At 38.6% G+C, this 60,948-nt stretch overlaps 3 protein-coding genes across 7 annotated transcripts; 1 reads left to right on the top strand and 2 right to left on the bottom strand.

The window, feature by feature from the left end:
* The first annotated feature begins 284 nt into the window (after nucleotides 1-284).
* Nucleotides 285-7,975, top strand: LOC107762419 (nuclear transcription factor Y subunit B-1). The gene is made up of 8 exons (XM_016580776.2): nucleotides 285-560; nucleotides 649-763; nucleotides 918-1,046; nucleotides 6,515-6,644; nucleotides 6,942-6,947; nucleotides 7,046-7,129; nucleotides 7,220-7,284; nucleotides 7,730-7,975. Exons 2-7 carry the CDS (start codon nucleotides 672-674, stop codon nucleotides 7,274-7,276), a joined length of 498 nt encoding a protein of 165 aa, XP_016436262.1. The 5' UTR covers nucleotides 285-560; nucleotides 649-671; the 3' UTR covers nucleotides 7,277-7,284; nucleotides 7,730-7,975.
* Nucleotides 7,976-8,558: 583 nt separating this feature from the next.
* Nucleotides 8,559-12,355, bottom strand: LOC107762418 (DUF724 domain-containing protein 9). Its single transcript, XM_016580775.2, has 3 exons — nucleotides 11,812-12,355; nucleotides 9,650-9,734; nucleotides 8,559-9,551 (listed from the first exon to the last, which is right to left on the bottom strand). The coding sequence occupies exons 1-3, from the start codon at nucleotides 12,244-12,246 to the stop codon at nucleotides 8,872-8,874; spliced, it is 1,200 nt and encodes a 399-aa protein (XP_016436261.1). The 5' UTR covers nucleotides 12,247-12,355; the 3' UTR covers nucleotides 8,559-8,871.
* Nucleotides 12,356-32,547: 20,192 nt separating this feature from the next.
* Nucleotides 32,548-45,543, bottom strand: LOC107800619 (mediator of RNA polymerase II transcription subunit 15a). Of its 5 annotated transcripts, none has more exons than XR_001651448.2 (12): nucleotides 45,195-45,543; nucleotides 44,113-44,224; nucleotides 43,838-43,958; nucleotides 41,928-43,313; nucleotides 41,329-41,399; nucleotides 39,122-39,196; nucleotides 36,005-37,318; nucleotides 35,572-35,907; nucleotides 34,478-34,534; nucleotides 33,849-34,049; nucleotides 33,673-33,761; nucleotides 32,548-33,059 (listed from the first exon to the last, which is right to left on the bottom strand). XR_001651448.2 is itself a non-coding variant. In XM_016623820.2 (12 exons), exons 1-12 carry the CDS (start codon nucleotides 45,350-45,352, stop codon nucleotides 32,852-32,854), a joined length of 3,975 nt encoding a protein of 1,324 aa, XP_016479306.2. In that variant the 5' UTR covers nucleotides 45,353-45,543; the 3' UTR covers nucleotides 32,548-32,851. The 5 variants fall into 5 exon arrangements, 4 of the variants coding, with proteins under 4 accessions (XP_016479306.2, XP_075089601.1, XP_016479303.2 ...); XM_016623820.2 differs by lacking the exon at nucleotides 34,478-34,534 and having other exon boundaries at nucleotides 36,005-36,766; nucleotides 36,863-37,318; XM_075233500.1 differs by lacking the exon at nucleotides 34,478-34,534 and having other exon boundaries at nucleotides 36,005-36,766; nucleotides 36,863-37,318; nucleotides 41,329-41,390.
* Between the last annotated feature and the right edge of the window lie 15,405 nt (nucleotides 45,544-60,948).

The raw sequence follows: 60,948 nt of genomic DNA, 5'->3' as shown, positions 1-60,948 counted from the left end.
TCATATTCTACTTCGAATTTTCAATTCAAACAACCTCAAAACTCCACCAAATTATCCCAAAACTGAGACTCAAACTCCTTAAAATGTACCCAATTTATTCTAATAACACGCACTCGAAAGAAAGCAAAATTTTGACTTTTTTGGCTATAAATAGTTAATTGGCTAATATTAGTAATATATTTTATGAATTAGCCAATTTTTGTAAGAAGCTACTCATAAATGGACATAGCCGGTAATATATGTATAATTCATAATTTCATATATAATTGGCTATTTGTGCAAGTAAAGGGACCAAATGTACGTCGCCCTATTTTGAACGTTCGGTTCTGTTTCTTCCCCACTTCTCTCTGCCGTCCGATCTCAGTATGTAACGCAGTCAAACACCAAGCTATACAAGCCATCACAAAGCGCGCCAAATACAAAATAAACCTCCTTTTCTCCTTCCTCTTATTTATCCTCTCTACTGATACAGAAAGCAAACGAAAAAAAAAATTAAAAAAAAAAAACTCAGAAAATTTCTCATTCAGCTGTAGGGTCGGGTCATCTGTCAAGTAACTAAGGTTAGCTCATATAATTAATTGTTGTTATTATTATTATTTAATTCCTTAAATATTTTCTTATTTTATGGCGGTGCATTTTTATGTTTAGGGTTTTGATAGTAGTGTTTGAGGATGGCGGAAGCACCGGCGAGTCCAGGAGGTGGTGGAAGCCATGAGAGTGGGGGTGAGCGGAGCCCTCAATCGAATGTGAGGGAACATGATAGGTAATATTGAAGTGTATAATCGTCTCATCTAAAAGTTTTAAGTGTATGATCGTCTCATATTGAAGTGTAATATTAAAGTGTATGATCGTCTCATCTAAAAGTTTAACCTGTTAGAGAAAGTACATTTTTATTTACTTAATTATATTTTGCACAGGTACCTTCCTATAGCAAACATTGGTCGCATCATGAAAAAAGCATTGCCTGCTAATGCTAAGATTGCTAAGGAAGCTAAAGACACTGTTCAGGAATGTGTCTCTGAGTTCATCAGTTTCATCACCAGCGAGTAAGCTTGCTTTTTATCTGATCAAATCTCATATTAGGAAAAATATGGCTGGGAATTTACTATTTGTGAGAGCATGTCCAAGCAGATGCGGATCCAGAATTTAAAATAGGTTCAATCTTAAGGTTCTTAGCAACAAACTCACTTTTAAAATCATGGGGTCTGAGTTTAATGTTTTATGAAAATTTTATGTGTGTGTGTATATGTGCCTCTGCATCCAAGTGGTTCAATGAAGAGAAAAGAACAAAATAGTCAGAGTAAGTGACAGTAAACTGTAGTCAATATGAGTCAAGAGTTTAAAAAGAGCTCCATAAACATAAGGATTTTGTGATGAAGTGAGGTGTTTCATCACTGGCATCATGGAGGTGCAATAGTACAAAAGTAAATATGTTAGCTCCATACATGATGTTATGCTAGTACTGAAAAAACAAAAAATGTGGGGGGAAAGCACACAAATCTGTGTCTAAGTTAAGGTTAGGGAACTAACAAAATCTAGAAATTGGCAATATTATTTACATGGGACTTACTGGTCCAACCAAAATGACAGAGTAAACATATAGCCTTCAGGGAGTGATTTGGAGGTGAAATTCTATTAAAACATTAGCGATTTCTCTCTGTCCGCAGGCACCTTCGTTGACATAAGAATTTATGCGAAATTTGATGTGTTGTTCATTTTACTTTTACAAATGTTTAAATTTGAAGTGGAATTCTTGGAGTTTTATATTCTAGAGCACTTTACTTCTTCTTAGAATGTTTCTTGGAATCTCTTTTCGGCTTAAAGTATGGTGGGATTCAAGCATTTTTTGCTATCATATTCTCTGAATATGTTTTATGTGCTTATGGATATGAGTTAAGTAATTTGTTAAATTTGTTGAAAGTATTAACGTGTTCGAAATGTAGTCGTGCTTCTCCATATATGAGTTCCAAATTTTTTTAAACAATAGCAAGACAAGGTTTGCTAACTATTTTGAGCATTTCAAGAACATTTGCCAAGCAACCTCCTCTTCTGAAAGACTAGAGATGGTGTTTCTATGTATGGTTAGAAAGATGCAAAGACACCTGCAACAGTACTTCAACAAAGTTTAGCTATCAACTTTCTGAAGAATTAAGTAAAAAGCTTTAGCTAATCGCCAAATTGTGAAACAGTCAGCTTCCTGTCCCCTATGTGCTTGGCCTACTCCCTGTCACTGCTTTTCCCTATTTGCCTGCATCACTATATCCTTACTATAAGAGTCAAGGGAGCACATGAAGACCTGGAGATAGGAAACTGTGTCATTTGATCTATAAGAGCCAAGGGAGCACATGAAGACCTGGAGATAGGAAACTGTGTCATTTGATCCGAGAGCAGAAAAAATATAAGGGAAGAGGAATTGATGATTTATACTAATGGGTGAGAAACAGCTGCCGTTTGATGATGCTGTTGAGAGAAACAGAGACAAAGGAGGGGACAAGAGAACAACAAGGGCTCCTGTCCTTCTGTCCTGAGTTTGTGTGTAACGGAGACACCCGGGAGGAAGGGGAAAATAAAAGAAAAGGAAAAGGAAGGAAGCAGTGGAGGGAAAAAATGCTGGCAGGTCGGCATGTATTAAAAAATAAAACTTGGTGGGTCAGTCTATTCTTGGGTATTGTGTGGAACAATCCTTGGATAGGATCGATAAAATTCTAAGTGATCTTTTTTTATTCTTCTATATTTTAGTAAAGTTTAAGTGTTCTTTTATACTAGAAACCATTGTCAATTATTTTATATTATATTTTCAACTTTTAGATTCAAATCAGGAAAAAAGTTTGTTTTCATTTGTTTGGTTAGAGAAACATAAAACTAAAGATATTAGAGCAGATCCCCTTAATTTTCTTTCTTTATGTTTCTCGAACTAGGATTTTAGGTATTCAGCTTCCGGCTGCACAATTTTTTTTCCTTTTTTTGCTATAAACAATTGAAAGTTGGTGGACATTGCTACTTTCCCCCTTCCAAATTGATTGTGCTCGTTTTTGTTAACGGATGTCCTAGAAAACCGGTACCCACATCTTTGTTATGTACTTGGCAGTCTCAAAAGAGTTATTCCCACTTGGAAAAGAATATTTGTTGTTAGTCACAACCATGTATCGATGATGGTAAAAAATAAACATCAAAATTATGACGACACCCACTTATTTTTTTTATTGATTTATCTGCGTGAAAAGGTCAAAAGGGAGCATTGGAGGTACAGTAACAACATGCTCTTAGTTGTGGAATAAGAAAGAAAACATAAAAGTTGGCCTCCAAAGAGAATAGAGGCATTATATTTCCAGTTCAACTCCTTCCCTTTGGGCAGCATGGGTTGCACCTATCCTTCACTTGTCTAAGATTTAAAGGGCCAAATAACAATATGTCGAAGTTGAGGACCAACTCGGTAGGTGAGCATCTTCATCTTCCACTTTGCAGATTGATGGTTCAAATCTAAAGTAGCGTGTCTTTCACTTTTTTCACTTCCTCCTCCCTATATGCAGTTTAAAAAATCCAATAGATCGTGCCAATTGTATATCTGAAAAAGAGGCCACCTTGGTTGGCTATTTACAAGGATAACTCACTTACTTCTCAAGAGGAAACACACATTCTTAAAGGAAGCAAAATAAAGTATAAGGCTTTATATAAGATGTTTCTAACTCAATTTAAGATGATCTTTACTTAAGGCTCCTAAGGCCTTTAAATAGGCGCATATCTTAAGTAATTTATTTTAAGAACCAATGTGGGACAAACTCACCAAAAGATAAGAGTTACAACTAATATATCAAGATAAGGATGCTAAATAATCCATCAAAAAGAAGGATGACAATTGCGGAATCATCATAGGACAAATTGTTGTATCATCATATGATAAACTGCAATATCAACAAGCGATAAGCTCAGGTGTCATATTTCCAGTGTTGGAATATGTCCACCTTCAAATTTGAGTTTCTTTTATGTTACCGTTGTAAGGAGACAAATCAACAACATTAAAAGTAGTAGATACTTCATATTTTGCAAGTAGTTCAATCTTTTTTTTGAAACTGGTAACTTTTCTATATTTCATATGTACCAAAAACATTACTTAGGTAGTACTGAAACCATACATACAAGAGACTCTATCTATCACTAACACTCTCTATATTGGGTCTAAAAATCAATAATGGTATTAGTATCATTTGTGTACATCTGATTATACCAAAAACTTAACAGTAAAATAAAGTTTAGCTTGATCTTCTGCACTCCATTCTTCGCATTCTCAAAACATCTCGAGTTTCTCTCTTTCCAAATTGTCCACCAAACACAAGCTGGTATAATTCTCCATCTAGTCCTGTCCTTTGCATGTAGTCCTGCTTCCTCCCAACTTTTAAGAGCATCTATAACTTTCCCAGGCAAGTAGTTCAATCTTATAGGCATTATTGTTGATAGTCTCCAAGATATGAAAAGAGTCATTTGCTTCAGGAGATAACTTCTTACGAGACTTAGGAAACATTCTTTCCTTAAGTGAATCCATACTAGATTTCCTTCTTTGAAAATAACTTGCTTCTTGTGTTTGTTGGCTTGCTTTTCATAGTGAGCAGTTTGAACCATAGTATCTCAAACTTCCACGTGAAACTTCTTGATATAAAAGAGAATGCGAACCACTTCCAGTCGCAGAAGAATGACGCAAAAGCTGATCACTTGCTGATACGACAAGCTATCACTTGTTGGTGGAACAACTTATCGTATGATGATGCAACACTTGGGAATGATTCAACAACTTATCATCCTTATCTCTGATTGATTGTCAGCTTATCTTAATAGATTAGTTGTCATTCTAGTCTTTTGGTGGGTTTGTCCCACATTGATTCTAAAATAAAACTACTTACGATGTGAGCCTATGTAAAGGCCTATGGGTTGTAAGTAAAGATCATTTTGTATTGAGTTATAAACCTTTTATATAAAACTTTTTATTTGGTTTGCTTCTTTTAAGAGTGTGTTTCCTCTTAAGAATTGAGTTGTCCTTGGGAATAGCCAACTAAGATGGCCTCTTTTCCAACTATCATGTCATAGTGGGGTTCCTAACCTCGCCAGTATTGGCACACCCCTAGATGTTCTGGCGTCACCAGCAAACTGAGAATAGCTAATCCCACGAATTCCAACGGGTGAAATACCCTACTTCATATATTCTCTCCTTAGATTGTTGGAGATTTTCTATAATTGATTCGTGGGAAGGGAGCCCAAGTGAATTTAGGGCAAAAAGGTGATTGATGATCTCACCCTAAAATGAATTTTTAAGTTGCTTTTATTAAAATATTTTCTGAAACATATATTGGTTTCTCTATGGATTTTATGACACTAATTGACATTGCATGAATGGGACAAGTACTTGCATCTTAACTTTGCACATAGCATGTTGGCTATGACTATATGACTATTTTGCAATGTGAATATTTATATGATGGGATTAAAATGCTTTGAATATGATTTTGACTAACTGTATAATATAAGAATGCTATCGGCCATGTGTATGAGATGATATGTGTAACAAAATTATGACTATGAGAATCTTATGATATTTAACAAAAACGTTTAATACTGTTTTACAACTTAGATGGTATATAGAGAGTACATTACAAACCAAAAAAAGAAGATTAATATCGTTATCAATGCAGATGTTTCAAAAATAAGGCATGATATTTGATTCGTTACATGAAACGTCTTAGAGTCAAGATTTACGTTTGAACCATATATGTATACATCATTTTGAATGTAGAAAGGTCCTTTTGGAACAAAGCTGTGGCAGATGCTTGATAAGCCGTTGTATCTGATTAGTTCATGTGTTATACTCTGATGTGAACGGAGCTTATGCTGTTACCATACGCAACTCGTATGGATTTTCTGGTGCTTGTACAGTACAAATGGTTATTATGTATTGTTAGACTACTTTTGGTAAAGTGTACAGCCACATGTAAAGTCCACATGGCTTAAAGAATAGCATGATATGAAAGGGCCAGTTAGCATAAAAGGGCAAACATGATATGAAAGGGTGTCTTTTATTGCTAACTTTCGACGGAGGGCAAAGTTAAAGAATATCAAATAGTTGAGGGAGAAAATTGGACCTTTTCCCTAGTTCTTATTGATGTGTAACATAGTTAAGGGTGCCCCAAAAAAGTTTGCCAGTTTTTATTCATTGCGTGTGTTATTTTACCGAATTCTTTCTTTGGATCGGAGAATTGTGTGATACTCTACTCTTTCTATGGGCACAGATAGATTTTGCTCTTTTTAATGCTCAAGATGTGAATTCGAACCCAACTATATCCGCTGAACCTTTGATTGAGACGTGTATATATTAATAGATGACTCTAAATCGAAATAATGTTGATGTATAATGGTTCTGAGATAGCAGCTTTCTTTGAACTAAGACATCGGTTTATATTAATTGACCCATGGAATTTGTAGTGCCTGGTCTACATGTGATTTTGAACGCTTTTTCTGTTCTTTATAGGGCAAGTGACAAGTGTCAGAAAGAGAAGAGAAAGACAATTAATGGAGATGATTTAGTATGGGCACTGACCACCTTAGGATTTGAGGACTACATTGAGCCACTAAAGGCCTATTTGATTAGGTACAGAGAGGTAACTGCAGTTCCTTCTCTTTTTGCAACGATGAATAAGCTTGAGTGTATGAATAGTTCTTGATGTTCTTGCACGCATGTTTACAATTGACAATTAAAGAGAGATGGAATAGTTCTTTTCCCCTCATCTGAAAGATCTGCTGTGCATCCGTGGTCTATATGAACTTTGTCACTGTAGTTTCAGAGAACCTGTAATTTATTCCCCATATCATTTTCCAATTATCAACTGATCGGTCTCTTTTTCTGGTGATTGAATTTTTCTTTTTTGCTGGGCTGTGGGTTAATCATGGTATTGCAGATGGAGGTATGCATTGCTTCCCCGCATCAATGATATAGAGTTGCTTATTGTCTTTAACTCTGATATGTCACTAGCTATGCCCCGGGGATTGTTTCTAATGTCAGGGAGACACCAAGGGATCTGCTAGGGGTGGAGACGCGCCTGCTAGAAAGGATATAGTTGGAGGTCAGCTCGATTCCAGTACACAGGTAAGAGGGCACCCAATCTCTGTTCACCCCGTTCTGGTAAGTAATGCAGGTGCTATTATTTTGACTCCTATTTTTCGTGGAAATTGGCAGTTCGTCTATGAAGGGTCTTTTTCACACGGCTTAGACTATGGGAACTCCCAAATGTGAATTTTTGAGTAAGTGCTTCTTCATTCTCCTCCCTCCTGTTGTGAATGTTTAGTAAAATAATAATGATTTCTAGCACAGTAAGTTCTCATAGTCTCATACTAAATCTGGCTTCTCATTCTTTTTCCTTTTTGTGAGAGGGTTTTATTTTTTAGTTTTTTGATAACCGTGGTTTCCAGTTATCCAAAAAAAAAAAAGCCCCTCTCACAAAAAGGAAAAAGAATGAGCGGGGTTCCTACCTTCAAGAAGCGTGAATTAAGGCAAGACAAGGTTGAAGCACAAAATTTTTGGGGAACTACAACTGAACTGTAAATTACTATCAGCACTGAATGAAGAATAATACATTTTATTTTGCTGAACATAACTTAATATTCTTCCTTCTACGATACTGTCCTGAAGAACATGTGCGCATTGATAATCTAATTTAAGTCCTAATTTTTGTTCGTCGATTTGCAGAAGAACGACGGTGCAGATACTGAGTATCTTCCGCCTTCTGCTCTTGCTGATCTATGTGCTAGACCACTCTAGGATTACAATGTTATTTGTTTGAAAGCACTAGTAACCTAAAGTGTCCTGCAAATCTTGAATGAAGCATGCTAACACTTTTGATTTCTATACTACTCTTTTAAGTACTTTGATGATCTGTAAATGCAGTTTTGACTTTTAATGTTATAGACTGATAACAATCTTCTTTTTCTGCAATATTCGCCATGTTCTAAGGTTGAATGACCTTAGTTTTTTGTTTGATTTTCTTTTTAAGATCTTGCTTTTGGGAGTGAGCAAAATCATTCTACGTATTTTTCTGGTCAGAAATAGTCATCGTGCAGTACTAGTACTGACTCGAAATTTCTGGGACACTGAACTGAACTTAACCAACTAGTCACTCATCAAGCTGTATGTTGCGGAAGCAACCAGATACTATGTAGGTGCATTTTCTACTTTGTGAATCTTCGGTGATGCAACACGCTCAGACTCGCTGCACCAAAACCCGACTCCCGCTGTGCGATACCCAACCAAGTGTTTCTAGCATTGTTAAAGGGATTACAACAACATACTCAGTATTATCCCATACCGTGGAGTTTGGAGGAGGTTAGTGTGTACGCAGATCTTACCCGTATCTTGTGAGGATAGAGAGACATTGTTAAAGGGATTGCAAATTAAAAACCAGCTAGTACAACTAATTGCCTATTGCTGTAAGATGATTTTATTTATTAGAGCAAATAGGGAGAACAAGAACTTAGAGCGAAGTTAGTGTTTACAGTTAAAGAAGAATATATTTCACTTCTTGATTTCCAACAAACATCTATTTAGATTAATCGCAACAATATATATACGAACAGGACAGATAATAATTTTGAAAAACTAAGAGAACATAATTAACAAATGCACGATCAAAATACGATGTTAGATTCATCACATAACTATTTCCTGTGGGCAGAGGAAATCCATAGTTAAAGTTAGTTTCCAAAGTCATTGTGAACCTTAAGGCTCAATTAGTGTTGTCTGGAGCTGACAAAGTATAGCCATCAAAAAACGTCTTCAAACCGAGTAAGTTATCGAGACAGGACATACCAACAGTGGTGACATCTTGGCAGCAGCTACAGAGGTTTAGTAGCAATACTGAAAAAAGCATTATGTGCATTCATCATGTCCGCTTGAGTATCCTCCAGTTGAGATCTCAAAACATCGATCTCACGGTCCTTAACCTCCTTCCTTGAAACAGCCAGGGAAATTTTATCCTGTATTTCTTCTATTTGTTTGTTGATATCCTCAATCTCTCCATCAATATTTTCTCTGTCTGTATTATGCATCATAATCTCATTACCAATATCTGCAACCTGTGCTTCAAGCTTTTCCTTCTTATCTTTCATCAACAACAACTCCGTTAAACGACCTCGTACAGGCTGCACATCAAATCCATGCTTTTCCAAGTCACTGAGAGTCTCCAAAATTTCATCAAAGGTGCTTCTGGGATTGTCAATGTGTAACCCAGAAGTTTTCTCTGCCATTCTTGAAAAAGTTACCATACAACCTATAGCTAGTCTTTCACGGGAACTCTCTGTCTCTTTTTCCAACGGACAAAAATGTGGCTTCTGAGGAATCCTCTGGAAAATATCCATGGATTCAATTTTCCCCCAAAGTAGTGAAGTCTTTACAAAAGGCAAACTCTGGGTTTCAGTTTGGGTCGTCGGGGTCCCGTTGACAGGAGTTTGCATAGGCATGTCTTGTTTCTCCCTCTTCTCACCACATTGCTTCAGACTATGTGCAGGTGAAACTCCTGGAGGAGAAGATATCATCAAACAACAGCCAGAATAGGAAGCGGCTAATGAAAGGTTAGTATGTTACTCGATCCAGCGATAGGAATTTATGATATACCTGTTGGGGTTGAAATTGGTTTCTTCTGTGGCCTTCCCCTTGTTTTCCTCTGAGTGCTCTCTCCATCACCTGATTGTTTGGTCTCCTATAGAAAAGGAAAAATCCGAACTACAAAGCGGTTTATACAGCCAGTAAAACCTGAATTAGAAGTCTTCAATTAAAGGTGGTGGATGTCAACAGAAACTCACAAGCAGCGAAAAGAATCTCTTATGCTGTATTTTTTTTTGATAAGCTAAATAAATTTATTAACAAGGGGCAAGCTCCGTATACAAAAAAGAAAAGAAAAGAGAATCTACACATTATTTAAGCTCCAAAGCTGCAATAAATTCGAAGACAAACGCTTTCGCAAATGATGGACATTCATTTAACATAATATTACAAGAGATATGTCGCACACAACTAGCTTTTACTTTGTCGTTAGCATGCCACACCTCCCATTTACAAATTATGAATGCATCTAAATTTCAGAAGTGGAAGCTGCTCCTTTTTGCCATAAAAACATCTCATATTTATCTCCGCCCAAATTGTCCATGCGATGCACAAAGGGATGATACTCCAAATCCTTTTCTTATTCTTCCCAGCATAAAATGATTTCCAGCACCCTAATTTCAAGATACTCAAAACAGAGAGGTGGCTAAAGGAGCAACAGATCACACCCATTGTCACCATGCATTTTAATTGATCTCACCCCCATCCCTCGGCTCCATATGCAAGAAAAATTGGCAGCGAGAAATAATTTGCAGCTCTTTTTGTCCAAGAAATATTACCAGGTTGGTCATCTCCAGCTAAAGGTACTAATCTTCATTTCAGCACACTCAAGAGTTTGGGCTGGGATAATCAAAGGGAGACTTTGTTTCAGACGGCTTAACACTAAGTTTAGATGCTTTAAGTCATTAAGTGATAGCTTTGGAGTTTCAATTCCCTCTTTCGGCAGCACCTGGGCCTGCCAAGTAGGGATGGCAAGCAGTGCAGGTGCAGGTTCTGTCTTAGCCCGCAAAAATTTCAACCTGCCCAGCCCGCTAAATTTTTCTTTGTGGGCAAATCCACCAAACAGAATCGGATTTAGCACTGTCGTGCTTAAAAGTGAGATGGACTTTATGCATTGAAGTAGATATTACTAGAGGGCCTATCAAAGAGAACTAGACTTGTATTTTTTACCACACTAATAATGTACGTCAAAGCACCCAAGGGTGTGACCAGTGGTCAACGAAGTGGGTGAGAACCAAGAGGTCTCAGGTTCAAATTCCAGCGGAGGCAAAAAATACTAGGTGATACCTGTTGCTGGTGGGAGGTGACAGGTACCCCGTGGAATTAGTCGAGGTGCGCGCAAGCTGGCCCGGACACCACGGTTATTTAAAAAAAGTGTACGTCAAAGATCTGGAATCAGAACGCCAACATAAACCTCACTGCTTAATCTTTGGCTTAAAATTCAGTTCCATGTATTTTGCTTAGACAATGCACAGAATCAGATCAACCGAGAGCCTTATCGAGTTAGCAATTCTTCGCTGGAGTCATATTTTACAATAAGATATGCAATCAAGAAAATCAAAAGCACCAACTTAATAAAGAACAAGCTAGAAGGAAAAGACAAAACAAAGTATAAAGCAAATGCTAACGCATAATGAGCTTTAGAATAAAACTGGTGCATTGATATTTAGTAATACAACTTACAGCAGCAGCAGATGGATTATATAAAAAAACCACTATCACCCGTCTGAACATTATCTCGTAAAGACATGCAAAAAACAATTTCCTTCATATACATAAACTGCTGAGCCCTACAGGCGGAGCTAGGATACTTTTAAGTTATTGAGTTCTAAATTAATATTTATAGATAATTAATGAATTTTTAAAAGATAAATACAAGGTCTGAACCAAAGCTACTTTCGGCCGAACCCGTAACTGGCCCTGTGGCTCCGCCCCTAAGCCCTAGTGAAACACATGCACACTTACGATGAGCCACATTCAACCAAGGGGGTCAATCGACACCCCATCGCACGAAAATTACTGTATTGCTAGATAAAGTTTTTTATTTTATGTATATTTACTATACATCGACTCCCTTTGATTTTATGGTATATTTAAATTCTTATATTAGTGAAAATCCCGGCAGCGCCACTGCTTACGAAATGAAGAAAACAGGGATACGAAATGATAATTACCTGCTTCCGGCCGGGTCGGACCCAGTTCCCTTTGACCCAATCTCTGTGAAATCTCAAGTCAGAAATCCCAAATTCAAGTTCCTCAGGCGGATTTTGAAAGGTAACCTTGTATCTAGAATCTTCCAGAACACCTGTAACGGCAGCAGTCCACCATCCGTCCTTATGAGAGGCATCTACGACGTCGTTTAACTCAAACCTCTCAACTTTTTCCTTCGGAGGAACCGGACGAACTAAAGACATATCCACATACTCTCTCAACGGCGTTAAACTATTTTCATCAACAAGAATACTTTTGTACTCTACCAAAACTACTTCCTTTCCCGAATTGGTCTTAGAGTAGCCGAGAACAGTGGCTTCGAACCACACTCCCTTGAACTCATCTTCGTCCGAGGTGACTTCCACTGTAGAGCCTTTGGTGAGATATTGTACGACCATATTGTTTTTGTCTGAAAATCAATAGGAGAATCGAAAATGACCCAGCAGACTGCGTAAAGGCATTGCGGTTGTGTGTTTTTTTGGTAGTGATATATTGCATTGTGTATTTAGTATTATACTTGCATTATTTTGATATATATAATATCAAAGGCGGAGCCATAATTTGAACCTTATTAGTTTGGGGTTCTAGTACTTTTTTAAGTTATTGAGTTCTAAATTAATAATTTGTACATATCTAACGGATTTTTTAAGATAAATATATGGATTGAACAAAAGCAACTGAACCCGTACTCGATAGGTTAGCTCTCCCCTTGTATAATATTTGCATATATTATATTATTTATTGTTATTTTTGATGTCATGCACTTATAATATTTTGATACATACAATATTTGGATATAAGGTTATCACTTAATTATATTAGTGTCACACCTCCTTTTTTCCTATACCCCGGAAAGGGTATAAGGGAATTTTTTTCAACTTAAAGTGACAATCGAAACGAGATTCATTTATTATTAAAAATTCAGAGTCGCCACTTAGGATAATTTATGGTGTCCCAAGTCACCGGTTTAAATCCCGAATCGAGAAAAAGATTGACTCTGTTTTACAGTCCGCGAACACTGAAATCCGGGTAAGGAATTCTGTTAATCCGGGAGAACGTGTTAGGCATTCCCGGGTTCCGTGGTTCTAACACGGTCGCTCAACTGTTATAATTGACCTATTATCTGATTTTAATACATGTTTTAGCCTATGGTTCAATTTTAACTTATTAACCGCTCTTATTCATTTTTAGGAAGATTGCAACGTCATTTAAAATATGTCTTGAACCACGTCACATAAATGCACCCGCGGTCCACGACACATTTTATTTAACGTTGTTGGGATTTGGATTTGGGTCACATAAAATGCACACCCGAGTTTAGGAAGGTAATTTCAAATTACGCGCCTAAAGCAACTACGCATTTTTTCAACTTTGCGAGGGCCATAGAAAATTCGCTAAATGACATGCCTCGAATTCTAAAGATTTAAAATTAATTAAATGAGGGCCATGAGTTTTGATGTTTTGTTGTGGATGGAGTGGTATAAATTGAGAAGTACAAAAGACCTAAAGAAATGGGTTAGCTACATGTATATCACTGGAGCCTTTTATTATAGCATACTACAATTCAGAAAGGTGGAGTTTGCATTTATGTGAAAATAATAAAAGACACGTGCCAACTTTGGGTTCATCTCCATATCATCTTCAAAAGACCGACTTTCGTTTTCAAATTCTAGAAAGAAACTAACAAAATTTTATAACAAAATAATGAATCTTAAATGACCATATGAGCACAAAAAAAAAAAAAACCATGCTGAGAACTATTCGGATGAACCAGAAGGAACAAAACAAACATGGACATACAAAAATGCATTTTAAACTTGATTATAACAAAGAACACTTAAAGTAATTAATTTATTTAACACTATGCTAAAGAGAAAGTTGTAGTATCACCACTATAACTTCTACAGTACCATTTTGAAGCAGAGGAAGTTGAATCTTCACATGGTTAATTTAAGAAAATATGCAGTCAATAACCTATACTGAAGATAAGATCCTTCCACTAACGCAATCTATTTTTTTTTTACATCTTAATGTTGACAAATTGTTCAACTTCACATACTTCTTTAAATTTCAAAATATGAACATGGTGCTACATGAGCTTGAAATTTAAATGTAAATAAAACAATACCTGCTGGTTACAAGTCATGAGCCAAGAAAAAAAAAAAAACGAGACAGAGTGATGAACATACTAAAATAACGTTAACATTTGCAAATCTCAATTCACTCAATCAAAGAAACATCATTCATGCGAACAGATTAAATACGAAAGAAACTTTATCAAAAGAACCAAATCAATTTGCTTCTGCTTCAATAAAGATGCTCCGACATTTTTTTAACTCAAGAGCTTGAATTACATACCAACAAGAGAGTGAATTCAAATGAATAAAATCTGAAAGTTGTAGAGTCAATACAGCAGCAACAACAAAATCTCTATCAACTCTTCTTCAAACCCAAGATTCAAGGCCCGAAATATTGAAAGAAATATTTAATGAAAATTTTCAACCTAAATTTCTCTCCTCCCCCTCTCTTCTTTTTTTTTTTTTTTTTACTTTTTCTCAAATTTTCTCTTCTATTTATAGCAAAATTTTCGAGATTTTTCAGATTTTTTTTTAAATTTTTTTATTATTTTATTATTTTTTAGTTAAAAGAAATCCCACTTACAAATTGCTTTTATTTTTTTTTATAAAAAGAAATCCCACCTTTCTTTACTTTTATTTTTTAAATTCCAACTTTAATTACTTTTATCTTATTTAAAATCCCACTTTTTTTACTTTTTAAAAGAGAATTTCACTTATTTAACTTTTCTTAAAAAAACAATCCACTTTTTTTTTTTGCTTTTCTTTTAAAAATGCTACTTTCTTTTACTTTAAATTTTTTAAATTTTCAGATACCTTTATATTTGTTTTTTAATTCCAACTTTCTTTTACTTTTTATTTTTTTAAAATTTCCACAAAACATTACTTTAATTTTTTAAATTTTCTACTTTCTTTTATTTTTTAAAAGAGAATTCCACATACTTTTACTTTTTTTATTCAATACTTCCCTTTTTCTTATTTTTTAAATCACTCCTGATAATTAAAAAAAATTAATATTTTTTTGGAATTTTTTTATTATTTTAAAATAAAAATAAAAATAAAATAATATTAATAGTAATAATTCACCTTTTAAATTTTGTATTTTTACCCTATAATAAAAAGTGTAACAAAGCTAAAAATTGTAGGTTAAAACCCCTAAAATATTTACATAGAAGAAGTGATAAAAAATTAAATATTATCAAAAATTAGGTGCTCACAGCTGCCCTCTTTGTTTGGAAACATGAAGAGTTTTCAAGCAAAGATGAGGTGAGCCATGTGACTAATTTTTGAACATATTTTTATTCAAAAGGGAAGAAATAAGGATAAGAGAAAAGAGAAAGGGTGCAACCGAGTCTTGGTTTTGGACAGCCTACATATCCTGGGTTATAGGGGAATCAGGTTGCGTGTAGTTCAAGAAGTTTTGGTAGCTGGTGCTACCGAAGAGCTGTGATTTTGCTGCTATTGCTGCTGTTTCTGCTTACTAAACTCCTTATTATACCGTGACAAAATAAAAGAAGCCAGACTAAACTATGATATACGAATTACAAGAATCCTATATATATCTTGAACTTGCAGTTTCTGCTGCCCTGCTGACTCGTACTCTCTGAGTGAGATTCCGTTGTTGTTGACTTGAATTGCATTCTGAGATGTTTTCCCTTCGTTTTTCAGGTGGTTTCCTGATTACTGAACTCCTTTGAACCTTGCTGCTTCCCTTCGTTTTCCAGGTGAGCTCCTGATTACCAACACTTGCGTTGCTTTTCCTCGAAACTTGAACTGCTTCCCTTCGTTTTTCAGGTGGTTTCCTGAATGCTGAACTCCTTTGAACCTTGCTGCTTCCCTTCGTTCTCCAGGTGGGCTCCTGATTGCCAATACTTGCACTGTTTTTCCTCGAAACTTGAACTGCTTCCCTTCGTTCTTTAGGTGGGCTCCTGATTACCAACACTTGACTTGCTGTTTCCCTTCGTTCTTCAGGTGGGCTCCTGATTACCAACACTTGACTTGCTGTTTCCCTTCGTTCTTCAGGTGGGCTCCTGATTACCAATACTTGAACTGTATTCCCTTGCTCTCTAGGTGGGCGCCTGATTGCCAAAAATGGAATTGTATTCCCTTACTCTCCAGGTGGGCTCCTGACTGCTAAAACTCGAATGTATTCCCTTGTTCTCCAGGTGGACTCCTGACTGCTGAAACTTGAAATGTATTCCCTTGCTCTCCAGGTGGGCTCCTGACTGCTAAAACTCGAATGTATTCCCCTGTTCTCCAGGTGGGCTCCTGACTGCTGAAATTTCAACCGTCTTTCCTTGTTCTCCAGGTGGACGCCTGATTTCTGAAACTTGGTCCATCTTCTTCTTGAAACTGCTTTTCTTTGACTTGTTCTCCCTCGTTCCTCCAGGTGGGCGCCCAATTACCAATACTTGTGCCAATCTTCCTTGAAACCTGATTTGTTTTCCTTTGTTCTCCAGGTGGGCTCCTGATTGCCGAAACTCGAACTATTGTTCCTTGTTCTCTAGGTGGACGCCTGATTGCTGATACTTCAACTGTTGTTCCTTGTTCTCCAGGTGGACGCCTGATTGCTAGTACTTGGCCACGCTCTTATCTTTGATATCCGTGTTGTTCTCCCTATTCTTCAGATGGGCACCCGACTTCAACAAAAATAGACAAAACAAAAGAAAATTTGCTGCCTCAGTTTGGTAGCTGGGCGCATCTGTGAGTTTAAACTGAATCACATCAGCAAATATTACTAAGAATTTGAAAGCTAGGTCCCATTATCCAGGGGGGGTCCTGACAACTCTTAACTAAACGACGATTTTAAATCTAAGCTATATCTTATTATCTAAGGAGGTCTTAAACTACTCCCCATTATCCAGGAGGGTCCTGACAATTCTTAATTAAACGACAATTTTAGAGCTAAATTATATCTACTGAAGGGTATGTCTTATGCTAAATCTTGTTATCCAAACCAGTTTTAAACTACATCTCATTATCCAGGCGGTCCCTAACAACTCTTAAATCAAGTCTTATCTTAAGAGTGACAATTCTACGGCTAAATTATATTACCCTACAACAAGAACTTATGCTAAACCTTGTTATCTAATGGACATCTCAAAGCTAGTTCCCATTATCCAGGAGGGTCCTGAAAACTCCTAATTGAATCATATCTTAAACATGCGAACTTTAAAACCATCTTATTCCTTGGGATACATTTATGCTAGATTTTACTACTCATGACTGTTTTAAATTTTAAACTCGGTCCTATTTTCTAGGAGGGTCCTGACAACTCCTAACTAAATTCTATCTCCAGAATGAAAATTTTGAAACCAACTTATATTCTTTTGGGGTACATTTATGCCAGATCTTGCTACTCAGTCGTGTATTTGAATTTTAAACTAAGTCCCATTTTCCAGGAGGGTCATGAGAATTCTGTGATCAAACCTGCATGGTACTTGTCTTCCTTACGGGGTGTTTCCTGAAACAAATGCCATCTTTGCCCCTATTTCAGATCAAAGAAAATCTTGTCAGTTTAAACGTGGCGGTTAGTTGTGGCATTCTTGCTGGGGGTGGTTTTCTTTTTGCTAGGATTTGCTTCGTTTCGACTGCCTTGAACATGGTCGAAGGATTGTTTTGACCTTCTGACTGATCCTTAACTGCAGAATCCCCAACTGTTGTTCTCCATTTCTGACCTTTCTGTCTGAACTTGTATATCTCCCACAACATTACTGAACCATTCCACCGATTTAACTTTTGCTTACACCATATGTCCCACTTTTCATCATATCATCTCTGGCATGTTCTAGCTGCATTTTGCTTTGTGCAATTTCGAAACTGGTAGTAAGCTTTGAAATTCCTTCTTATTTGTTGAAATAAGGCTAAACTTGGAAAAATTAACAGCAATGAAATGCAATGATTTTGGGAATTAAGAATAAAGAAGAAAATCCGAATTTGGATGACTGTTGGAGATAGGAAAAAGGAACTTACCTGTTGGAGTCACTAGCACCAATGATCATGGTATGCATTTTGGATTAATGGGCTCAGTCTATTTAACCAATCTATTTTCCAATTGTTTTACTTTGTGCTCCAAGATGTTCCACAACCCAATTTACTTTCCGCCAACTTTACGGATCTTGTTCAACTTGCAGTGCCCTGAAGGGTTTTCACCGACAAACATCTCTCATTTGTTGATTCCTCAATTCTTTGTCTCCTGATGGTGCCCGTGAAGGTTTTCACCAATAAGACTCTCTCATTTTTATTTTCTCTCAGCTTTCGTCGCCTCATAGTGCCCGTGAGAGTTTTCACCAATAAGACTCTCTCATTTTCATTACTTTCCCTGCTTGGACCAGAGTGTTACCCTGATATGAATCACCTCTATTGGCTCGACTTGGCATCTCTCGAAAACTGATCGGAATGTCTTTCTTTTGACCGTAATATGGGCTTTTGGATGGGGTTAGAAAGAAATGGTATCAAAGGCTCAAAACAATTTGACATGGGTTTAAAATTACAACTTTTGGAATCACATTTTTTATTACAAATAAAACCTCTACCCCAGTTTCTTGCTTGGAGATCTTTTGACTTTTATTTTACTATGACCGAACCATAAAGCTGCCTACGTATCCGTAACAGGAATCAGGTCAAACGTAGTTCACACCTGAATTTCCTTGTTGTTATACTTCACTTCTTTTCTTTTCCCTTTTTCTTTTCTTTCTTTTTCATGATTGATTCCAAAAGAGGGGTATGAAAGAAATAAATAAGGCTCAGAAAGGAGAAGCAAAGGGTAAAGTGTTTAGATAGCAGAACAAATTGCCTTCGTCATTTCAATCTTCGAAATAATGCCAAATACAAACAATCAACAATTATAACAAAGAAATCATACATAATATCTTTTTACTGCATCAGAATTGATAGTCATGTTTATGGATTTTCCTTCGATATCTGTTAAACATAAAGCACCATTGGACAATACTCTGGTTACAATGAATGGCTCTTGCCAATTAGGGGCGAACTTGCCTTTTGCCCCAGCCTGATGTGGAAGGATGCGTTTCAGCACTTGTTGGCCCACTTCAAACTTCCGGGGATGCACCTTTTTATTGTATGCTCTTGCCATTCTCTTTTGATACAACTAGCCATGACACACAACTGCCAATCATTTTTCATCAATCAAGCTCAGCTGCTCCAAACAGGTTTTGATCCACTCATCATTATCAATCTCAGCCTCAGCGACAATCCGAAGGGACGAGATTTCAACTTCCGCAGGTATCACTACTTCAGTTCCATATAACAACAAATAAAGGGTTGCACCTACTGAAGTACGGACAGTAGTGCGATAACCTAGCAACGCAAATGGTAATTCTTCATGCCATTGCCTGGAACCTTCTACCATTTTCCGAAGTATCTTCTTTATGTTTTTGTTGGCAGCCTCAACTGCTCCATTCGCCTTGGGACGATATGGGGTGGAATTGCGGTGTGCAATCTTAAACTGTTGACATACTTCTTTCATCAAATTGTTGTTAAGATTAGCACCATTATCCGTGATGAGCACCTTTGGGATTCCAAATCGACAGATGATATTTGAATGAACAAAATCGACCACTGCTTTCTTGGTTACAGACTTGAAAGTTTTGGCCTCAACCCACTTGGTGAAATAATCAATGGTTACCAGAATGAATCTATGCCCATTGGACGCTACTGGCTCGATTGGTCCAATGATATCCATGCCCCAAGCAACGAAGGGCCATGGTGCCGACATCGTGTGCAATTCCGATGGTGGAGAATGAATCAAATCTCCGTATATCTGGCACTGATGACATTTGCGCACAAAACTGATACAATCTCGCTCCATGGTGAGCCAATAATAACCTGCTCGGAGAATTTTCTTTGCCAGCACATATCCGCTCATATGTGGTCCGCAGACTCCTGAATGTACTTCGAACATGACAGCCTTAGCTTGTCTAGCATCTATGCATCTTAACAATCCAAGGTCTGGTGTTCTTTTATACAAAACTCCTCCACTTAAGAAGAATCCACTTGCCAACCATCGAATTGTTGTTTTTTGATCCCCCGTGGCTTTCACTGGATATATCCCCATTCTGATGTACTCCTTGATATCATGGAATCATGGTTCGCCATCAAGTTCTTCTTCAATCATGTTGCAGTAGGCATGCTAATCTCGTACTTGAATGTGCAAAGGATCGACATAGGCTTTGTCCGGATGGTGCAACATTGACGCTAGGGTAGCCAAAGCATCGACGACCTCATTATGGACCCTTGGAATATGCCTAAACTCTACTGATCGAAACTGTTGACAAAGATCATGCAAACATTATCGGTATGGTATGAGCTTCAAATCGCGTGTTTCCCATTCTCCTTGAATTTGATGTACCAGAAGATCCGAGTCTCCTAAGACCAAGACTTCCTGGACATCCATGTCTGCAGCTAGCCTTAAACCCAAAATGCATGCTTCGAATTCAGCCATATTGTTTGTACAATGAAAACGAAGTTGAGCTGTAACAAGATAGTGCTGCCCTGTTTCAGAAATAAGCACGACTCCTATTCCCACTCCTTTCATGTTAGCAGCCCCATCAAAGAAAAGTTTCCAACCTGGTTTTTCGGCCTGTTCTAGCTCGTCAATATGCATCACCTCTTCATCGGGAAAATAAGTCCTCAGTGGATCATACTCTTCATCGATCGGGTTCTCGGCCAAATGATCGGCCAATGCTTGGGCTTTCATCGCAGTCCGAGTCACATAGATGATGTCAAATTCTGTGAGCAAAATTTTCCACTTCGCAAGTCTTCCTGTCGGTATGAGCTTTTGAAAGATATACTTCAATGGATCCAAGCGTGAAATGAGGTAAGTAGTGTAGGATGACAAATAATGTTTCAATTTATGTGCCACCCAAGTTAGGGCGCAACATGTCCTTTCCAGGTGAGTGTACTTCACCTCATAAGCCTTGAACTTCTTGCTAAGATAGTAGATGGCCTGTTCTTTCCTGCCTATGACGTCATGCTGCCCCAGTACATAGCCAAATGAATTTTCCAGGACAGTCAAGTAAAGAATCAAAGGTCTCCCTAGTTCTGGTGGTACCAACACAGGCGAGTTAGACAAGTACCCCTTTATCTCGTCGAATGCTTCTTGACACTCATCAGTCCACTTGATCGCAGCGTCTTTCTTCAACAACTTGAAAATAGGCTCACAAGTTGTCGTGAGCTGAGCAATAAACCTGCTGATGTAGTTCAACCTTCCTAAAAGACTCATCACTTCAGTCTTGTTCCTCGGAGGTGGCAATTCTTGTATGGCTTTGATCTTTGATGGTTCCAATTCGATGCCTCGCCGGCTGAATATGAATCCCAACAGCTTTCCGGATGGAACACCAAATGCACACTTGGCAGGGTTAAGCTTGAGGTTGTACCTACGAAGCCTCTGAAAGAATTTCCTCAAATCCCCAACGTGGTTGGCCTGACGCTTTGATTTTATGATCACATCATCTACGTATACCTCAATCTCCTTGTGTATCATATCATGAAACACGGTAGTCATGGCCCTCATGTAAGTTGCCCCAACGTTCTTCAAACCAAATGGCATTACCCTGTAGCAATAAGTCCCCCATGGCGTGATGAAAGCCGTCTTTTCTGCATCTTCTTCATCCATTAGAATCTGATGATACCCGGCATAGCAATCCACAAAAGATCCTATCTCACGCTTGGCACAATTATCGATCAAAATGTGGATATTGGGTAGTGGGAAGTTATCCTTCGGACTTGCTTTGTTGAGATTGCGGTAATCGACGCATACTCTGATCTTGCCGTCCTTTTTCGGTACAGGCACGACATTAGCCAACCAAACAGGATATCGAGTGACCCGCATAACCTTTGCATCCAACTGCTTGGTAATTTCTTCTTTAATCTTCACACTTATATCAGTTTTGAATTTCCTCAACTTTTGCTTGATGGGAGGGAATGCTAGATCAGTAGGCAATTTATGGACCACTAAATCAGTGCTCAAACCCGGCAGGTCGTCATATGACCATGCAAAAACATCTTTGTACTCGATGAGTGCTTTGATTAACTCTTCCCAAATCTCTGGCTCGAGGTGGACACTTATTTTAGTCTCTCGGACATTGTCTGTGTCCCCTAAATTGACGACTTCTGTATCATTCAGGTAAGGTTTGGGTTTTTCTTCGAAGTGAATTAACTCCTTACTAATCTCTTCGAAGGCTTCATCCTCATCATCGTATTCTGATTCATAATCACAATCTACTTCTTGAACTAATATCGGAATCAGATTGATTTTTAAGACTGGGCTGAGGATTCCTTATGCATGCCATGTCATTAGAACCAACGTAAAAGAACTATATAGAAAAGAAAAGAAAACAAAAAGAAAAACCATCAGGAATGATGAAGAAAGGGAAATTGTATTTCATTGAATGATAAAAGATAACAAGGTTTGCACACTCAAACAGACTGGAAAAAAAAATGAAATCTGGATTACAACCCTAGAATAATCCATACAAACTTAAAGGAAAATCAAAGCAAACTACCAAGACTCCTTCCGAGTAGGGAGAGGAGTAGCCTTCCAATTATTAAGATTTGTTTTTGGCCCGACAAATTTCACTTCCGCGTTGCTAGAACCTTCTCCAATTTCCACCATGTTTACACTGTCGAACAACTTCTCAAATCTTTCAATTAACTCCTTGTCAGGATCAATCACAGAACTGGGAATTGCTGTTATTGGGCGACTCCTCGTACCGGACTTGACAAATGATCTGGAAAGACGTGGGACCGGCTTTGGAAGGACCCATGCCCTCTGTTTCAATTTCCTGGCTCTTTTTATGTCTGCGGCTGTGGGCTTGAATCCCAGACCAAATGTTCCCAAGTTTTCAGGAAGAGACACGGGCTATATGATGCCTTGCAGAGCTGATCCCAAACCCTTTCCTGGTACAAAACCATTCTTCAGCATTTCATACGCTACCATGACTGATGCAACGGTTATCTTTGGATTTGGGATACACTTCCCTTCTGGAACTTTCTCGACTGACATTGCGTCAGAAACTTGGTAGACCCATGGTCCCTTGTCATCTTCCATTTCAAAGAATGGCACAATGGTGTTGTTGTGAGCGCCAAAATTATCTTCGTCGTGCACAACTATTTACTGTCTGTCCCATTCAAACTTGACCATTTGATGGAGTGTTGATGGTACTGCTTTAGCGGTGTGAATCCACGGTCGCCCTAATAGCAAATTGTAGGAAACAGCTATATCCAGCACTTGGAATTCCATTGTGAATTCTACTGGACCTATAGTCAGCTCCAACATTATGTCCCCGACGGAGTCTTTGCCCCCGCCGTCAAATCCCCGCACACAAATACTGTTCTTATGGATCCTCTCATCTTCTACTCTCAACTTGCTTAGAGTGGAGAGAGGACAAATGTTTGCACTTGAACCATTGTCAATCAATACCCGGGTAACCACAGAATCCTCACATTTCACTGTAAGGTAAAGGGCTTTGTTATGCTCAGTACCCTCTACGGGCAATTCATCATCGGAAAAAGTGACTTTGTTTACTTTAAAAATCTTGTTGGCTATCTTTTCCAGATGGTTTATCGAGATCTTGTCGGGGACATGGGCCTCATTCAAGATTTTCATTAGCGACTGACGGTGCTCATCTGAATGGATTAGCAATGAGAGCAATGAGATCTGAGCGGGCGTTTTCCTCAACTGCTCTACAACAGAATAGTCGCGCACTTTCATTTTCCTCAAAAATTCATCTGCCTCTTCTTTAGTTACAGCTTTCTTTACCGGCGTTGGATTATCTTTAGCTCTTCTTAACTCCTCGGGAGTGAAACACCTTCCTGAGCGAGTCAAACCTTGTGCTTCACAAACTTCTTCTTTGATTTCTTTCCCTTTGTAAATCACTGTTACCCGTTCATAATTCCAAGGAACAGCCTTGTTGTTGATCACTGGAAGCTGAGTTACTGATTTTATAATAACAGGCTCTGTGCGAGCACCCTTCATGACCACAACATGTTTACTTGCAACCCCTGGTACTACCACTTTAGCTTCCTCTGTTTTCACTGCAACAGTGCTTGACGACCCTTTCTCGGCTACCACAGCTGGATTATTGTCTACCCCTTTCAACTGGACCACTGATTTCCCACTGGTTACCTTCTCCTTTGAACTGGTTTCGCTGGAATGGATCATCATTACCGTCTGCTAGGGTTTCTTAAGCTCCTCTCCTTTGTGTACCAACTCAATCATATGGGTCTCATGGTGAGTTGGCAGTGGATTATGATTGATATTTGGTGCTCTGGGGCCTAGACCTCGATACAATGAGTATCAATAAGCTCTTGCACAACTGTTTTCAGTTTCCAACACTTCTCTGTATCATGCCCAGGGGCCCCTGAACAGTACTCACAACTCACCGAGTGTTCAAGATTTCTAGGAGGGGGATTTGGCATATTAGGCTCAATTGGATTCAGCATGCCCAACTGCCTCAACCTGTGGAAAAGACTGGTATACGATTCCCCCAGTAGAGTGAAAGTCTTTTGCTTCTGTAACCTCTCATTCTTGAAGGCTTGGCTTGGTCGGAAACCCGTTCCGGGGGGATTTCTGTAGGCTCTTGGGGGTGGATATGTGTTTTGTGGAGCTGGGTATGGATTTTGTGGAGCCGGCGCACGCCATTGTGCGTGTGTCGGGGTTTGGGTATAGGTTTGTGCCTGATGGACGGGAAAATGGGGATCTGGAGGTGGGTAGTATTGTTGTGGATGGCTATATAGAGTGTGGGGGTAATTTTGGTGGTAGGGTCGAGGTTGGTTATAGTAGGGTGATGGGCCTCTAGATCCGAACCAGGCTTCGGACTCAATTATCGCAACATCTTCTTTCTTCTTTTTCCCAAGTACACCCCTAGTGCCGTTTTGGATGGCGTGGATGGTTGCCTTGATTGTTGAATAACTCATGATCTTCTTGGACTTAAGTCCCTCCTCGACCATGCCTCCCATTTTTACAACCTCATTAAAAGACTTGCCGATTGCGGACACCAAATGACCAAAGTAGGTCGGCTCTAAAGCCTGCAAAAAGTAATCAACCATCTCGCTCTCTTTCATTGGGGGATCTACCCTTGCTGCCTGCTCCCTCCATCGGAAACCATATTCTCTGAAGCTTTCACTGTGCTTCTTCTCTAGTTTAGTCAAGTACAGTCGGTCTGGAATGATCTCAAGATTATACTGGAAGTGACAAGCGAACGCTTGTGCCAGATCATCCCATGTTTACCATCTTCCGTGATCTTGGCGAGTGTACCGTTCCAATGCTGATCCACTCAAACTCTGACTGAAGTAAGCCATTAACAATTCATCTTTTCCTCCGGCTCCCCTCATCTTACTGCAAAAACCTCTTAAGTGTGCTACTGGATCACCGTGCCCATTGTATAGATCAAACTTGGGCATCTTGAAACCTGGTGGCAATTGCACATTTGGAAACAGACATAGTTCCTTGTAGGCCACACTTACTTGACCTCCTAATCCTTGCATGTCCCGGAATGACTGTTCTAGGCTCTTAACTTTCCTGAACTTCTCTTCATGTTTGGGATTTTTGGCTGGTCTCTCAGCTTCTCTCGGGAGATCTGAACGTGGATTATAGGGGTAGGTTTCGGGAGCTTTGAAGGTGGGCTCCGGGGGTAGTACTGGTTGTCCTGAGCTTGGAGCATAGGCTCACTCGAGGATCTATGGAGTGCAGCTGGTGGAGATGCCACAAAGACAGGGGTGACTGGCGGAGGGGGGGTATGGAATTGATTTTGGTAGTGGAGCTTGTGGCATATGAGAAGTAGTGCCATGGTAATGTTGGTAAATGGGAAAGCTTGGATCGATGGCAGGATGATCCTGAGCCTGAGCCGGTGGTGGGGTGGAAGAAGGGTTAGCAGGGTAAGCTGGGGGTGATTGTCCTTTAGACCAGGCCTGATACATCTCGGCTATCTGTTGCTTAAGTTTGAGCATCTCTTCTTTCACTTTACTGACGTCCAACTCCTCTACCTCAACACTTGTGTCGACATCCGGGATAGACATGATTTCTGGTATTGGTCCTTTTGATCTGGTTTGGTAATGATAATGTGCCAGTATCCTCTAGATAAACTAACTGCTCGAATTCTCTACAAAACAACAAGCTTGTTAGTTTTTAGAGTTTAACACATATGCAATTACACGTTGGGATGCAATGCACCTAGGCAATTAACCATTTTCTATCATGCATTTGCTTCGGTTGTGTGCGTCATTCCGGCCTCTCATAATTGTGCCCCTTCTTTTAAGCTTCCTTTATTCTATCCTCCTTTATTTATTTTTCATTTCCCCATTTTCTTTTTAGTGGTGGTCGAATCTTATAGAGATTGACTACGTATCATGTCCCCGCATGAATCAGACCGTGCGTAGTTCTGGCAAGATCGGGAATAAAGTAAACAAACTAACGCTTCCATTTTTCTTTTCTTTTCTTTCTTTTTTTTTCTTTTCTTTTTTTTTTTAAAACAGGTACTCTATGAGAAATTATCAAGGAAAACCCCTAAAAGAGAAAAATATTTTTTGGTTCTTTTTTTTTGAAGGAAATCTAAGGAATAAACCACAGAAAGACATTTTGAATTCTGATTTGATATCCTGACGCAAGATCTCGAAGCAAGCAATGAAAAAGATAAAACAGAATGTTTTTGGATTTCAATTTTGATTGCCTAAAGGAAAAATTCCAATGATAAACAAAAGACAAAGTGTTTTTTTATGTACAATATCCTAAAGTTCTAATGAAAATAAAAGATTTTTTTTCATTTTTCACTAATTTCCCGAAGAAACACCTCAAAAGAAAATCTTTTTGGATTTTGGAATTAACACCTTGAAGAAAGCTTTTAAAGAAGTATTAAAATAATTTTTTTTCATTTCTAGAATTAGTATTCTAAAGAAAATTTATAACGAAATATAAAATGCAACATCTTTTTTTTTTTGGATTTTTACTTGTAACACATTTCCAAATGCAAAATAAGAAATACAGTAACAAAAGACTATACAAACTTAACTAGACAATACAAATTCTAACATCGCCTAAAAGACTAAATACTACTATACAGGACTAGAAAAATAAACAAAAACAATTGACTCAAAAACATAAAATGGCTCCTCGAGCAGCTCCTAAATGCAGCGATCCTGGAGTATCTGTCATGTTCAAACTTCGGTAAATAAATCCACACCTGTATGAGAAAACTTTAAATCAACACTATATGAGACAATAACACTCCCTACTGGACACATGGAAGACATGGTCGAAGCTATTTTTGTAAACTGACTTATTTGGCCAAAAGGTGGCTAGAAGTGCAAAATTTGGCTATGACCTTGCAAAGCCAAGAACCTAAGATTTACTAGGAAGACCGGACCCTATGTGGGTTGCCTACGTATCCCGTCCCGAAAGACGAGAATCAGGTTTGCGTAGTTCGGGCAAATTGGATACGGGCGAGAATTAAAACAAAAACAACTAATTTAGAGAATATATATTTTTTCTTTTCCCTGAAAATGATGAAACATGCAACATCTTTTTTTGGATTTTCTTTTTCCTTCTTTTTTTTGATTTTTCGGAAAATAATGAAAAAAGTGCAAAATCTTTTTTTTTTTTTTTCAATTTTCAAGCTCTCTTTTTTTCTTAACAAAAATGTGACAGAAAACATAATTAGGCCCCACTCGCTTTACCTTCACACTTCACCCTTTTTTTTTTCATATGCCCTCAACTATCATTGGTCCGCCAAATGACCCTTTTACCCCTGAATAGATGCAACATGTAGCACATAGGATGCATTAAGATGGTCTGTTATTTTGGGTATACCTGTCCTAGACGGACTCAACCCCTGTGTTGAGTCCCCAAAGTCAAGATGCACATGATGCAAACAAGCGTTCCTACTAGGGATCCGGCATGAGGCTGAGTATTCTAGGTTCAAAACCTGGGTATGTGTTCTAGACTGTGTACCCGAGCAGACAACTCGAGCCGAGGAGGGGGTTACGTATCGGGAACCAAAAGGCCATCCGGCTTAGTAACTTGTCCGAGCCTCTTTCTTATTTCAAAGTATGACACTAACAGAATAGGGAGTCTCGACCAGTGAGCACATCCCCGAAGATGAGAAGAGAAGGGTTTCGTAACAGTTTATATAAAATTCAACCAAATATCAAAGCGGTAAAAGCAGCATTTAGCACATCAGGCCCAAACATGTGAATAAAATCAGATAATAAATAAAGCCAAATATAACAATTCATCTAAGCTCGAATTCTGAACCCTGAACCAAAGATTCTAGGTTCTCGTCCCCAGCAGAGTCGCCAGAGTTGTCACACCTCCTTTTTTTCTACACCCCGGAAAGGGTATAAGAGAGTTTTTTCCAACTTAAAATGACAATCGAAACGGGATTCATTTATTATTAAAAATTCAGAGTCGCTACTTGGGATAATTTATGGTGTCCCAAGTCACCGGTTCAAATCCCTAATCGAGAAAAAGATTGACTTTGTTTTACAGTCCGCGAACACAGAAATCTGGGTAAGGAATTCTGTTAATCCGGGAGAAGGTGTTAGGCATTCCCGGGTTCCGTGGTTCTAACACGGTCGCTCAACTGTTATAATTGGCCTATTATCTGATTTTAATACATGTTTTAGCCTATGGTTCAATTTTAACTTATTAAGCGCTCGTATTCATTTTTAGGAAGATTGCAACGTCATTTAAAATATGTCTTGAACCAAGTCACATAAATGCACCCGCGGTCCACGACACAATTTATTTAACGTTGTTGGGATTTGGATTTGGGTCACATGAAATGCACACCCGAGTTTAGGAAGGTAATTTCAAATTACGCGCCTAAAGTAACTACGCATTTTTTCAACTTTGCGAGGGCCATAGAAAATTCGCTAAATGGCATGCCTCGAATTCTAAGGATTTAAAATTAATTAAATGAGGGCCATGAGTTTTGATGTTTTGTTGTGGATGGAGTGGTATAAATTGATAAGTACAAAAGGCCTAAAGAAATGGGTTAGCTACATGTATATCACTGGAGCCTTTTGTTATAGCATACTACAATTCAGAAAGGTGGAGTTGGTATGTGAAAATAACAAAAGACAGGTGCCAGCTTTGGGTTCATCTCCATATCATCTTCAAAAGACCGACTTTCGTTTTCAAATTCTAGAAAGAAACTAACAAAATTTTATAACAAAATAATGAATCTTAAATGACCATATGAGCACAAAAAAAACCATGCTGAGAACTATTCGGATGAACCAGAAGGAACAAAACAAACATGGACATACAAAAATGCATTTTAAACTTGATTATAACAAAGAACACTTAAAGTAATTAATTTATTTAACACTATGCTAAAAAGAAAGTTGTAGTATCACCACTATAACTTATACAGTACCATTTTGAAGCAGAGGAAGTTTAATCTTCACATGGTTAATTTAAGAAAATATGCAGTCAATAACCTAAACTGAAGATAAGATCTTTCCACTAACGCAATCTATTTTTTTTTACATCTTAATGTTGACAAATTGTTCAATTTCACATACTTCTTTAAATTTCAAAATTTTTAACCCTAGCAACTAGGGCTGCTTATCGGGCGGATTGGGCGGTTAATTACTCTTAACGGTTTGGCTTAACGGTTATCGGCTTTTAAATGCACTAATCCGTTAGCCACCCGATAAGATATCGGGCGGATTGGTATCGGTTTAGCTCTTATCGGACGGTTATTGGGCGGTTTATCGGCATATCATACATATTCACAAATCGAAATTACACCAGACATACATATCAACATATTCTTACCTATCTTCTGTTTTTGTTGTCCCGTTGTATATCCAGATCCTAGAGCAGTTTCAGCCACACATCTTTCACTTTACCGGGCTCAAGGTCTTTCAAATCTATTCGAGCACAACCAATAAATTCAGCAGCCTGAATCCCTTCATCATCATAAACTCTAATTGTTAAATGTTGAGTGGATATGTCTTCAACTATGAACTCAAAGTGCTCATTCCAGATCGGATTTAAACAGTTATCCTTAACAAAGGAAACAAAATCTGGCGTTATACATTCCTCATCAGGAGATAAATAAATTAAGAAGGACAATAATAGATGGAAGTTCTCTTACAATAACTTTGCTGGTCTTTGTCCTATCGCGTAGTGGACGTATAAACAACTCAACAAAAGGATCAGACTTCCCAATGATGTCTTTATTAGTCAACTCTTTGGCTTCGATGAGCTTGACTTATAATATACCAACTGGCTTTAGCTCCAGGTCACTGCAAGTAACGTTAGTCCTAGACACTAGACAGACAGAGTACTGGAAAGTGGAAACTAAAGTCAAGGGTTTTTGTCTTTTTTTATATTTAATATATATAAATCAAAATAAATTTTGAATATATATATATTCTTAACGGGTTAACGGATTATCCGTTAAGAAAATTGAATAATCCGCCCCCAAACCGATAAGCCGTTAATAAAAAAATCTCAATTCGTTCCCCGTCCGTTAAGCCGTTAACTCCGTTACCAATAAGCCATTAAGCTTCGGCTCGGTTCGGTTTTCGGTTTCGGATCGGTTTTGAACACCTCTAGTGCTACATGAACTTGAAATCTAAATGTAAACAAAACAATACCTGCTGGTTACAAGTCATGAGCCAAGGAAAATAAAAAAAATAAAAAAAAATGAGACAGAGTGATGAACATACTAAAATAACGTTAACATTTGCAAATCTCAATTCACTCAATCAAAGAAACATCATTCATGCGAACAGATTAAATACGAAAGAAACTTTATCAAAAGAACCAAATAAATTTGCTTCTGCTTCAATAAAGATGCTCCGACATTTTTTTAACTCAAGAGCTTGAATTACATACCTACAAGAGAGTGAATTCAAATGAATAAAATCTGAAAGTTGTAGAGTCAATACAACAACAACAACAAAATCTCTATCAACTCTTCTTCAAACCTAAGATTCAAGGCCCGAAATATTGAAAGAAAAGTTTAATGAAAATTTTCAACCTGAATTTCTCTCATCCTCCTCTCTCTTTTTTTCCCTTTTTCTCAAATTTTCTCTTCTATTTATAGCAAAAATTTCGAGATTTTTCAGATTTTTTTTTTAAAAATATTTTATTATTTTATTATTTTTTAATTAAAAAAAATCCCATTTACAAATTGCTTTTATTTTTTTTATAAAAAGAAATCCCACCTTTATTTACTTTTATTTTTTAAATTCCAACTTTAATTACTTTTATCTTATTTAAAATCCCACTTTTTTTACTTTTTAAAAGAGAATTCCACTTATTTAACTTTTCTTAAAAAAACAATCCACTTTCTTTTGCTTTTCTTTTAAAAATGCTACTTTCTTTTACTTTAAATTTTTTTAATTTTCAGATACCTTTATATTTGTTTTTTAATTCCAACTTTCTTTTACTTTTTATTTTTTTAAAATTTTCACAAAACTTTACTTTTATTTTTTTAATTTTCTACTTTCTTTTACTTTTTAAAAGAGAATTCCACCTACTTTTACTTTTATTTTTTTATTCAATACTTCCCTTTTTCTTATTTTTTAAATCACTCCTGAAAATTAAAAAAAATTAATATTTTTTCGGAATTTTTTTATTATTTTAAAATAAAAATAAAAATAAAATAATATTAATAGTAATAATTCACCTTTTAAATTTTGTATTTTTACCCTATAATAAAAAGTGTAACAAAACTAAAAATTGTAGGTTAAAACCCCTAAAATATTTACATAGAAGAAGTGATAAAAAATTAAATATTATCAAAAATTAGGTGCTCACAATTAGTATATACAGTTATCATTTATATACAAAGTAAAATTAGACTCTAGTCTTATTTATTTTATGCTTCATTCTTCTTTATTTCTCTCTTATTTTCCCTTCTCTTTTTCTCTCCTGTAGGTGTTGTATTGATTGGAATCAATTGTGAGAATAACCTCGGTCTGTTTGACTTATTTACTCATTAATTGATGAAAAGTTCTACTCATTATCTAAATGAAGCTGCCATAAATCGTGATACTACGAAGCTCAACATAATTATTTCAGAAAAGAATGTTCACTGTGATGCATGATCTTCGATGTAATTAACGTACTTTGATGAATTAGATTTTGTTTAGGTGTGTGAAAGCAGGTGCGAATTTAGGGGGTCCACCCAAACTCCTTCGCCGAAAAATTACACTGTATATAAAAAGGCAAAATCTATTTTTTATCTCTATATATTATATTTTAAATCCACTTGACATAGCCTAAAAACATAGCTTAGTGATCAAGAAGGTTCAAAACCTTTGTAAAGTTATTGGTTCAATTCCCACTAGCTGTCCCAGTCTGCTGCTACCAATCATTCCTGTACTAGAAAGCCATGAAAACTGACCCAGTCGAATCCACGGAACAAGACCAAGACCATTGAGTCTATATTTGCAAAGTTTTTAAAAGAGGGACAAAATATAAAGAGTGGCTTAAAAAAGAGACATACAATGCCATTTCCTGAGCTAGAGCAAACAAATTTATGAAATAAATGAACCAAGACCTTAGGCCTACAACTGAGTTATGGAACCCCATGTTCTTCCAATTGGGTCAAGACCCGCCCCGCCCATAAACGAGCCATCAGACACTTTGATAATTTAAAACCTTTTCATTCACAAAGTTCAGAAATATACTGCACAGAATTGCCAGTTTTAAGTTAACAACAAACAACTCAACAGGCAAACTTCGTACACTTGATTATAAACAACTCAATGGAGAGCAAAAATTTATTCAGTAACAACCAGCATATACAGAGGATTTTAGGCATTCAGTTCAAGATGCCGATATGCAGCCAGTAAATGGGACCCACAGAAGGAGCAAAGACAAAGGGTGGATCAAGACAGCAGGAGAGCAAAGCCAAAGATGAAGACAATCTCAGAGATTGATGTTTGATCATGCTGCACTCAAACAATTCTCCCAAGACCCATACTTTGAGCTGAAGGTCCCACCACCACTTTGTTGTGCATATTCAGAAATTACAGCGCGAGCACAGACATCCCAAGTCCTTGCTATGTCTTTTAAAGTCATTGGCTGTGAAAGACTTCGCAAAGAGACACTAAATCTTGATTTGGCCTTCATAGATAGATCTTCATACTCCTTACTGCAGCAAAAATAGGTAAAAACCCAGTTTTAAAAGGATTCACTTTACGAGTTAAAGTGGAGAATATAAGACTAGATAAAGGGTGATTTTCAAAACTTATTTGATAATCTTAACGCAGATCAAAAGGCAGATGTACAATATCTTTTATGATTTCCCAATGTAGGGTGCTCTAAAATCTCGTATCTCGTGGTCAGTATATTTTCCAAAACTATGGTATTCCATTCGAGTATCAGCATGGCCCCAACATCATTTTTTTTTTCTCCTAGCAATTACTGTCATCCCTCTCTTCTTTTACTTTTCTATTAAACCCTGTTCTTTTGTTTCTAGGGAGAAAAAAACAGGACATAGCTTAATGGAACTCTGTTACTACTAGCCCCTGACTGACCATTAGAGAATTCAACTAAATGATTAATCACAAGGACCTTTTGTTCATCATCTTACGACCTTTCACAAAATCAACAAGGTATAATGAACATGTCATAAAATCAGATCTGTTGATGCTTTATTGACTTGTATGTTATAATTCCCCTTTTCAATTATTTCCTTTCCTTTCTCTGTCTTGGCTCATCTCTTTTTGGTACTAAATCAAGAAGACCGCCAAATTTTTCCTCACCTGACTTCAACTGGAAACTTGTCCAACAAAACTGGAGAGCAATTTGGATAATTAGCTGGAACGAGCAATCTCAACGGCTGAATCGGAGACTGCACAGAATTAAACGACCGTATCAATTATAGAAACAAAAAATGTTATAGAGTTGATGACTGAAGCTCAGTATATGAAAATCTCACCATCTGTGCAGAAGCATACTGTGACTTTAAGTTTGGACTCAATGCAACGGCAGTGAAGGAACACTTTACAGTAATGCCTTCACCACCCTCTGTTGCAGAAGCAACTGCACTTGGATCAACACCTTTGTCACTAATTTCTACAACAGTGTCGATAAGCTGCCGATTGATATTCTGTATCTCTTCAACCAGTGCATGATTAACCTGCAATAGATTACTAATTATTGTTAGTACACTGTAGGTACAAAACCCAAAAATTGACACCAAAGCAGTTTTCTTGTCAAAGATCAACACATCAATATGAATGCAAAGTCAAGAAAATCAGCATCTGAAAAAACTACATTTTTGTGATAAAAAAAGTATATTATGACCTTTATGCTGGATATTTTATACAACTGTTACCATTCTAAAAAAATGTATCTTACATCAGATATTGGATGTACTACCATCAATAATGATTGATGAAAAGCAAACCAGAGGCGAGCGAAATGACAAAAACTAACACATTTTCCTGTATATGCAAAGAGATCACATACTTTAAGGAATAAAAACACCATTCCACATGTTGGATTCACAAGCTAGCATGGAATCAAAGCTGCTTTAATATTTTCCCGTCTTATAACTTATAATACCTGTTGTCCTGTATTCTGCCAATGCTTGGAATGTTCTCAATTTGTATTTTTGTTTTTCTGTTGAACAAATTTACTCATCTGAGAATCAAGCAACTCTATTAAATGATTAGGCGGGGTTTAAGTCATTCACATTATTTACAGTAACACAAAAAGTAAGACAAATCCAGGCATAAAGAAACCCAATACAGAAATGAGAGGATCTAAAGCATTCCATCTATCCAAACTCCAGAGAGCCTAGTGCATTTGGGGATTCAAGTCAAAATAGTTCGTAAATAGGCAGTGACTAGACATCTGAAGACAACTTCCAAATCAGACTTAGTTCAACACTAGAATATATTCACACGCTAGTTGCAACAGATGGGATAATGTTGCAATCATATAGATAGAAGGCATATTTTTATTTGCATACAAATTTTTATCCTGCGGCACAGTAGGGTTGAAAAAATTGTGCTAGAGATTGGATTAGATGTTTTGATATCGTAAGTTAAAGCAGCAGGCACTCGACAGTCTGGTCCAAAGACACACCAACATTAGTCACACCGTGCAAGCCAGCTGAAAGCCTCAGGTTTCAGACAGCATTCAATGTACTGCGTTCATTTAGATCTATACAGCCATCCTATAGTTGGTTCAGATCATTTAGATATACTCACCAGCTGCAAACGCACTAGAGGAGTAAAGCTCATGTCCCATCTACATAAAGCATGTTTGATTTACACACACAGTATTCTACCCTGGTTATCACAGTTTCCAGAACAGACTTAGAAGTGGTAGTTTGGGTCAAAGTTCCAGTAGCAGCAGTATAACCAATTAAAGGAAAGAGTAGGCACATGGAATGATAATTAAAAGGCACTTCGAAATTGACTTTCACTTTGCGTGCAAGCTGAGACTTCAGGAACTATTCCACTGTATTGCAATTGTTTCATTCTAGTCTCTCTTTGGCCATGGCCATGGCCAATGACCAGATTTATTTTAACTCTTAAAGTGCACCCGAATGGACCCCTTTCTATTAAGATCCAAAATAATCAACCATGGGCTCTCATGTTCGGATCTGAACTTTTGGACTTCTTTCCTGTAAGTAAGCAGCAGAATATTACCTCAAGTCTAGGTCTTTTGACACTGGATGTTGCTGTTGACTCTAATTCAGATGCTTCAGAACAATTCAACTGCCAGAAACTATCATTTACACTGCCGCTTGATGAAACAACATTGGAAGTTGTGTATCGCTTCATTTTCTTTGTTCCTGTAGGTCCATCCTGTGTAAAGTAATTTCTCGCTTGGAGACGACATTTGGTCATGGCAACCAAATCTTCGCCAACAGCTGCTCTTGATCCATTTCCTGGTGCAGATCCTGCTATTCTGTCAATCATACTGACAACTGAACTGATGTCACTAACTGACGAATTCAATGCTTTGGGGGACATGTTTTTAACCTGAATATAATAAATATGTCAAAAACAGGAAAGGCACGAAGACAGATTTATTGAGATCGCTGAAAATATAAATCAAGTAGAATGGTATTATACGAACCACTTTCATCAAGCGCTCCAATGGTTGTTCAACGCTTGACTTGCCAGAAACAGCGGCTGAGACATTCGCATGTGTACCATCCAGACTAGTAAACTCAGCAAGCAAAGGCGAGGCTGATATCCCAGGAGTACCAATTGCAAGGGATTGGGCAGGTGCAGAAGCAACCGTAGCTTGCTGATGCATTATATTTCCAGCCGTTGTATGTAATGCAAGGCCAGCACTAACTTTTTCCGAATCCCCTGGCATTGGAGATGGAGCCAAGGGAGTTGAAGGAGATGGGACAACAAATGGTGAGCTTGCGGATAGGAGAGGAGTCCCACTTTTGGTAAGAGATGCCAACATATTCTGTTGGTCAATTTGCGGAGAAGGATGTTGGGTAACCTGAGGAGATAGTGCCTGATGTATTTGAGGTGAAGAGATCCCTGGCTTCAATTGTGGATGATGAGATCCGACACGCTGGCCAACTGACTGCTGTTGCTGTAAAACTCCCGGTTTCAGTCCCATTTGCTGCCTCATCTTTAGGTCATTAGCATCATTCATCTGGTGAAGCTGTGACATCTGGTGGGCTGGCAATTGCGCGGTCTGCTGTTGCTTTGCTTGCTGCTGTTGCATGAACTGCTGTCTATTATAAAGTTGCTGCTGCATCTGCCGCTGGTGGTACTGCTGTCTTAATTGCTGGTTCTGCAACATTTGCTGCTCGTGCTGTTTAGGAAGTGACTGCTGTAGGACGTTTGAGTTTGGCTGTAGGGAACCAAGGTTTGCCTGCACAGGGTTTGTTCCACTGTGTGAATTTAATGAGCTTATGTTTACCTGTTGAGGACTGTTAACAGGATTCTGTTGTAAAGAGCCAGTAGCCACCTGCTGCAGTGAGTTCAATGAATTACCCTGTCCCAAATCCACAGTGGAACCAGACTGTACTGTATTTACCATGTGTTGCTGAGAGTTGGAAATTGTTGGTACACCAGACAAGGAATTATGCTGCAAGTTGGTGATATTATTCTGCTGCATTGCTGCCATGGAACCCTGTACGGGTTGCATAGGTGGATTACCTTGGCCATCAAGAGATTGTGGTTGCTGAAGCTGCATGGAAGGCTGAGGAAGTTGCCCTTGCAATGGAGGAGTAGGTTTGCGCGGCCTATTGGAATTAAGAAAGAAACTTATGTGCTTCTCAACCTGAAGCAGTTTCTCCTTGTGAGAAGGTTGAATATCATGCTTGTTAAGCCGCAAGAATACCACAACACGTTCCAGCGTCATCTTGAACACCTTGAGCTTTTCAATTTGCTCAGTCTGAGGGCGCTGAGGAAGAGAATCATGCTTAAAATCAGAAAAAAAATCAGTTAGTCACAGCCATGCTCCTTGCCCTTTGCTAACTTTTAATAGTAGTGCTTTAAGTACCTCCCACAGCCAAGAAAAAGGAGTGAAAACTTAAGAAAGGGCATAAAGAGACGAATAACGTAGTTGGCTAGCCAGCTGCCCACATTCCAAAAAAGTGTTGACTTAAGTGCTTTTAAACTCAGATATATCAAGCCCATGCCCGAAGAATTCGGAGGCCCTTATCCCTTCCCCAAAAGGAAAAGAGAACAACAACAAACAACAACTACCCAGTAAAATTCCACAAAGTGGGGTCTGGGAAGGATAATGTGTACACAGACCTTACCCCTAGCCCGGTAGGGCAGAGAGGTTGTTTCCGACAGACCCTCGGCTCAGAGAAGAAAAAAAAGAAAGAGAAAGAGAAAAAACAATTCATTAGTAACTCCAGTAGAAACCGTAATAGTAACAGAGCATAACAACCAAAAGATAAATGACATGCAACCAAAAGGAAAAGAGACTAACACCAAAATTGCATCTACATCACAGTGTCTGACTAGATATGTGCGCATAATCCTTTTATGGTGTCCAACTGTCCACCACCCCCTCTACTTCACAATCGTATACAATGCTGACACAGACAAATGATGCAGATGTAAGAAATGAAAAGGAATTAACCGCACCATTCCCACTATGAAAGTACTGTTTCTCAAGATGACAGGAAAGGAACTAAAGATGCAAAAATGAGAATTAAGAGTTTTGAGCTTTCTGCAACAATTCTCAATTAGATAATTTTCTAGGATTACCTATGGGCATTGCAAGGAGTTTGTATCAAATATATAAATTCCATAAAACATACGTACGAAGGAGAAATAATAGGGGTAAAAATTTGGAAAGAGATATAGAGTTTCCAACAACTGTTGGTTTATAAAATGAATCTGATACCAGTACTGTTTACCTAGTTATGGACGAACTAACAATAGAATACAAAATGCAGTACCACGGTGCATGCTATACGCAAAAAATGTTGTGAATTTGATGAAACATGTGAGGAAGTTGATTTTTTTTTTCAAACTATGACAAAGCACTTAAAGGTCAATGGTTTTAGGATAAGTAGAAATAAGAGAAAATATATGCTTTGCAAGTATTGTCCCATAAGAATGATAAGAAATGAGATTAAGCAACATGGTAATCCGTGAATGCCAATTCAAATATATGTGCTTATTTTCCAAGAAATTGACATGATAGATAAAACATAATACCAAAATTAAACTATAACAATACAAACGGATGAGCGTTAAGGGGGCATTACACAATAAAACAGTTCTGACACTAGCATTGCCATACGAATATTGGACTTCTAAGGCCCCAACATATCCATAAGACAAATATCGTAGAGATGCACATGTTAAATAGATGTATGGACACACAAGATTTGACAAGATTTTTTTTATTCAAAAAAAATAATAGAAATGATAACATCTAACGGAGGGTTCAAGTAGCAAAGATAAAGGTTAAACTCAGATGTTGCATTCTGGTTAGACTCGTATATTTGGTGGGATATGTGTGAAATTAGAGAACCTATAATTTTCTATGTGATTGGAATGAAATGAGCTTGAATATAACAGAATGGGTACAAACGATTAGTATAGCCGATGACCTCAACAAGTTGGGATTGAATAGTAGTTTATTGAGATCTATAAATACCTCATATTATATCAAAACATAGTATATCAAGCATGCTGCACCATACAGCTAGTAGAAATACTTCAGAAATGACAATAATGGAATAAAATGCTGATGACATACCTGCTGCACTTTAGCAGCAATTTTCTGGTATAGATCATTGAGCTCTGGTAAATACATCTCCCTCATAGACTTGATCTGCATTAATATTTTCATCAAGTCAATTACGCAAATATCAGATTGCATTCCCAGGTGGACAGGTAATTAGATCAACTATTCTATGCAGTAAAGAATCTTCTGGATAAAAAGGCTAAAAGTGAAGTAGAAGAGGAAGACTACAACTGATTAAAAACCATTTTGTACGAATCAGCGTGTGAATGGTAAAATGAGCAAGTACGTTTGGCTTCCTTTAGCTTCTTGGTACACATTTCAGCTCATATCATGGGTCAACTTCCAAGATGTGATCATAGACCAGCCCAGCCAGGAGGAAAACATAGGGTCGCTTTTTTATTTTTTTTACAGATAGTTTGGGAGATATAATTTGGTTTAGTAGTCGGCGTCATATTTTTTAATTTTTCCATTTTACACCTTTATCATCAATGAAGCAAACGAGGGTAAACAGTGGAAATAACATCAATGTATCGGCTTGACAAGTAAAAAAATGATGGTGTAGACTATAGAACATGTTAATGTTATATGTTTATTCTTGGAGAACTCAATGTATACCAACTTATTCCTAGCTGGTGAACCAAGTCGAGTACTTAAAGTAGAAAAGGCTAGGGAGGCGGACCCATTATCCACCAAGTTTCTCAACTCAAAACAACGAATTTCTGTTATCCCCAAAAATAAAAAAAGTATACCAACTAATACAGATGAATGGATGTCTTTCCGCAGAGAAAAACATTTTCTTATAGCCATGTATTCAGATTGGAAGGGGAATCTTGGCGTAACCGGTAAAGTTGCTGCCATGTGACCAAGAGGTCACGGGTTCGAGCCGTGGGAACAGCCTCTTGCAGAAATTTCAAGGCAAAGCTGCGTATAATAGACCCTTGTGGTCCAGCCCTTCCCCGGACCCCACGTATAGTGGGAACTTAGTGCACCAGGCTGCCCTTTTTCATGTATTCACATTGTCTTTCTCAGTTCGATAGCATTAGTGTTAGTATGATATCTTTTTATCATAGATTGTTATTACTATCTAATGTTTAACTGCTATCTTAGCTTCGGTCTTCTTTTTATCTTGTTGTTGTTCCTACTTTTTGCCATTACTTCTTTTTCATCCTTTCTTTAGCCGAAGTCTCTGCCCTTCCAAGGTAGGGATAAGGCTGTGTACATCTTAACCTCCTCAGATCCCACTCGTGAGAACTCACTGGGTTTGTTGTTGTTGTTGCTGTTGTTGTCGTCATGTATTCACATTTTCACTTCTTGCGTGAATAGGTTTACCCTTCAAACTAGAAATAAAATTCTTAGTTTTTAGTAAATAAAGCAAATTGGGTTCACACCATGGACCTTGACCCGAACTTACGGACATATTACCTCATGAATTTAGATAATAGATCATAGCATTCATCTATTTCTAATTTTTGGTAACCAATTGATTTATCAAATTCTACTTCACTTGTCAATTATGCTAGTAGAAAATGTAAAGAACGTCTAGTATTTTTTTTTAGTTATAATGGATTTGAGACTGGCTTACATAAAGCGACATGGACAGTGATGATTTATATAACCGACTCCAACTTGATGATTTATATAGCCGGCCCCAACTTGCTTGGAATTGAGACGTAGTTTTTGTACTTCACTTCTCAATTGAGAATATATCAATTTCTAACAAGTTATCGGTAACATGTTCAGTTTTCTATTTCCTCTACGAATTGGAATACCAAAGTACCTTGCACTGTGGGGCACGACTATAAATTTAGCTGAACATTTATTTTGGTAAATCTCCTTTATTACTCCATCAGTATATTTCACAACATTCAGCTTTTCCTTATATTGTTATAACCAGCTAGTTTATCAAAATCCACATCAATTGCCAAAATGTTCCAGCAAGTCATCAGTAATATCCTCGGTTTTTGCCCCCAGGGCCTAGCTCAAGTGGCAAAGGGTGGTGGATTTGTGTCTTAGGTCACAGGTTCAAGCCCCCACACCATGCAAAGCAAAGCCTGGTATTTAAGTGGAGAAGGGTAGAGGGGCGGGCCCATTATCCACCGAGTTTCGAAGGCTGCGGTTGGTCCAAAGGATCGGCCCCAGACGGATTTCTAGTCATCAAAAAAAAAATATCCTCGGTTTTCAACGTCTTGTGCAAATAAAAATACCATTGCAAACCGTACCTTCTGGTAAACCTCCTCCTGCAAATCAGCTGCATTTGCATTTCCCGTCTGAGCTGTAGAATCTAAAGATGCTACAAATAAACCAAAGGTTGAGGATAACCAAATTTTGAAAGACTTGACTTCTTACATCATTAAATTTCAGGGAAATTTTGGGATAAAAACAGTGTTAGATATTTCAGGTAGTATTCATACATTTTTTTTTCTGATTAAGAAACTATATTCATACATACTAATTGCCATCTAAATGTATATGGTCCTATTGACTGGGAATTTGGTAAAAAACTAATATTCCATAAATGTAAAAATAAACTAAGATTTCCATATTTTACTTAAAAGCCAATTGCATATTTGGGATCTCATTCTTTCTGAGTTTCCATGATAGTATGGTTAAAGCTGAACAAAACAGCAACATCACACTTGGTCACATCTCTACCTCTCAAGACTAATCATTCCAAAATAATTGGTGTACTTCCAAGAAAAATGTAAACTAGTGGTTCAAATAGATAGACGTCCTATTATCCTTCACAGAGAAAGCCAGAGAGGTGGAAAATTTCTAAGAATGCCAAACTGCTAAAGCTTTTATTAAGAAAAATACTTACTTGATGAGGCTTCTGGTGCGGCTCTTTGTGGTTGATATAGCTGCTTCTGCTGTTCCATTACATTCTGCTGTTGAAGCAAGGGGCCTGATGTTTGAAGCCTCTGTTGCATTTCCCTTTGCAATTGATTTGTCTGTTGCTGCAAACCCAAAGGTGGTTGTAATTGTCCTGGTTGTGATTGACTCTGAGACATCATTTGCTGTTGCGCTGGCTGCGACTGAGATTGTTGACCTTGACTTGGTAACAAGGTTGTACCACCCTGCAGCATTTGTTGCTGTAGAGGAACTTTTGATTGTTGCAACATATGGATAGGGTGCTGATTAGATGGCACGCCAGAGTTACCAGGTTGTTGACTTCCAGTCAACTGTTGCTGCTGGACCCCAGCAATATTACTTTGAGAGCCCAACTGCTGCTGATGCATATTTTGAAGATTGTTTTGCTGATTAAGTAACTGCTGCTGCTGCAGACTGCTATAGTTGTTCTGTTGGCCCACTATCCTCTGCTGCACATCAGGCATTGTGTTTTGTTGGCCTATCAGTTGGTTTTGCTGGAGATTTGTAGCATTTGCCTGCTGTGCAATCAGCTGTTGTTGCTGGTGCTGTTGGGCTGGTAAAATTGGTTGCTGTAGCATTGCTGATTGCTGTTGATGAAGCATGGGAGCCTGCTGCTGTCTCATAACTGATTGTGATCGTTGGTGAAGTACAGACTGAGTTGACTGTTGAACAGTAGACTGTTGGTTCTGCTGAAGGTTGGACAAAGAAGTCGATTGCATTGAAGAAGGTTGCATCATAGTTTGCTGAGAAGATTGTATCTGAGTAGGCTGTAGAAGGTTTTGTTGCTGTTGTTGTTGTTGTTGTTGTTGTTGTTGCTGCTGCTGCTGGTCCTGCGGCTGTTGCTGCTGCTGCTGTTGCATGTGAGATTGCATCATGGACTGTTGCGTGCTTCCTGGCTGAAATTTCTGCTTCATCATTTGATGATGCATCTGCTGCTGGTAAAGATATTGTTGTGATGTCTGGGACTGCTGCTGTTGCTGTTGAGAAACAACCTGTTGTCTCCCCTGCATTTGCCTCTGAGAATTAGCAACCATATTGGAAGGCATGCCTTGCCCAATGGCATTTCCTACTGAGTTTTGACCAACATTTTGCATGTTTTGCATGGTCTGCAAATTTGCATTCTGGCCCATGACATTTGGCATGGTAGCCTGCGTCAAATTGCTCACAGGAGGAAGTGCAGGAGTCAAACTTGCAGAATTTTGCAGCCCAGTTGATGCCATGTTGTTCTGAATGTTCTGCTGCAACAGTGGTTGCCGTGTTTGAGTTTGATTGGCCACCATAGGTACAGGAAGTTGCTGTGCTTGGCTGTTAACTTGGGACTGCATGCTGTGGGATCCTACAGAAATGAAAATAAAACAGTCAAGATGCTTTCAAATAAATAACAAACATAGCAAGAAAAGCTAGCAAGTATTTTACAGTTTAAGATACGAGAAAAAGGAGCCATTGCTTTGCAAAAACTAATCCCAAAATACTACATGAGAACTCTGATTAAGTTATTATTATTACACAAATAAACAACAGCATGTAGTACTGCAAAATGGTCCGCTTTTCTTTTGTTCCTTTTTGTGTGTGTGTGTGTGGTGGTGGGGGGGGGGGATAGTTAAGAAAGGACGAATAGTCAGAAAGTAAATAAACAGCACTTTAAGGGGCTAGGACTCCGACCTAGAGCACAAAGAATACTTACGAAGAGTAGTCACCTAAAATATTATAGATAACTCAAAGATTAGTTCCAGTACACTTCGTAGCTACACATAGCAAAAATTTTCAACAGCGGAACAAAGTAAATTAGGTATATAAAGCATCCTCTCAGACAAAAGATTTGCATATGTGAAATACAGCACATGATGTTTCATCACTTACCTGGCCCAAGGGCATTCTGACCACTACTTGCAGCATTGGGCTGCATAGAATTATTAATAGGATTTTGAGATTTGGTCTCCATAGTTAGCATCTTCAAAGATATTTTCCGCAGATAATCTTGCTGCAACATTAAATAAATTTGAGTTAAAAAAACACACAATGTGTCTAGATGACTGGAAAAGATAAATCCATGAACACAAGCAAGAATAACGTCAACAACGTGGAGAACAAGTTGCATTTGTTCAAACAACTAGAAATAAGGTTATACTGCATACCTGACTTGTAGCAGCCGTATAGATCTTTTCCTCAAACCTCACTGCAATTTTCTTAAGCTCCTGAACTCCTTCTTGCCCAGAGACAGGAAGATGTCTCTTTAAGGTCTCCATTCTATACAGCCATATCAATAAAAAATCAGCTTAAAATTCTAAAATAGCAGTATCCTGGCAAAAGTTCTTTAAACATAAAAATATTTTGACATTACATCCTGCTGTGACAGTGTAGTTAAAGGCTTGCTTGAAGCACGCTTAGGCCCTGAAGCTTGGTGAAGCCCAGGTTGTGTGCTACATTACATCCTGCTGTGACAGTGTAGTTAAAGGCTTGCTTGAAGCACACTTAGGTCCTGAAGCTTGATGAAGCCCAGGTTGTGTGATTTGCGCACTTAATTGGCGCTATAGTGTAGATTTCAAGGTACCAGTCTTTAAGGGCACTATAGCGCATATATATAGCTTAATTACAGTTTCTCCATTCCTTTCCAATAATTATTATTTGTGTTTATGGTTACAGTTTCTTGCACAACGTTTCTACTTTTCATTTTTTCTTCATTGGCGTTTTTCTTCACTAAAGCCCAAGCTTAAATTGCGCTTTGTTTAAAGCTCCAATATACTTTTGACTACTGTGGCTGTGAAAGCCTAAAACCTGTTTAACAATATCAGTTATAATCCAATCAATAACTTGTGCTCCAACCTGTCCTTTCACCATATTTAGAACAAAATGTAAATCATAGAGTAATATCTAGTCTAAGGCATAAACTTCCTAGTAGCCCACCTAGTAATCAGGGCAGAGCTAAAGGTAAGGAAGGGGTCGTCCTGAAATTACACTGTGCAAGTAGGGTAAAAAACAACTATATTTGTAACTGTTGAATCCCCTTAACATATGGGAAGCTCTAGTATAGCATTTTTGAAGTTTTTTGAATCCCCTAGTTAGAATTTCTGGCTCCGCTACTACCAATAATAAGAATACCCAATTCGCCTGCAGAACTGAGTTTTCACATAAAGGAACCCTAAATTCAAAATTAAAATCATTGACATATAAAAATATAGTACAAGCTGCAAAATTACAAAAAAGGAAAATTACTTACATCTTGTTGACGATCCTTTGACGAGAATCGGGTAAAAGTTGAGTGCGCCAATCACCGGAATCCATAGCTCCGGTGGGAGGTCCGGCAGCGGAAGCACCTTCACCACCCCCCTGAGCTTGAGCTTGAGCCTGAGCAGCCCTCCAATTATTCCCATCCATATCTCAATTTTCTGATCGAATCAAATTCCTTGCTTCCGATCAAAGAAAAATGAGAACGATTTTTCCAAAAGAAAAATACAGAATACAGAATCAGATTACAAGCGGATACGTTTCCTCATGTAAAAAATGAAAAAAACAATTGTCAAAATAGCACTGTTATTAATTTTAAACATTTATGCGTAGACTGGGTCGAAACTGGCGTCTTATTTCGGCTTTTTAAATGGAGAACAATTTTTTTTATCTGACTACACACGTGTCTGTCTCTCATGCGAGCAGCCGCCGTTGAGTCAAAATTTAGAATTTGGGCCATTTTACAGTATTTGGCCCGTTAGTCCGCAGAAAATTTCAAGGACGTGCACTAATAGCCGATTTTATGACCCCTGTTTAAAATATAGTCAAATGTTACATTTTTTTTGGGTTAAATTTAGTTGCTTTAGGATCAATATAATAGCCCGTTTGGACAAACTTCTAAAATAAGCTTATTTTGAGAAGTGCTTTTCTCAAAATTACTTTTAAAAAAAGTGTTTTTTGTGAAAAGTAGTTTGTGTTTGACTAATTAATTAGAAAAACACTTTTGAGCAGTAATTAGTGTTTGGCCAAGCTTTTGAAAACTGCTTCTAAGTGTATTTTTCTCAAAAGTGCTTCTCAGAAAAATGCTTTTGGAGAGAAACTACTTTTTTCTGCTTCTCCTCAAAAGCAAATTAGGTCTTTCGATTTGGGGATTGTTTGAACAAATTGAATCACTAAAAACTGATTCAATAGGTTTGATTCTTAAGATATTTGAAGCTGAAGGTACATATTGGTGTCGATTGAAAACTGAATTCGATAAGTTCTCGTTCGGAATTTCTGAACTCAGTTCTTCGGAGTTGCAATCCAGGTTCTATTGTTCCTCTCTTATCTTGATATTTTAATAGTTTGATATTTTAGCGTAATTGTATCTCCTTACCTGCCTATTTTGCTCTTGAATCCTTTATTAGTATTTGCCCTAGCACTGTCAAATTAATCGCATTAGTGATAGCTTTGCCTACTTATTTATATTGTTATCTACCTGTTTACATCTTTATTTTGAATCTTTATTTCAAATATCCCTTAGTAGTTCTATTCTAATTTGCACATTTTCTTTGTGAACTTTAGTTGTAGATTATAGCCCTCTTTAGCTCTTGTATTGTATTTCTTCACCTATTTTTCTATCCTTTAGTTGTAGATTATAGTTCCTTTAGTTACTTTGTTTATTTCTTCACCTGTTTTTCTATCCTTTAGTTGTAGATTATAGCTCTTTTAGTTCCTTTGTTTTATTTCTTCACCTATTTTTCTGACCTTTAGTTGTAGATTATAGTTCATGTTAGTTCCTTTATTTTATTTCTCCGCCTATTTTGCGACCTTTAGTGGTAGATTATATTTCGGTAATTCATTTTATTTTTGTCGCTTGTTTTCGGGATAGTGCTTGCGTAGTGACTCCTAGATTATAGTGGCATTGGTGAACGATGGTAGGGCAATGTCTTGTCCATGGGGGATTCAACGCGGGGCAGAGGGTAATTGGGTAAGAGGGTTGAGGGAACTACTAGGCTGAGACTGAGTTCTTGGAACATAGGAACTTTGACTAGAAAATCTATAGAGCTGGTGACGATTCTTGAGAAAAGGAAGATTAATATAGCTTGTGTACAAGAGAGTAGGTGGGTAGGAGATAAAACGCGGGATGTGGGCAGTTTCAAACTTTGATATTCTGGGAGGGTGGGACAGGAACGGGGTAGGTATATTGGTCGATGAGGACCTCCGTAAACTAGTGGTGGAGGTTATAAGGGTGAATGACAGGTTGATGACTATTAAGCTAGTTGTTGGAGGTTTTACTTTAAACATAATCAGTGCGTACGCACCCCAAGCAGGCTTGTATGAGGAAGTCAAGAGGCGTTTCTAGGAGGATTTGGATGAGATGGTGCGTGGTATCCCGCATACTGAGAAGCTTTTCATAGGAAGAGATTTCAACGACCACATTGGAGCAACGTTTCGGGGATATGATAATGTGCATGGTGGCTTTGGTTTTGGAGATAGAAACAGAGGAGGAACATCTATGCTGAACTTTGATAGAGCATTTGATTTGGTGATAGCAAACTCAAGTTTCCTGGAGAAGAGGGAGCACTTGGTCACCTTTCAGATTTTGATGGCCGAGACTCAGATCGATTATTTACTCTGCATGAAGTCTGATAGAGGTCTTTGCACGGATTGCAAGGTCATCCGAGTGAGAACCTCTCGACCCTTCATAGGCTCCTGGTCATGGACCTTGAGATCACGAGGAAGAGGATGAAAAGGGCGATGTATAGCCAACATATGATAAAATGGGGAGCCGTGACGGAAGCTAAAGTACAGGATTTGGGGGTTAAGCTGGTGACTATGGGGGATTGGAGGAGTAGTGGGGACGCAAGCTCTATGTGGACCATAAATGTGCAAGGCATTAGGGAATATGCGAGAGAGGTATTATGGAACTCAAAGGGTTACTCTGGTAGTCAAAAGGGAGACTGGTGGTGGAATGGAGAGGTAAAGTAGTGTATCTAAAGCTAGTGGAAAGTGTAGCCAAGGAGGAGGAGGGCGAATAAGGAGCATTATAAGTTGGCTAAGAAAGAGCCAAAGCTAGCAGTTACAGCGGCCAAAACTGCAACTTTTAGTCGTTTGTATGAGGAACTCGAGGGCCGAGGTGGGGATAAGAGATTGTTAAGGTTAACCAAGGTGCGAGAAAGGAAGGCGCGTGACTTGGACCAAGTGAAGTGCATCAAGGACGGAGAAGGTAGAGTTTTGTTGGATGGGGGGCTTATCTGTCGGAGATGGTAGACCTATTTCCATAGTCTCTTAAACGAGGAGGGAGGCAGGAGCATTGTACTAGGTTATTTGGAACTCTCCGTGAGTCGCTGTGACTTTGGGTATTGTAGGAGAATTAGAGTTGATGAAGTTGAGGGGGCTACGCGTAAGATGAGCAGGGAAAAACGACCGGGTCGGATGAAATTCCAGTGGAGTTTTAGAAGAGTGTGGGCAAGACAAGTTTGGAGTGGCTCACTAGGTTATTTAATGTCATTTTTAGAATAAAAAATATGCCCGAAAAGTGGAAGTGGAGCACAATGGTTCTATATACAAGAATAAGGGTGATATCCAAAATTGCAATAACTATCGGGGTATTAAGCTGCTTATCCATACTATGAAAGTCTGGGAGAGGGTGGTAGAGCTAAAGGTGAGGAGGAGTGTGTTTATTTTCGAGAACCTTTAGGTTTATGCCGAGGCGTTCGACTATAGAAGCCATCCACCTTATTAGGAGATTGATGGAGCAGTATAGGGAGAGAAAGAAGGACTTGCATATGGTGTTCATCGACTTAGAAAAGGCGTACGATAAAGTTCTGAGGGAGGTTTTGTGGAGATGTTTGGAGGCTAGAGGTGTACTTGTTGCCTACGTTAGGTTGATTAAGGACATGCATGATGGGGTAAAGACCCGAGTGAGTATGGTGGGTGGGAACTCAGACCATTTTTCGGTTATGATGGGATTGCATCAGGGGTCGCCACTCAACCCTTTTTTGTTTGCTCTGGTAATGTACGTACTGACGCGCCACATCTAATGGGAGGTGTCGTGGTGCATGATATTTTTATATGATATTATATTGATTGACGAGACGCGAGACGGTGTGTACGCGCAATTAGAGGTATGAAGGCAGACCTTGGAATCAAAGGTTTCAAGTTGAGCAGGACTAAGTGATAGGTTACAAGTATCTTTGTCATAAGTACTTTGTTTTATATTTTGATGATCTAACAAACTTACTATCAAGAACCAGATAAGGAGCTCGTTAAACATTCTCACGACCTTAAGATCACAAGGTTCCAGGTTGAGATCCAGTTTGAGATATGGCTCAACTCTTCAGAGTCGAAGGAACAGCTGAGGGAACAAGTCCCTACCAGTTCCCGAGGTGACTGTACGAAGTCAACTCTCCAATTGGAAAGTTTCTGCCTGCACACGCTACAGTATAGGAACAATGCAACAGTTAACTTTTTGTGGAAGACTTTTTACCTACCTTGCTTACATTATTGTAAGTGATGGCACACATGTATTATTAACATAAAGGAAGGTAAAACATTCACTTGAACACTTAGATATTTTCACTCAAGCTCTCTCACGTGATTATCCAGCAAGCAATTCTCAAGTGCTTCAAGAACAAAGAACAAAACAACTACGGACTAGTTCTCACATCAAGTTATTGTATGTCCTTAGTTGAGTTGTAACTTTGTTAATGTTCTTACTTGTAACTCCTACTTAGCTTACTAAGAAGCAGTGTGTAGGAAATCCTTTGTAAACCTTAAACCTTTGTGTTTGAGTCTTGGCTAGAATTAGTCGAGTTGTGAAGTCTTTGTAATAGAGGTATTATAAATTGGTTTGTAATAGGTGTGTTACAAGTTAGTAAGGGATTAAGAGGTTAATTTCTAGGTTTCATAGGTTGTAATCTAAAAGTTTCTCAGTAGTGAAGTTGAAATCCTACAAGGGTAGGTCGTGATTTTTAATCCCGTTGAGCTGAGAATTTTTCACGTAAAGTTCCTTTTGTCGTTTACTTACTGTTGTGTGAGTGTGTTCTAGTGGAACCGATAGAGAACCTGGTTCTCTATAGAGTTTGGTAATGCTTAGAGTGTAAGTTTAGTGGCGAGACTCAAGAAGGGGAAGGGGAGGTGAGGCTGGACTCGCATGTCATCCATAGGAGAGGGAGTTTTAAGTACCTTGGGTCTATTATTCAGGGGGGTGAGGAGATTGATGAAGATGTGACATATCGTATTGGGACAAGATGGATGAAATGGAGACTAGCTTTCGGTGTTTTATGTGACAAGAAGGTGCCACCGGAACTTAAGGGTAAGTTCTATAGAGTGATAGTCAGGCCGACGATGTTGTATGGGGCTGAGTGTTGGCCAGTCAAGATCGCTCATGTCCAGAAGATGAAGGTAGCAGAGATGAGGATGTTGAGATAGATGTGCGGGCACACCAAGTTAGATAGGATTAAAAATGAGGTTATTCGCGGCAAGGTGGGTGTGGCCCCTATTAAGGATAAGATGCGGGAAGCGCGACTTAGGTGGTTTGGTCATGTGAGGAGGAGGAGGAGCATAGACGCCCCAGTAAGGAGGTGTGGGAGGTTGACATTGGAGGGTCTACCGAGAGGTAGAGGTAGGCCAAAGAAGAGGTGTGAGAGAGGTGATTAGGCAAGACATGGCAGCTTCAGCTGACCGAGAACATGACTCTTGATAGAAAGGTATGGAGGTCGATGATTAGGGTAGTAGAGTAGGTAGTCTAAAGTGTTCATAATAGTAGTATTGACACACAGTTTTGCTTTTTGAGGGTAGTAGGTTTTATGGCTAACCGTTATTTTCTTTCATTGTTGATCACATTACCGTCTTGTTATTTTTATTTTGCTTTTATATGGATTTTTGGTACTGTCTCTTTTTTATTATATTTTCATTAATATGGTGCTTATACTTTTCTGAGCCGAGGGTCTATTGGAAACAGCCTCTCTATCCTTACAAGGTAGGGATAAGGTTTGCGTACACACTACCCTCCCCAGACCCCACGGTATGGGATAATACTTGGTATGTTGTTATTGTTGTATCATCCCGGGAAGGCCATTGTGGTGGCTGATGCCTTGAGTAAAAAAAGCAAATACAAGAGTTATTGCTGACATCTACAAGTTTGCACATCATGAATTTTGCATGTACCATATAATAAGTCAAAGTATGGTGATTGTGACATTATTCATAACTTTTTAGAAGCTATAAACACATACGAGGTAGATGAGTTCTCGATTTATTTGGATGCAATAATGGAAAAAATATAAATTCTTCTCGATAATTTGAAAATGATATTATGTTAAATGATTAAGAGCCTATTTTTATGAAAATAGGTACGATTTAATGATAATAAACATATCAGAATCACTCACCGCAATTCTAAAATTTTAAGGAAGTTGGCCTATAATTTCTACACTATAAAAATAATATAATCTAAGTAATAAACATATTAAAGCATTAAATTTAAAGTAGGTAGTGCTTGCTAATCGAAACAATCTTTTGTGTCACCAAACAATCAGACAATTGCCCTCTAAGAAGAAGAGAAATCTCACGAGAAAGCCGAGGTGTATTATGCGTCAATTACTGATTTCTATTTACCTCAAAATTTCTTTTTTCTTTCTACTTCTTTTGGTTAGTGATTAGAATCTAATTATACTAGAAGAGCTAACATCATTAACATGAAGATATTGATTAACAATTAGCAGTTAAGCATGAAAAGTATTTAGAGTATATAACAGTTAAGACAGGAAAGGATATAATTAAGGAAAAGCGGTAAATCAGGGAAAACAGATAATTCGGCGGCGTATAAGCACTCGTCACCTTGCATATACGCCGCTCACATGAGAATCACATAGCAAATAGTCCGAGGGTTCCTAATTCCCTCAAATCAAGGTTAGACACAATACTTACCTCATTCTGCAGCCCATTCAAAGCTCTACCAGGGCCTTTCTCCTAGAATCCGCCTCCAAACCACTCGTATCTAGCCACAATTAACTCAATAACATTAAATATTGCTAAAGGAATCAACTACAATGCACAAATTTAGATTTTTCAAACTTTCCCCCAAAACGTCAAAAATCGACCCCGGACCCGCTTGGTCAAAACCCGAGGTTCGAACCAAAAGCCATTTACCCATTCACCCCAAGCCCGATTATGTAATTTGTTTCGAAACCTGACCTCAATTCGAGGTCTAAATTCCAATTTTACAAAAAATCCTAATTCTACCCAAGCCCCCAATTTTCACCATGAAAATCCTAGATTTTAGGTTGAAATCTCATAAAATGTAATGAGTAATTGAAAGAAAGTGGGTTAAAATCACATACCAACAAATTGAGCAAGAAAATATCTTGCAAAAATCGTCTCTAAGCTTTCTAGGTTTTGAAAATTTGAAAGAATGACAATAATCCCATAATGGAACTGTTTTATCACTGGGTATTAGTGTTCATCGCGTTCGCGTGAACACTGATGCGTTCGCGAAGAGCAGGGCCTAAGTGGTCTACACGATCGCGAGTAACTATACACATTCGCGAAAGTCTATCCCCCCTGACCTCTGCGTTCGCGAGACTGGGCTCGCGTTCACGTAGAGTTACCTCAATTCCCCCTGACCAGCCTAGCTAATGCTACGCGTTCGTGTGTGATGAATTGCGTTCGCGTAGAGAAAAAAACCCCAATACTCCGCGTTCGCGGCCATGGTCTCCTGTTCGTGTAGAGTAAATTCCTCCCCCATACCAAATCCCCTTCGCGATCGCAAGAATGACTTCGCGATCGTGAAGCACAACACACCAGAACACCAGCTGCAGCAAAAACAACAGTTTTTTCTAAGTTCCAAAGGTCCGTTGGCTATCCGAAACTCGCTCGAACCCTCGGATCTCCAAACCAAACATGCACACAAGTCCTAAAACATCATATGAACTTGCTCACGCGATCAAATTGCCAAAATAACATCTAGAACTACGAATTGAACACCAAATCAAATGAAATTTTAAGAAAACTTTTAAACTTCTATTTTCACAACCGAACGTCCGAATCACGTAAAACCAACTCCGTTTATCACCAAATTTCACAGACATATCATAAATATAATAATGGACATGTATCGGGCTCCAGAATCTAAATACGGACCCGGTATCAACAAGATCAAATATCAATCAAAATTCTTAAAATCATTAAACTTTCAAACTTTAATTTTTCATCAAAAATTCATATCTCGAGCTAGGGACCTCAGAATTCAATTCCGGGCATACGCCCAGGTACCAAATTACGATACGGACCCACCGAGACCGTCAAAACATGTATCCAAGTGTGTTTTCTCAAAATAAGATATTTAAGGCTTCGAAACACAAAATTTAGTTCTAAATATGAGATGACCTATCGGGTCATCACATTCTCCACCTCTAAAATAACTATTTGTCCTCAAACGGACATAGAAAAGTACCTGGACTGGTAAAAAGGTGGGAATATCTACTCCACATGTCCGAGTCGAACTCCCAAGTAGCTGCCTCGTTGGGCTGACCTCTCCCATGCACTTGAACTAAAGGATAACTCTTTGATCTCAATTGACGAACCTAGCAGGATAGAATAGCCACTGGCTCCTCCTCATAAGTCAAATCCTTGTCCAACTAGACATAGCTGAAATCTAGAACATAAGATGGATCACCGTGGTACTTTCGGAGCATGGACACATGATATACCGGATGAACTGCTGATAAATTGGATGGCAATGCGAGCTTGTAAGCCACCTCACCCACTCTCTAAAGAATCTCAAAAGGTCTGATGTACCTAGGGCTCAACTTGCCCTTCTTGCCAAACGTTGTTACACCCTTCATGGGTGACACACGGAGTAACACTCTCTCTCCGACTATGAATGCAATATCACGAACCTTACGGTTGACATAACTCTTCTACCTGGACTGAGCTGAGCGAAGTCTATCTTGAATAATCTTGACCTTATCCGAGGCATCCTGTACTAAATCTGTACCCAATAACCGAGCCTCCCCTGGCTCGAACCATCCAACTGGTGATCGGTACCGCCTACCATATAATGCATCATATGGAGCCATCTGATTGCTCGATTGGTAGTTGTTGTTGTAGGCAAACTCCGCAAGTGGCAAGAACTGATCCCAAGAGCCTCCGAAGTCAATAACACTAGCGCGACATATCCTTCAATATCTGAATAGTGCGCTCGGACTATCCATCCGTCTGAGGATGAAATGTTGTGCTCAACTCAACTTACATGCCAATTCATGTTGTATTGCACTCCAGAAATGCGGGGTGAACTGCGTACCTCGATCAGAAATGATAGACATGGTCACACCGTGAAGACGAACGATCTCGCGGATATAAATCTCTGCCAACCGCTCTGAAGAGTAGGTAACTACCACGGGAATGAAATGTGCTGACTTGGTCAGCCTATCCACAATGGACCAAACTGCTTCGAACTTCCCCTGAGTCCATGGGAGTCCAACAACAAAATCCATAGTGATACATTCCCAGTTCCACTTAGGAATTTCTATCTTCTGAAGCAAACCACCCGATCTCTGATGCTCATACTTACTTGCTGACAATTTAGACACCAAGCTACATATGCAACTATATCATTCATCATCATCCTCCGTAAATAATGCTGCTGCAAGTCCTGATACATCTTGGCGGTGCTCGGATGAATAGAATACCGGGAACTGTGGACCTCCTTAAGAATCAACTCACGAAGTCCATCCACATTAGGCGTACAAACACGGCCCTGCATCCTCAAAACTCCATATCTCCAATCGTAACCTGCTTGGCATCTCCATGCCGCACTGTATCCCTAAGGACAAGCTAATGAGGGTCATCATACTACTGCTCTCTGATGCGCTCAAACAATAAAGACCAAGCGACGGTACAAGTTTGAACACAACTGGGTTCAGAAACATCCAACCTCACGAACTGATTGACCAAGGCCGTAACATCTAATGCAAGCGGTCTCTCACCGACTAGAATGAACGCAAGGCTGCCCAAACTCACTGACTTTCTACTCAAAGCATCGGCCACCACATTTAAGGCTGTGCATTTGGATCGGATATCCGAAATCCGATCCGATCCGATCCACTCTATTTCGGATTTTCCGATTTAGAATTTCGGATTTTCGGATTGGATTCGGATTGGTATGATTTTAATCCGATCCGATCCGATATCTGAAATCATATGTACCTGTATAAATACACACTAAAATTTTAGGGTTAGACTTATTCATTTTTCACACACCCCCTCAGTCACTTACATTTTTCCGCCTCTCTTCTCTTCAGTGAAGACTAAAAGAAAGGTCCTATCAACTTCTTGTTTCGAATCTTCCTTGAATCCCCATTTGATCCTTAAACATGAAATTGAAATTCACCCTATTCTTCAGGTGGGCATCCCGCAGACTTGAATTTGAAGAAAACTGGAAGTTGACCCTGTTCTTCAGGCGGGCTCCTGATGCCTCTTGTATTTGAGAATTGAAAGTAACTCTAAAATGAATTCCCTCGTTATCCAGGTGGGCGTCCGCGTCTGACTTAAAACTGAAATGAATTCCCTCATTCTCCAGGTGGGCGCCTGCAACTTGTTTAAAGCTTGAAATGAATTCCTTCGTTCTCTAGGTGGGTGCCTGCAACTTGTTTAAAACTTGAAATGAATTCCCTCATTCTCCAAGTGGGTGCCTGCAACTTGTTTAAAACTTGAAATGAATTCCCTCATTCTCCAGGTGGGCGTTTGACCAACTTGAAACCTAAAATGAATTCCCTCATTCTCCAGGTGGGCGCCTGCTGTGACTTGAAATTTGAAATGGGTTCCCTCGTTCTGCAGATGGGCGCCTGCAATTAAAACAAAACAGACAAAACAAAGAAAGTGTGCTGCCCCAGTTTGGACCCGGGACTTAATGACTGTTAGTTAAACCCCATTTTCCAATAGGGTCATGAAAATGTAAATCAAATCCTATTATCCAGGAGGGTCCTGAGACTTAAATCGAATCCCATTATCTAGGAGTGTCCTAAAAACTTGAAACTAAATCCCATTATCCAGGAGGGTCCTGAACAACCGAGAATGAACTTACCTGAGCCATGTTCTCTTTCTGGAGAATCTCTGCAGAAAGAACAAAATTCCTTGCCCCTGAACCATGTTTTCCTCATGGAGGGTCCCTGCAGACCGAACAAATTTTCTTGCCCCTGTTTCAGACAAATAAAATCTTGTTAGTTTGAAAACATGGTGGTTAGTTTGTGACATCATTACCGAGTGTCTGCTTCTGCCACTGCCATGCTTCATTCTGATTAGCTGATTCGGGCCAGCAAGGAGTTTTTTGACCTTTTGATTCAAACTGGACCAAAAAATCTCTGAATGGCCTAAATCTCTTACACTCTTTTGTTGCATTGTGTTTTCATTTTGAAAGTTGCTAAACCTTTGTATTTTCTCAAACTTCCAGAATCACCTTATCGCCTGAACTTCAGTTATCACCATATTGCTCATTCTAAATCATGTCACTTGTGATGTGCTTGGCCGAACTCCGCTTTGTGCACTTTAAAAGCTGGTAGTAGGCTTTGGGATCCTTTCCTGCTTGTTCAACAAGAGCAGACTTGAAAGAGACTCATAAAGACAGACTCAAAGAGCATAGTGAAGTGATTTTTGACAAAAGGAACGAATGAAAATTTTGAACAAAGATGACTGTGTGAAGAAGAATAGGAGAAAAAGACTTATCTGTGTGAGGTGGCTAGCTCCAATGATCATGACATGCATTTCGGATTGATCAGCCTAATCTGTCCAACCAATCATATTTTCAGTTTATGTCATACCTTCATACTTCAAAATCGGGCTTTCAATGATCCAATTTTTCTGTAAAGTCACGAGCCTTATTCGACTTGTAGTGCCCCGAAGGGTTTTCACCAACAAGCCTCTCTTTATCTCAACTCACCATCGCCTTACGGTGCCCGTGAGAGTTTTCACCAATAAGACTCTCTCATTTTATTCATTTTCCTTTGTGCCCATGAATAAAGTGTTACCCATGGTGTAAATTGTACCTCTATATTGCTTGACTTGGCATCCTCAAAGATTGATCGGAAGGTCTTTCTTTGGACTGTAATGTAGGATTTTGGATAGGGTTAGAAAGAAAGGGTGACATGAAAGCTCAAAATAATTTAAGATGAAAGGGGTAAAAATTACAACTTTTGGAATCAGATCTTTTACAAAACCAAAACTTCTGCTCCAGTTTCTTTGGGTCTGGGGAATTTCGGATTTTTATTTTGATGGGACCGAACGATGTAAGGTTGCCTACGTATCCTTAAAAGGAATCAGGTCGAACATAGTTCAAACAAAAGTTATTTGTTTTTGTTGCTTTTCTTTTCTTTTTTTTCTTCTTCTATTTTTCATTTTTTTTCATTTTGTTTTTCATTTTTTTAATTCTACTCCTGATTCCAAAAGAGAGGTATGAAAGAAAATAAATAAGGCTCAAAACGGATAATAAAGGATAAAAGTATTTGGGTAGCAGAACAAAATGCCTTCGTCATTTCAACTTTGAACATGCCAAGTACAAAATGCGAATGAAAATAAGCAAAGAACTCATACATAGTACCTCTTGACTGCATCACAATTGATAGCCATATCTACACATTTGCCTTCTATATCTGTTAAATACAAAGCACCATTGGGCAACACTCTTGTCACCATGAATGGCCCCTGCCAGTTTGGGGCAAACTTGCCTTTAGCTTCAGCGTGATGAGGAAGGATGCGTTTTAATACCAGCTGACCCAATTCGAATTTCCGAGGATGCACCTTCTTGTTGTATGCTCTTGCCATTCTCTTCTGATACAATTGACTATGACTTACTACAGCCAACCTTTTCTCATCAATCAAACTCAATTGCTCTAGCCGGGTTTTGACCCACTCATCATCATCAATTTTAGCTTCTGCAATGATCTGAAGGGATGGAATTTCAACTTCCGCAAGTATAACTACATCAATTCCATAGACCAGCAAATAAGGAGTTGCACCCACTGAAGTGCGAACAATAGTGCGATAACCTAGTAAGGCAAAAGACAACTTTTTATGCCATTGCCTAGAACCGTGCACCATCTTACCAAGTATCTTTTTTATGTTCTTGTTAGCAGCCTCAACAACTCCATTTGCCTTGGGACGGTACGGAGTGGAGTTTCGATGCATAATATTGAACTGTTGGCATACCTCTTTCATCAAATGACTGTTGAGGTTGGCAGCATTGTTTGTGATGATCACCTTAGGAATTCCGAACCGACAAATGATATTTGAATGAACAAAATCCACCACTGCCTTCTTGGTCACGGACTTGAAAGTTACAGCTTCGACCCACTTGGTAAAGTAATCAATGGCTACCAGAATAAACCTATGCCCGTTTGATACTGCCGGCTTAATTATTCCAATGAAATCCATGCCCCAAGCAACAAATGGCCAAGGTGCGGACATTGTATGCAACTCAGATGGCGGGGAATGAATCAAATCACCGTGCATCTGGCATTGATGACATTTGCGAACAAAGGTGATGCAATCTCGTTCCATGGTGAGCTAATAATAACATGCTCGAAGTATCTTCTTTGCCAAGACATACTCATTCATGTGCGGCCCGCAAACTCCAGAATGCACTTTGGCCATGATAGTTGAAGCTTCTTTAGAATCTATGCACCTCAGCAGTCCCAAATCTGGAGTCCTCTCGTACAAGATTCCCCCATTCAAGAAATATCCACTAGCCAGGCGTAAGATTGTTCTCTTTTGATCACTTGTGGCATGTACTGGATATATCCCTGACTTGATGTATTCCTTGATATCATGGAACCAAGGTTCGCTATCAATTTCCTCTTCAAAAACATTACAATAAGCATGTTGATCACAAACTTGGATATGCACAGGGTCGACATAAGCCTTGTCACGATGATGTAACATTGACTCTAGGGTAGCCAAGGCATCGACAATCTCATTATGAACCCTGGGAATGTGTCTGAATTCTATCGTCCTGAATCATTGACAAAGATCATGCAGACACTGTCGATACGGTATGAGCTTCAAGTCCCGAGTCTCCCATTCTCCTTGAATCTGGTGAACCAGTATTTCCTGGACTCCCATGTCTACAGCTAACCTCAAACCTAGAATGCATGCTTCGTACTCAGCCATGTTGTTTGTGCAATAAAATTGAAGTTGGGTTGTTACAAGGTAGTGTTGCCCTGTTTCAGAGATGAGTACAACCCCTATTCCGACACCTTTCATGTTAGCAGCTCCATTTAAAAAGAGCTTCCAACTTGGCTTTTCATCATGGTCAACCTCATCAACATACATTATTTCTTCATCAGGAAAATAAGTTCTTAATGGCTCATATTCTTCATCAACTGGATTCTCGGCCAAATGGTCGGCCAAGGCTTGAGCTTTCATCGCGGTCCGAGTCACATAGATGATGTCAAACTCTGTGAGTAAAATCTGCCACTTTGCAATTCTTCTTGTGGGCATAGACTTCTGAAAGATATACTTTAGAGGATCTATATGAGAAATGAGGTAAGTAGTGTAGGACGAAAGATAATGCTTCAACTTTTGTGCCACCCAAGTCAGGGCGCAACATGTCTTCTCAAGCAGAGTGTACTTAACCTTATAGGGAGTGAACTTCTTACTAAGATAATAGATTTCTTGCTCCTTCTTTCCCATGATGTCATGTTGACCCAAAGCCAAAAGAATTATCCAAGACTGTCAAGTAGAGAATTAAAGGTCTCTCAGGCTCTGGAGGGACCAACACAGGTGGGTTTGATAGGTACCTCTTAATCTTATCAAATGCTTCTTGACACACGTCAGGCCACTTGACTGCAGCATTCTTCTTCAGCAGCTTAAAGATGGGCTCACAGGTTGTCGTGAGCTGAGCAATAAACCTGCTGATATAATTTAACCTTCCAAGCAAAATCATCACTTCAGTTTTGTTCTTTGGCGGCGGTAACTCTTGGATGGCTTTGATCTTTGACGGATCCAGCTCAATACCGTGTCTACTAACCACGAATCCCACCAGTTTCCCAGACGGGACACCAAATGCACATTTCGCTGGATTGAGCTTGAGGTTGTATCTGCGGAGCCTTTGGAAAAACTTTCTCAAGTCCTTGACATGGTCAGACTGCTTCTTTGACTTTATGATCACATCATCTACATAAACCTCAATCTCCTTATGTATCATATCATGAAATATGGTAGTCATCGTCCTCATGTAAGTTGCCCCAGCTTTCTTCAAACCAAATGGCATTACCCAGTAGCAATAGGTTCCCCATGGCGTGATGAACGCTGTTTTTTCTGCATCTTCCTCATCCATCAAGATCTGGTGATATCCCGCGTAGCAATCCACAAAAGACCCAATCTCATGCTTGGCACAATTATCGATCAAAATGTGAATGTTCGGCAATGGAAAATCATCCTTTGGGCTTGCTTTGTTAAGATCATGGTAATCGACACATACCCTGGTCTTACCATCCTTCTTTGATACTGGCACAACATTAGCTAACCAAGTGGGATATCGAGTGACCCGAATGACCTTTGCATCAGCTACTTTGTGATTTCTTCTTTGATCTTCACACTCATGTCAGTCTTGAACTTTCTTAACTTTTGCTTGACAGGAGGGAATACTGGATCAGTTGGCAATTTATGAACTACCAAATCAGTGCTCAAGCCCGACATATCGTCATACGACCATGCAAAGACATCTTTGTACTCAAACAATGCTTTGATTATTTCTTCCTTAACTTGTGGTTCCAGATGCACACTTATCTTGGTTTCCCTAACATTATCCCAGTCTCTTAAATTGATTGCTTCAGTTTCATTCAAATTAGGCTTTGGTTTTTCTTCAAATTGTTTTAGCTCTTTACTGATTTCCTCAAATGCTGTTTCTTCATCATATTCTGTTTCATCATCATACTCCACTTCTTGGATTATTATTTCAGACTCATGTATGTCATGTCATTAGAACCAACATAAAAAAAACTGTACAAAACAAAATGAAACCCTATTAGGAATAACGGAGAACA

This window comes from Nicotiana tabacum, chromosome 16 (genome assembly GCF_000715075.1).
Source record: "Nicotiana tabacum cultivar K326 chromosome 16, ASM71507v2, whole genome shotgun sequence".
Lineage (NCBI taxonomy): Eukaryota > Viridiplantae > Streptophyta > Magnoliopsida > Solanales > Solanaceae > Nicotiana > Nicotiana tabacum.
The sequence above is the reverse complement of the archived record's forward strand: the minus strand, read 5'-3'. Positions and strand labels throughout refer to the sequence as shown.

What these genes read in the sequence shown, in the direction of transcription:
- LOC107762419 (XM_016580776.2), top strand. Translation starts at nt 672, where the DNA reads ATGGCGGAAGCACCGGCGAGTCCAGGAGGTGGTGGAAGCCATGAGAGT. An exon ending in AATGTGAGGGAACATGATAG is followed by an intron (nt 764 to 917) that starts GTAATATTGAAG and finishes TATTTTGCACAG; the next exon opens with GTACCTTCCTATAGCAAACA. An exon ending in AGCTCGATTCCAGTACACAG is followed by an intron (nt 7,130 to 7,219) that starts GTAAGAGGGCAC and finishes GGAAATTGGCAG; the next exon opens with TTCGTCTATGAAGGGTCTTT.
- LOC107762418 (XM_016580775.2), bottom strand. Translation starts at nt 12,246, where the DNA reads ATGGTCGTACAATATCTCACCAAAGGCTCTACAGTGGAAGTCACCTCG. An exon ending in TCCGACCCGGCCGGAAGCAG is followed by an intron (nt 9,735 to 11,811) that starts GTAATTATCATT and finishes CCTTTTCTATAG; the next exon opens with GAGACCAAACAATCAGGTGA. An exon ending in ACCAATTTCAACCCCAACAG is followed by an intron (nt 9,552 to 9,649) that starts GTATATCATAAA and finishes CTTCTCCTCCAG; the next exon opens with GAGTTTCACCTGCACATAGT.
- LOC107800619 (XM_016623817.2), bottom strand. Translation starts at nt 45,352, where the DNA reads ATGGATGGGAATAATTGGAGGGCTGCTCAGGCTCAAGCTCAAGCTCAG. An exon ending in TTGCTGCTAAAGTGCAGCAG is followed by an intron (nt 37,319 to 39,121) that starts GTATGTCATCAG and finishes TCTGATTTTAAG; the next exon opens with CATGATTCTCTTCCTCAGCG. An exon ending in TCAAAAGACCTAGACTTGAG is followed by an intron (nt 34,050 to 35,571) that starts GTAATATTCTGC and finishes AATCTATTGCAG; the next exon opens with GTTAATCATGCACTGGTTGA.